The sequence below is a fragment of the Saccostrea cucullata genome, unplaced genomic scaffold (assembly GCF_032062105.1).
Source record: "Saccostrea cucullata isolate Sc308-1 unplaced genomic scaffold, CSIRO_AGI_Scuc_v1 ctg2866, whole genome shotgun sequence".
Taxonomy (NCBI): domain Eukaryota; kingdom Metazoa; phylum Mollusca; class Bivalvia; order Ostreida; family Ostreidae; genus Saccostrea; species Saccostrea cuccullata.
The window spans coordinates 81,195-153,283 of record NW_026919044.1 but is presented as its reverse complement, the minus strand read 5'-3'; the positions used below and the strand labels follow the sequence as shown (position 1 = coordinate 153,283).

Genomic DNA, 72,089 nt, shown 5'->3' with positions numbered 1-72,089 from the left:
AACTTTCATATTTCAAATGAAGTAAATCAATGAAATTTTAAGTCAAGAATAAAAATATGATAACAATCTTTGAAGTAACAGGGAGAAGTAAGGGAAGCTTACTTGGATATTGGTGGCACCTCCTATCACTATGTAACGGACCTGAGCTGTTTGGATCTCACGCACAGATACTCCTTAGAAGCCTACACGGGAATAACCCATGTAGTACTGTGATTATTTCCGAGAATAACCCGCAAATAAAGATCTCCTATAATAACACAAGAATAACCTGTGTTTGGACTCGTAAATAACTACGGGGAAGTTAAATGATAAGCCTTATTTAAAGTTTACAAATTTATTCAATAAATAAAAGTCACAATATGTATTAATTAATATTCAATTACAATAAAATTCAATGGAAGTCGGGAATCACCCAAATTCACAATGAATTACTACACTAACACAACCTTCGTATTACGTTAATACGATAAAGGGGGGGGGGCGCACTAAACGAGAATGACCCGAATAGTGAGTAATAAATACTATAGAAATACCTTAGAATAACCAAAGTATTTCTGAAAGAATCTACACAATCTATAAAAGCTATTTAAAGCAAGAAATTTATCTCTATAATTTCTATATCAAATCCTAGCCTTAATTCCTGCTTGAATATTCCAATAAACGCAACTAGATTATCACTTTAAATTGATTGAATTCCTAAATTCTATCAAAGATAAACAATTATTTACACGGAAAGACTTCAAGACTCACTTTCAGTCAAACCGTAACAAAATTATTTAATCGTTTAATATCGAGATTAACCCAATATAAACGTCCTACGATAAATACTAGTAATTAATAGTGAAACGAGATTAACCCGTATTCACTATAAGAAAAATTGATGAATTAATTCAAAAATTACTAAATTCCTAATGAAAAATGCTAAGAATCAAATAAACAACCGCTAACCTCAAAATCTAAATGCCGAGTCCCACCGGCAGTTCTTATCCTCTGCTTATATAGCTCTCGACAGTCCCCCCGGAGACCCACGCGCTTCCCTAGGGACGACCGGCAGATCTCCGGTACCACCGGCAGTCACCGGCAGCCACCGGCAATAATCATTGTCAAATAATGTTTAACAATAACAATAGATAATCGATATAAAAATATGACAATCATAATGTAAAACATTTATACAATATGACAATATCCCCTAAGTATTAAATTTCGATAAAAATGCTTAGTACACAGAAAATTACAATTAAAATCGGGCGTGATATTCCACAAAATAATCAACATGATGGCGGTATCTATAAATAAAGTTACAGAGTTAGAAACGATATTTACAACAAATCTAGCGTATTACAATACTGATGTTAATCCAGGATAATAAAATTAGAATCATAAGATTATTTTCTTCTAGATACGTAAGTACAGTGAATCAAAATAAGAAATTTAACCATTTATGCGATCTACAAAATCATAGTATCAAATCAATGTATAGCCATAGGGAAACATGAAACCTATATAAAACAATCTGCATCATTGTCACAATCGTGACATTTTCCCCCTCTTAAAAACTTTGGTGTCCTCACCAAATTCTTAAGATAAAAAAAAAATAACAATATTTGTCAATATACATTCAAAACATTTCTCCATCAATAATAAATGAACATTTTAAAAAAAAGGTACACTAGACAAAATCATATAATTTCCTCAGTTTCCCAATCCTAACATACTTCAATTGTTAGAAATTTTTCTTTTAATATACAACAATAAAAACAAAATTTAAAAAATGCATATACCTAAACTCTGACCATACTTACACCACATTCTAACTAAATTTCTTTACTGAAGACTTCAACGCTGGTCTGCTAGCCATTGTCAAAGGTCTTGTACGCGGATTTTCCAGCACCATCTTGAATCCGACTCACTTTTGTGAAAGGTATTTTACAGCCATTCATGGCAATGAAACTGTCATTCAAATTGATAACTGCAGGCCCAAATTGACTGTCCAACAAGATGTCCATACCTAAGAGGCATTCATCTTCTATTCCCGCAACAATTATGTCCCTTTGAAATGCTAGATTTCCTAACTGCACTGCAAATTCAGCCTTCCCTAAGACTTCAAGTGGATCTCCATTGACCGCTACAAGGCTTGAAGATTCCTTTAGTTCTGGTCTTCTGTTCACGGGGAGTCTCCAAAATATTTTGTTGGATAATATAGTTCTTGCAGCCCCTGTGTCTGCTGTGAACTCCACTCTTATCCCTTGAATCGTTCCCTGAACGTAAATTCCATCTGCCTTGAGGAGCTGTCTCCTAATGTACTCCCTCTGAGTACACAGTTCCTCTTCCCTTGAAACGTCCCTGACGCAAGGCTGGAATTTCCCCTGGTTTTCAATTTTCTCCCCCGACTCATCTAAATTTCCACTTAAAATAGGTTCAGTTAAAATTTTACAGTCATTTTGGCCTTTGTTACTTTGGGTCGTCTCTTGGCCTCCGGAGCTGACCCCTTCTAGTTTAAAAGCTCCTTCTCTCCTTCTCCGCAAGCCCTATCCAAGTCTACATGCCATCTAGATTGATGACTTGGTTGAAATTCTCGAGCATCAGGTGACATGGTACTCATAGCTTGGCTTTGGTTTTTCTTTGGCTGTTTATTCTTATTCTGTTGTGATGATGGAATGGTTTTCTTTGGGGTTTTCTTGTATTGTGGTCTCTCTGTCGTATAAAAGTTCCTGTTTGGGCACTCTCGGGCATAATGTCCGGGCATGTTGCATATGAAGCAATTCCCCTTTGTCATCTTCATGGAGTTAGTATTTCCTTTCCCAGGAAAGCGATTGTCTCCCTTCCCGTATGGCTTTGCCTGTCTTATAGGGCGACTCTCCTCATTTGCGGTTGAATTGGAGGTGACTGACACATAGGCAGCTACCTGCTGTACTGCCTCTTCGATTGTTGACGGTTCTTTGTGTAATTCAATGTACTGCCTTGCCTTAGAATCCCATAACCCTTGCAAAAATTTTGAAATTAAGTCTTCCTGTCTGGTGCTGGCATCTCTACTCGGGTGAGCCCAGTCATAAAGACGCTTAATGTCAGCAGCATACTCTTCAAGACTTTCATCTTTCCCTTGCCTTTTGTTGTTGAATTGGGTTTTGTAGACTCTCTTATTTTCTAGTGTTCCAAATCTTGATCCTATTTCTGCGACTAAAGTCTCGTAGCTCCCTATAGTCTCCTCCTTCAGCTGACCAAAAACAAAATCAGCTGCAATTCCCTGTATTCTTGGTAATATCTGTTGTAACTTCTCTTTATCAGTCCACTTGGCTAACTCAGCTACGGACTCAAACCGATTTAGCCAAACTCTCCATTTCTCGGAACCTGTGTAAGGCGGAAGCTTACAGTCAAGCTTGTGGCTATCTGACTTCTTGGACTCGAACAAATCCCTTGTGGCGACTGAGTTGACAGATTGCTCATTTTCAGACTGTTCTGAATCTTTATTTGATTCCTCGTGATTGCTTTCCTTATTTTCTGTCTCTGACTTGTTATTGTTTGAGTTGATTCTTGATATTTTAGGTTTCAGCTTGATGTTTGTTATATGGCTGTTCACTTGTCCGAGATTTCGGGTAGTCGCTTCCATCATATCCTGCATGACTTTCATTGTCTGGTTGCTTACTTGTCTGAGAGTTTGAGTAGTTGCTTCCATCATATTCTGCATGGCTTTCATTGTCTGGGTCATCTGTTCCATCATTATCTTCATAGGGTCTGTGACAGAATTATTCTGTGTTGACTGTGTGACTGGTTCTGACAGTTCTGTGTCTGTAGGGATTATCTCCCTTTGCTGACGTACAGTCCTTTTGGATCTTCTTATTTTGCGTATAGGGGTTGATATTCTAGCCTGAATATCTGAGTCATCTTCATCCTCTGTAGAGTTGTCATTGTTGGACATGCTCTGTTCCCCTCGGAGTGATCTGTTTAATGCGGACGGCGATAAATCTATGAGGAGTTCCTCATCTGTGGATTGTCCTCTGGAATGTCCAGGATTAACGGATGGCTCCATCCTAGTCTTGGATCTGGTATAGTACCTATGCATGGATTTTTCTCAACACTGGTTCTGGGTTACGTATCTCTGGATCCACCGATGTACTTGGCAGATCCCACCGCTGCCACCAAATGTAACGGACCTGAGCTGTTTGGATCTCACGCACAAGTACTCCTTAGAAGCCTACACGGGAATAACCCATGTAGTACTGTGATTATTTCCGAGAATAACCCGTAAATAAAGATCTCCTATAATAACACAAGAATAACCTGTGTTTGGACTCGTAAATAACTACGGGGAAGTTAAATGATAAGCCTTATTTAAAGTTTACAAATTTATTCAATAAATAAAAGTCACAATATGTATTAATTAATATTCAATTACAATAAAATTCAATGGAAGTCGGGAATCACCCAAATTCACAATGAAATACTACACTAACACAACCTTCGTATTACGTTAATACGATAAAGGGGGGGGGGGGGCGCACTAAACGAGAATGACCCGAATAGTGAGTAATAAATACTATAGAAATACCTTAGAATAACCAAAGTATTTCTGAAAGAATCTACACAATCTATAAAAGCTATTTAAAGCAAGAAATTTATCTCTATAATTTCTATATCAAATCCTAGCCTTAATTCCTGCTTGAATATTCCAATAAACGCAACTAGATTATCACTTTAAATTGATTGAATTCCTAAATTCTATCAAAGATAAACAATTATTTACACGGAAAGACTTCAAGACTCACTTTCAGTCAAACCGTAACAAAATTATTTAATCGTTTAATATCGAGATTAACCCAATATAAACGTCCTACGATAAATACTAGTAATTAATAGTGAAACGAGATTAACCCGTATTCACTATAAGAAAAATTGATGAATTAATTCAAAAATTACTAAATTCCTAATGAAAAATGCTAAGAATCAAATAAACAACCGCTAACCTCAAAATCTAAATACCGAGTCCCACCGGCAGTTCTTATCCTCTGCTTTTATAGCTCTGGAGAGTCCCCCCGGAGACCCACGCGCTTCCCTAGGGACGACCGGCAGATCTCCGGTATCACCGGCAGTCACCGGCAGCCACCGGCAATAATCATTGTCAAAATATGTTTAACAATAACAATAAATAATCAACATAAAAATATGACAATCATAATGTAAAACATTTATACAATATGACAATATCCCCTAAGTATTAGATTTCGATAAAAATGCTTAGTACAGAGAAATTACAATTAGAATCGGGCGTGATATTCCACAAAATAATCAACATGATGGCGGTATCTATAAATAAAGTTACAGAATCAGAAACGATAATTACAACTAATTCAGCTTATTACAATACTGATATTAATCCAGGATAATAAAATTAGAATCATCAGATCATGTTCTTCTAGAAACGTAAGTACAGTGAATCAATAATAAGAAATGTAACCGATTATGCGATCTACAAATGGGGGAAAGTACAATGTACAAACAGGGTAACACGAATCCTATATAAAACAATCGGCATCATTGTCACAATCGTGACATATTCATATACCACGGACATTTGTCAGTGCACTTCAATTTCAACGTAGCAAAACCAAATGCACAAAGCGAGCAATTAAAAAAAAATCAGCATAAACCGAAGACTTTAACATTGCTTAAATCTGGAGATCTTTGGTGTATTTGTCCAAATGTTCTCAACACGAGTGCTACATTTCTGCAGCTACTTGGAAAATTGTACATGAGGGATCTGTATATCTTATATATATATAAAACCACTGTTCATTCTTTTTTCATTCAATTATATTCAGGTAAAAATATCGCAGATTTAGAATATCATGATTACACACATTTAAAACATTACAGAATAGCCAACTAATAGGTAAAAAACCGACATTATCTAAGTACTAGACTGAGATCTCCAGATATTTTTTTCGTTATTTCCAGATCATAACAAGGAGCATAACCAGAAGCCGGTCGTGTCCGGTAGGCAGAGGTTGCTTACTCGTACATGGTACCTGATCCCACCTCTGATAGTTATGAGGTAAATGTTACTCTGCTCCTATTTTTATTGTTTAATGGACTTTTGAGCTTGAATACTGATCGTTATCCCAACATTTCATAACACACAGGTAATAAGTAATACCGAAGGATAGTCCATAAAACCTTTTTTTTTTTAAAAAAAAAAAAAAAGGCTTATGTCCAATGGGGTCTTTAATTCCTTTGGGGTATTTCTAATCTAATGCTATATTATTTAATTTACAAAATGATGTATTTGTATATTGATTGAACATGTATGTTCACCATAATAAAATAAATCTTTATGATAGCTATTTCTCCTGGTTTTTTTTTTTTTTTTTTTTGTGAAGCAAGAGAAGAAATACAGGTTAAATGTTAAATAATCCCTGGGAGAAATGCTTCTGCAGCAACATAAAACTACTGTAAACCAACTTTTATTCTCGTACGAGAAATTTTCGCCAGGTTCGCGATAGCGTCATCGTGAATATTTTTTCCCGCGAACAGGTCCTTAAATTCTCTGTGTCTATTAACACCAGATTCAAAAGGCTTGATAGCGAAAATTAACTGTCGCAAACAAGATAATCCCCGGTAAATCGCGAAATAAAGTTGTCGCGAATAAAAGCTGGTTTCAGTATTTTATTCTCTCAAAATTTTTCTTAGTTGCAACTCATGGGATAATTAAGTTATACAGTTAAAAGAAGGACAGTTAAATGCTAAGTGAATTGCAATATGAAACAATTGAAAACAGGTAGTGGCGATGATAACTAAAATAAAGAAACCTGTATTGCAAAATTACAGAGTAAAATGTAGAAAGCTGAAGTAATATGCAGGAGGAGGCAGAAATACTATTTTATAGACAGGTATCTACCTTTTTATACCTAGTGAAAAACACGTACTTATTATATACCTTTACATATTATCGAAATATTTGGAGATAACAAACAGAATTCAAGACCAAAAGTCCATAAAACAATACAAAATAGGAGCAGAGCAAACACGGACCTCTAAAACATTAGAGATAGGATCAGGTGCCATAGAGGAGTGAGCTTAGAAAAAAAAAAAAGAAAAAGAAAACATATTTCGTTTTCATGTTTAATTTCCGAATCCCCTGAGTCCACCTTATCTTCCGCCAGGGATAAGGTTATCAAATGGACAGTGACATTCCCCGTCTACACAATGTTGGTCACCGAAGGCCAGACAGTGATCTGTACAGTCAGAGGCTGATGTGCATGCTGAGAAAGAAAGACACAGAAATAACAATATAGATATAAATGATGACCTCATATACAGCCAAATCAAATACTTGGACCAGAGTAAATTCGGTACAATACATAATTTTACTTGATTTTACTAATTCCTTATTTAGATACCATTGGAACATCAATTTTCATTCATTTAGTCGACAGTTATTATATACATACCAGTATAACACAAGCGTTTAAATTATATACTTTTTGGATACTTACATCTGTGATTGAATGTTACCTTTTCCTGTGTTGTGAGTACAGGTACATTGTCCTAGAACGCAGTGTGGGGCGCCATCTGAACAGGAGACTGTGGTACACTCATGATGGAAAAATGTACATCTTTCAGAGGCAACTGGAGTGTGAAGTAGTGGTATAAATAAACAAATTTCCAATATATTACTTTAAATTAATGTATTGCACATTATAAGCCTTAATGAAAAATGACTTAAGACAGTAACTTACTGATCTAATCGTCAGATGTTGTTTTCTTTACACATAAGGGCATGTTTTAATTGCAAGAGGACTGAAAGAATAGGTCTGAACTTTTTCTTTCTTATATCTGGATTCATCGTCTGAACAAGATATATCAAATTCTTTTTTTTTGTCTACTAGGTAACTGATTTTATATTGAATTTTTTTTACATATTCATTTAAAGACAAAATCTTATCCATAAATGTTTGATTTTGTTTAATCTTTCGGTCGTACACATTTGGGAATTTTATTTCTATACGGACTTAAAAATTTACACAAAAAAGTGAAGGAGGTATTAATTCTTATACATAGACCTTAAAATAATTAACTCACCAGCTACGACAAGAAGAGTAATACACAAGATTGTAGCCTTCATGATTATCAAGTAATATAGATAAGAGGACGCAATTTCACAATATATACTAACTAATGTACGTATCAGCGCATGCGCTTTTAATGATCCATTTGAGTATTTGGTACTTTTAAGGTACAAATATGTTACCTTTTTCATATTTTAAAAATTCACTTAGTGTCAAGAAATGTGTTTTGAAATTGGTTGTTCATGTGAAAGAGGATTCTTGGAAATGGTCAGTTGAACTGGATTTGTGTAACTTATTCTCGATGAATTAAGAAATTATTAAGATGAAATACTTTAACACATCTCTTAATAAAAGGTTTCGTTTCACAACTGACAGTAAGTGATATGCAGTCAAACAGTATAATTTCGTACAATTCTCTATTATCCTTAGACTCTCAGTAATGCGTGGTAATTAGCTTTTTCTCAAAAGATGATCTGAATTCTCTATGGTTGTTAGACTATCATTATTTATAACAACACAAACGAGTTTTTGTTAGGCTTGAAACACATTAGAATCATGAAAAGCAAGTTTAAACCTGAATGGGCAACATATACTTTGTAATATGTAAGTTGCATAGAATTCGGGTTCGCAGCAACTCTTTTAAAAATAAAGTGGGTTAAAAGAGAGACTAACCCCCAAGTACAGCTACTTAATTTAGTTAATATACTTAATACTTAATATTTAGATACCAACACTATATTAAAAATAATTTTTCAAAAGCATCTCTACAGTAAATACAGCCCCATTTTACACTATTTTCACTATAAGGCTAGAGTGTTGTCTAATCGTCATTTTTTAAATTAAATTGAAATCCGGTCAAATAACGAGCACAACAAGCTGCAATTTACACAGCCTTTCAATCACAGTTGAAATAAACGTGGGGTAGAAAATTCGGGTGGATGAGAATGTAGCATGGATCTAATGGCAGCGTTTCGGATGGAAAAGAAGTGGGCTAACGTCATCTCATAGTTGTAAAAAAAAATTAAAGTTGCTGATGTTGGTAATTTCTTCACCAAGAAAATCTAAGTCATCATTTGAAATTTATGTTGAATGCCACGCCTTACTGAAAGTCCAAGGATAACAGAGAAAATGTGAACTTTTTTAGAGATCTATTCCTTATTTGTTCAATATTTTTATTTTAAGATCAGAATAAAGAAATGTAAATGAATTGAAAACCTCAAAAAAATGTACAGATATGACAAAATGTTGGATCCTAATTTTTTGTCAGCTTAGTTTTTGTTTGAGAGTTATTTTTTGCTTGTCGTGCTTTTAGAAGATGCATCTCCTCTTTCCAAATCATTGCAATGGGTCTGCTCTATAATTGGGTCAAGGTAAGTCATAATGGTTATCTACGATAAGTTGACAATTTCGGTTCATCTCTTAATTGTCGTGTTCATACAGTAATATATGTCATGAAACTATCTATTTCTGATTACTTACTGAATTTCAATTTATATCTATAGTTTCTATTTTTCAGGGACTTTGTGAGACATTATTTCGCTTTGCTTAGAATTTAAATGTGTAAGCATTACATTTAAGAGTATTTGAAGATCATTAGGGTATATTAAAAATATTGCTCAGATAATTTATACACGATTTTTTTCAAAATTTCAAGGAAAGGCTTAGCAATAGTACTTACTCTTATAAGTGTAAGTCAGTATATGCACAAGTGCTTTGAAGCCCAATCAATATATATTCATATTCATGTACAAACAGATATGCAAGAACATTGTTTTTCCTTTTGCTTCAGTTAGAAAATATTAAACATAAATTTAACATAACACATAATTTGATGTATCTTAAGGGCTGTGTACATCATACAAATTGAAGCATTTGGACTTTGGTGAGTAAAGATAAATTTGAGTTTAAAAGACTGGTACGATGGAGTAGCCTATGATCTCTGCAACTTTTTTAGCGTAGTTTAATACAGGGTTGGATACTTAAAATAGAAGACACCACAGAGTATGACACATCTGTTTCATATTTGTATCTTTTTTTTTAAAGAAAAAACATAAATGCTATTCTAAAAACCAGGTTAAGAAATCTGATGATCTGCTTTGAATATAAGATTAATACCACTTTGTACGGCAAACAGTGATGCAAACTCTGGATCTTCTGTGCATATATATAACAAGAATAAAAATATCAATCAGACCTGGATGGCTGAAGTTCAAAACAAGCCTGTGAACATTGAATGGAATTATTAAATACGAGTTAAGAAGCTAGACTGGCTGAAGGAATGTGAGCTCAATTTGGTTATGATTAAAAATCACCTAACCAAATTCATTTTGTAGTTCAAAAAGAGGTAATGGATTTGGGGTTGTGTGAATTTCAAGAATAGCGTAGGAACTTGAAAAAATATTGCAAAATATTAGAAACGTTGGAGAACTAAGTAATTATGAGATTTCAGCAAGCTTGTATTTTTAAAAGAATCAAACCTATATCCCCCGAAAACCTGAAGTTGCTTCTTACAGGGTCAGGTGCCTGGTGATTAAAACACCAAATCATAGAGTAAAATTTAACCTAAAATTTAAATGAATGACTAAAACGAGTGTATTCAAACTGAAATTTAGATAAAAATAATTCTTATGAACTTTGATAAAATCGTTTGTAAGATGAGAACCAAGTAGACTGAGATTCATACAATAGATATCACTTGATTAAGATTTATATAGACCATGTTTATCTGCAGCAATTTTCAATTATCTTTCATTTAATGTTAGATCTACCCGATACCTAACTGATGAATGAGCTTACGTAGGTCAAATAACATTATCTCATGTTACAATCTAACAATAAAAAATCATTTTTGTTCATATATTTTTCGTTTTCAATATTTTCAGATCTTTGGACGTAGTGAAAACCATTTGCTTGAACGTAACATTTGTTTCTATATATCAATTTGAAAAATTAAATTGAGAAACGTTCCATTTATCGAGCTCTCTAGAACACTGGAAAAGAACTGGAACATACATAATCTCAACTCATTATAGCGCAAGAATAACTCGAACATAGCCTTTTCATATTATAGCACAAAAATAGCAACATCTGTCTTATATTAAACAAAATGAGAGTATGTTCTTGTAAATGCCGAGATTACTTTGAATACAGTAATATTTTCAATAAAGTGATATTTCTAATTTTAGAAAAAAAATTAAATTTTATTTATTTGCGGGGAATTAGTAATCATGATATCATATCCAGAAAATGTTAAATTCCCATCTGCCTAACTTTTCATCATTTTTCATCAATGAAAAAAAAAATCCCTTTAATCTGATATTTTATCCAGGTATTTCTGACACTTTTTGTATCGACAACCTTTAAGCTCATCGTTGTTTGATGTGAAACCTTTCGGAGTGTAAATGAATATAGATTTCAAATTATTTCTCCGATTCCAACTACACAAATTAATTTACAGTGTATTTAGTCAGCTTAAAACGAACGAGGATGCATTACGTCATGGAAAAAACTATATCACTCTTGTTTTTTTCCCAAAGAAAGTTTTTTTTCCAAAGAGACACATGTAATGTACATATACGAATTTTGTGACTTATAATACATGAATAAAGGATATGGATATAAAGAACAGTATTCAATATCAAAGTCCATAAAAACAATACAAAATAGGAGCAGAGCAAACACGGACCTCCAAAACTCAGAGGTGGGAACAGGTGCCATTGAGGAGTGAGCATCCCCTGCTGACCGGTCACACCCACCGTGTGTTTCTTGTCATGATCGGGAAAAAACGGAAAATCTGTCGTCAGTTCAGTGTATAGATAATGAACTAACAATTGGTATGAAAAAATGTCAGTCAGCATTTGATTCAATGATAAATTTTACCTACTGACAAGGTCATTGTATCGACATAGAACTTGATATTCTATAAAAAGATATTCTTGTTTCATCAACTTGATTGTCAATAATTTATATCAGTATAGAAATTGAACTTACGTAGAACATGCTCTTGTGTATCAAATCAACTGAGAAATATAATCTACGTATGCAGGTGATGAAGGTATATTGCTGCATTAGTAAGGGAAGTTGACGATAGAAAAGTTAATGTCATCACGTTTATCATAGAGCTTGGTTGTTAGATTACCATTAGCGTCTTTTTCAAACAAAATACACAAATATGAAACAGATGTGTCAGACTCTGTGGTATCTTTTATCTCAAGCTCACCAGGATATATCGTATCGATATAGGAATGGAAATGACCATTGTTAATTTACAATACCTCGTCGATATATCTAAATGTCGAATTGAAGGCCACAGCAAGTGCTTTCTTCTCTTCACATAAAAGATTTTGTATGAATTCTGCTTCATATGAATACCAAAAATTGGACTGCTAAATGGAAGACCTAGTCTCCAAAAACTACATAGGTATTGTCAATCAGAAGCTCAAGCATCTTTTTTGAGTAGTTTTTTTTTATTTTTGTTTAGTGAACCCAATTATTGAAAACAGTTCATAAAACCTCTAAATTTCATTACAAAATACATTTTTTTATGCTCACTCCTCCATGGCAAAGGGTCCCACCTCTGATGTGTTGGAGGTCCGTTTGTGCTCTGCTCCTCTTTTGTACTTTTTTTTACTTTTGAGCTTCAATACTGTTAGTTATCTCCATATATTATATAAATGAAGGAAAAAGTACACATAAAACACTACAAGGTCTTCCACGAAGAAAAAAAAGATCTGACATGTTACTAGATGAGACCTAAAAACAAATTTATCTTTACTAGTCATAACTATAAAGTAACATTATTAAAACCCGGTAAATTTTATTTCAAAAATACATTCTTATAAAATAACTAACTACTGGTGTTGTTTATCTTCCGCCAGGAATCAAGTTATCAAATGGGCAATGGCACTCCCCATCTACGCAGTGTTGGTCACCGAAGGCCAGACAATGTTCTGTACAGTCAGAGGCTGATGTGCATGCTGGAATTAAAAAAAAAAAAGAAATGTTTTAATAATGTATCCACAATCACAGCAAAAATATAGTCATAAGTACGCAGTATTAGTATATATCTATATATATCTATTTGAATTGATTGTAAGCTTTAGATTATGCAAGCAAGATATCCCTCCAGTTCTTTTTAACTTTTAACAATACTTGTACATCATTATATTATATGTAGAGCGAAAAAAGGAGGGAAACTATTGTTACGTACATTGTTGAAGAGGCAGTGCAAGATCTAAGGTAGTTTTATACCAAATGGCATTAAAATGGGTTTCAAAATGAGAAGGAGAAAGGAGAGATATAATATAAAAGGATGACTTGATTTGTGTCTTGGAGACTACTTTTATTTCGTGCCTAGGCTAAGGGTTCTAGGACCAAAGCCTGGATTTTTTTTTATAAGGGAGAAATGATAGATATCTGTGACTTATCTAAACAGGGAGTTAGCTGACCTTGTACTCTAGCTGGTGTCAAAAGTTTTCAAGTTCTTAAGACATTTTTTACTGGAAAACTAAACACAACACTTAATGAAATCCTTTCACTGTATAAATAATATTTCTTTTCAATATTAGGGTTTTTAGGTTAAACCAAAATACAGATTAAACTTTTCACATAAATGCATTCAGTAGAGAATTTTTAAGATTTATTTGAAATAATCAGGTCTGTTCTATAGACATTTATAAATATTTTTGAATGTCATAAAACAAAAATACAAATACTGTTGTAATATTGGACTCCAACTGCGTTCTATTTTTTCTCTCTAAATCTGTTTATCTGGAATATGCTTACTATATGCTTGACAAATGAGTCGTAACCTTTAAAAAGCCTCACCTTTGAATGTATTGTGTGTACATCTACACTGGCCTAAAACACAGTGAGGAGCACCGTCTGTGCAGGTGGTCCCACTACATTCATGGTGGAAAAATGTACACCTCTCAGATGCAACTGTGTTATACAAAAACTATATACAATGTTCATTTAGTAATAAAAAAAAAATTGGGAAAAAATGAAAATTATATGACGAGGATTCATTCCAAAAGTATCTTAGTAACTGCCATTGAAACTTTCAAATGCTAATGTTTTAATTAAACATATACCTCCTTATATACCTCTGCGTAATTTCACATTGCGCTTTAAATTTTATTTACTTTTATATTATAAAATACCTTGTATTTAAATGTGCATGAATAAGCTATAGATGAAATACAAGTATAAACAAAAGGCTAGGCTTTTTATTGAGGTGCGGAAAGTAAGTAACCGTTACGTCCTAGAGCTTGGTTCCTGATTACTGTAAACCAACTTGTTTTCACGTGCCGAAATTATCAGAGAGTTGTCCGACCTAATTTAATTATAGGTATTTACAGAATTCATGTATCTTATGAGCCTCTGACTTTTGAACTGACTTTACTCCACCCTTAACGAACTTTTAAAACTACTAAGGGAAATAGTTAAGCCTATAAAGATACTAAAGTTGCATGAAATACCAATTTGAATAAAGGCAAAAGATTGACCGGTTTAAAGCGGAAGAAAGTGCATGGAGGATCGGTGTTTGATATCATTTCCAGTTTGATTCTAATTTAAATTAGGCTAGATCTACGTGACAATGTATTCACAGCGAAGTGAATAAGCGAATACAATAAGTTAAAGTTAACAATTCATGAAAGATTCCATATATTTGCGTCGGAGAAATTGAAAAAGGAACCAAAGAAGAAACGCCTTTAGAATGATATGTTGTTGTATTCTTGTCGTGTGGAAATAGATTAAAACAAAAGATTTATTTATTTCAACATATGTGAACATCTTTGCATAAATTTGAATGAAATAAAAAAGGTTAAAAACACAAATTATAGAGATATTAGTCAAGAAAGTTATATTTTAGAGTAGATTTATACAACATAGGTTTTCAATTGTACATTGCCCGCCTTGCTTTTTTTCTATCTTTTCTTTTTACAAGACAAATGATAATTATCAAATAATTCAAATTATATAATATGAGACTCACCAGCTACAATAAGAAGAGTTATACACAAGATCGTGGCCTTCATATTGCTTAAGTTTACTAAGATATAAAGATAAGAGTGCGCATATTTCATTATATATACCTACTGATATGTACAGTACCTCAACGCATGCGCTTTTTTATTTATGTACGTCATCATAAGTAATATAGAACTTCGTGATTAGTTCATATCTTAATCAATCCTCTATGGCACCTGATCCCATCTCTGATGTTTTGGAGGTCCGTATTTTGTAATGTTTAATTGCCTTTTGAGCTCAAATACTGTTCGTTATCAACAATGCAGCTTTCAAAAAGTTTTCGTCATAGTCATTTTTTTTAATGAAAATGTTATCTTTCTGTTACTTGTTATGCTTTTTTAAAAAGATTTTTATTTGGTTACTTGTTTATAATTAAAATTGTTCAAATGCATGAGAAATTCCTCTGTTTGTTGAAATAATCTTCGATAAACAATAAAAACACAACTGATATTTACGAACAGAATGTTGCTGTCAATTAAATTTAGTACTGTCATTATGCCACAATTTTCTTTCCGATAAAACAATGATTGTATTGCTAGTAAAATGGGTCAAAGTAAATCAATCTACAGTACTACTATCCAAGGTTATCTGGGGTCATTGGACGGTTTCCGCGTGTCTGTTTATTATCGTGTTAATACAATGATTTATGTCATGAAGACATTTATTTCAGTTTTTATTTACTGTAATCCGTATCTCTATGTTTAGGATTTTGAAAAAAAATATTTTTTGGATATTTATTCTTAAGTATTTCATATACACAGAAAGAAAAAGATACGACAATCCAGGATATTCCTTTTTGCAAATTTCAGTAAATAAAATGTTAAAGAAGGCAAGAGGCAATAATTTTTGATTTAATTTCTCATTTAACATCACAAATACTCAGAGCTTAAATACATGTACATATAAGATAAAAAAAAAATATCGCTGTCATATACATGAAATTCAAATCTGTACTTTAATTGAAAGCTGTACTTTATATAGGATTTTCGATAGTGAATTACAGAAAAAAATACGAGTAATAGCGGATCTTCTTCTACATTGTGAATAGATAGGGCAGTTTTATTGGATGTACTGCCTAGTACCTTTATTATTTGAATTTAAGAAACTGGAAAAATATTCAAGTGACATTAAAGAGCAAGAGCCATCTTATGCATAAAATGGCCCTGTACTTATATCAATTAATTAACTATCACCCTATTTCCCATTTCATATATCAAAATAAAGCAGACGCTTTGTGCTTTCATTTTCTATTAAAAAAATCGTTTTGAGAATCCAGATATTGGAAAACAGGTTTGAGAAATTGCAATCTTCTTGAAATTTGCAGAAAACATGCCTATTTGACTACCTTCGGCGAAGAATTAAAATATGAGCACAGCCCACGATCCAAAAAATAAAACGTTTTTTTTTATCTTCAGAAACAGAGCTTTCATTATGTATTTGCATATTTTGGATCAGAGGTTGTGCACTATATGAAATATTGAAAAAATGCTTCAATTTTAGGTCATTTTAAAAGGAATTTACAGGATATGAGGAAAATGACGCATTTTATGACGTCATAATGCATTGACTAGATAAGAAATTACGTCATAATTAATAGATACGTGGTCACCAACACTTCAAGTGATAAATACTGCATTTGCAACCTAAACTGAGCGGTTTTGATTTTTCAGAAATTCTCAGGGCCAAATAAGGCCTAAAGTGGCTCTTGCTCTTTGCATCTCTAATTGTTTGTTTGTTTGGTTGTTTTTATATGTTATGTTGAAATGGAATATGCTGATACCGCCAAACTTGCAAATCAATATAAAGTGCATTATATTAATTCGTTAAAAATTTGTAAACTTGAATAATAAACATTTACATCTAATTTCATACATGTCTTTATGAGAATGGATTATGATGCATACAAACCCAACAGCAACCAAAGGAAACTTTTTTACCCACGAATGACGTAAACGATAGTAAAATCAAACAAAAAGCAATTGATCCACATATGTAGTTCAATGTGTTATAAGCAGCCATACTAACTTTCTGAAAACTGTCTAAAACTAAACAATTTTAAAAGTACACTTAAATCTTGAATGAAATTCTTTGTCGTATTGTTCGTAGTGACATATGCTTTTGTCCATACAATTACAAACAGATACATTAAGTATTTGGTGTACGATAGTACAGTACATAATTATTCAATTAATTTTCTAAGTAATTCAAGTCCTTAACAATAACTTATGTGTACATGCATCTGTTATGAAATATGTATGCATCCATAAATATACTATAATGAAGAATTTTGAGTGCATGTAATTCACCATTTTTCTAAAAGCAGGTTTTAAATCATTCTGAAGAAAAGTCCATATATCAAGATCAAAGATGTTAATAAAAAGAATCCAAACTACCAGACTTGGCCATTGATTAATATAGCAAATTGTTCCTTAATATTTTTTTTTTTAATTCAGATTTTAAGATTGTTCATACTGTACCTTTCAAATTCAGGAAAATTAACTTAAAATGGCGACCCGAGGCTCTTTAAAATTTATGAAAAACATTTGAAAATCTTAGTGAAGCCTTAATTTCGACAAAAATCTGCCCCTTAATGTCCTTTTTGATGGACAAAGTACAATGTACCTTCTATAGTAATATTAAGACATGGTTTACAAAATATGATGTGATAAATGAATACTCACCTGCGCTGGAGTTTTTATATAATTTCAACTTAGATAAACGTAGGATACTTAGCAGAATACTGTGTGCACTGAACAAGGAAGTCAGGTTCTGAATACTCTGGAAATATTCCATGTGAATATTTTAAAAGACGTTCATTGATTGTGGATGACAGCCTGTGTTTCAGGACTTCATATTCCTTATTCATATTTAAGTTACATGGAGAACAGATTTTCTAAAATATCGTACATATTTCTTTATACAATTGATCAATTTTTCTGTCAACTTTGAATAAAATGTAACGCTGTTTTATTGACTTAGTTCTAAGAAAATGCTTTTTCTTTGACCCAAGATCCAAACAGGTTGACAGTGGCCGTTAGAACGATGACGAACTGTTTGCATAGAGGTTCGACAAACGCATTTTGTCCGATCACACAGCTAAATAATATATTGTTAAATGTATTGTCACCTTTATACTCTTTTTTATTTTGATACACGTTGCACTGGCTTCCATGTTTGCGATAATTTTTATGGTATTACTGATCCTGCCGTCGATTCGATGTAGCCAAAACGTCATAGAGTCGAATATTTCATTGACAAGTTTAATGTTTAACTCAACAGTCCATCATTGTATTAGTTCTTGTTCAGAAAAAGAAATTAAAATGTCAGACATTTTAAGTAAAAAATTCGTATTGGAAACAGTTCTAATGTATAACGATCATTTTTGAAAAAGTATTTTCTTTTTTTGTAAACCTTTAAATTTATTTGGAGATTCGATATAAATTATACATCTACTCGATGAACTTACATGTATATGTTTTCAAGCCCGGTTATTAACACTGTGAAATCAGTATAATGAATAACTCTTTTGTTTCAACCCTTTACATCAATATAGGGGAAAAGAGATACGTTGTGTTTTGCATTCAGCTTATGTTTGCCGGAATTTACGTCAACGGCTATAAAGGATAAACAATATAAATTATAGGGATAAAATGTTTGCTTACTTTCAGTATTGGTTTGATGATAATAACGTTTATCTACAAAAGACGGTAAGCTTAAAATTTAATAAGATATTCATTATCCTAATAAGAGTTGGATAAGAATTATGCAAAAGATGTACTTATATAATTACATTTACTTAGATTTAGTAACCAAATCGCCTATAAGCAAAGTTTACGTATACAACAGACAGCTTTCACGAATTTACTTTGCCTGTTCCTCCGTTAATGTTGCTTTTTCATTCCCGTAAATTTTGTACTGTCTTTTCTTTTTGGGGTTAGAATCCATATCAAGTGCAAGTAATGTTTGAAGTTATTTCATTTCAAATTGTTTTTCTGACGGCTCTTTTTTAATCATATGTGAAAAATCAGATATTTTTTAGACTTAACTTGTCATGTTTATATCCGTACTTTGTTTTAATTAAATGTGAAAAATTGTGGCAAAATTTTTCTATATGGTTACATGTACGTGTAAAATAAGATTGGGGTTATATTTGGCAAACGGTATGTTAAAATGGATATAATAAAAAAAAAAAAAAGATGTCATAAAACACATTTTTTCGTTTTCATTTACTCAGAACTTAGACTATAATATATTTATTTAAGGAATGAAGCTTATTTCCACTTCACCCCAAGTTATGTTATATCGAATAACATAAGGTGAAATAATCTTCATTCCTTCGAATTTAATTTCAATGTAGACAATTAGACCATTTTTCTATTTTTTCCTTCGAAAAAAGCTTCAAATATCGAGTAAGTTAACGTCAAGCGGAGTAATACGTTTTTGACGTAACTCATTGTGACGTAAGCAAGTTATTTTATACAAAATGGATAAAACCGTTTAACCAATCAAATTACGTGTTACAATAAAATTAAATCATTTAAATGTGAAAAAATCGTGGCGGATTTTTTCCATATGGTTACGTATAAAATAAGATTGGGGTTATATTTGGCAGACTGTATGGTAAAATGGATATGATATTAAAAAAATGTCATAAAACACATAATTTTATTTTCGTTTTCATTTATCCAGAGCTTGGACTATAATATAATTATGATAAATGTCATATACACTTTCAAGCACAAGGCATATATTTCAAAAGCAAACTACCAACGTTCCTCAGTTATATAGTAAATCCTCAAACATTTTTCCTTAGAATTTCATGCCAGCACAGCATACATGTTGCGCTACCGTTAAATGTTTCATACTCCTTTCCCCTCACTGTCCGCTAAATGTTTAATTATTACCTTCGAAACATTTTTATAAGTCAAAAATCAAGAGAACAAATGTTAATTTGTGTTTGTTTGTATGTTATTAGACTTCCCTCTCGAGAATTATTCACTCATATGAAAACCCCAGCACTTCACTGTGCACTTGCCAGTGAAGAGCTGTAAATTTTGTCCATTCGGCACTTACGGCGATTGAGCAGGGAGGGATCTTTTTTGTGCCAGCGCATACTGCGACACGGGACCTCGGTTAACACGGTGTCATACGAAGCACCGGTATCAATGTCCCACTGTGGGATTCGAATCGGCGACGAATTAGGTACAACTTCTTACTTCGCGACCCTTGAGCAGACGCTTAAACCATTCTGCCACGGAAGAGAAGAATTGACAAAACAACCATAAGATAACAAATGCATCAGAAAGCAACCCTTTGTTCATGATCCAACAAAAAAATCTAACGGAGGAAAAACTTATTTAAGGAAAGTTTTCAAGTACTTGTGCAATGTGAGTTTCCTAGAATCAATATGAGACACCATTATAAGATAAACAAAAAATAATAACTTACTGGGAAATGTGAAAACGTTTAGAGTGCAGTTTGTAATCTGTCTAAAACAAGTTAAAATTTCTCCATTCAGGATAGTACCAAAAAGACAAACAGCATATTTCATACCTTTTTTTCAATATCATATTATCATCATTTCGTTTTCAACAAAGCAAGTAAGCTTAGTCGCGTATGTAGTTCAGATGATTGCATAACCTAGAAGTGAGCATGAAATTGTATTGACACATATGAAAAAGACAGTCTGTCGAGGTGTCCATTATGTCAAATATTTGCAGACAACATGTTTTATGTTCCTTCTTTTAGGTTTAATAAGTGGCGAAGTGGTTAGAGCGTCTGCTCTAAAGTCGCGAAATAAGGAGTCGATCTTACGCCACGGGTTCAAATCCCACTGTGGGACGTGGAGACTGAATGAAATCGAATAAACCGAGGTGCAGTGTCGCAGTGCTGGCACGTGAAAATTCCCCCTGCTCAATTGCCCTCAGCACCGAGTATAGCTCTCAACCAGCAAGTGCTGGCGTTTAAATATGAATGAAAAATTCTCTCAAGGGAGACGATAAAAAATAAAATAATCATACTTTCAGTTAAGTTTGACAACAAATGGAGTGTACTGAAATGGCTATTGGAATTATTATATTCTGTTTCTTGCAAGAATGTTTTGGACTTTCTGTAGATATGGAAAAAGAGTTTAATTCAAAGCTGACACGATAGAAAATGATGACTTTTTTCATAAAAAATACCTATAGAAGGTTTAATGTTGGTGTGCAAAAGAGTAGTTTGATGGTGCTAAATAATATTCAGGAAAAAAATATTTCAAAAGACATAATTAAATATAAAGGATATCCGATCCTCAACCAGGAAGAATAACTCTTTCATTTATTATTAAATCCAAAAGGTCTAGAATAAAGTTTGGAATTGAAATCTTTTAATGCAACAATTTTCATTTTATGTCTTTCAATGTGGTTCAAGGTTATTTGAAGTTTTTTAGACATGATATTTTAAAAGTTTATATTTGTACCTCATAGAAGTAAGCAAAACTTGCATATTTAAAAAAATCGAAGTTCTTCTAATCTAGTCTTAGTTACCAATGTTTATTTGAATGATTTGATATAAGAAGTGTTTTATGGGTGTTTTCTATGATAAGAAACACTTCATACTCTAGGTGTTATAAAATGATGGATATAAATAGGAGAAACTAAAGTGCAACATAAGCATAAACATCACGCAATTTGCAGAAGGCGCATTTGGCCGTTAAGGAGTCAAAGTCTGAATACCTATGGTTTTTATTCCCTAAATATATTTGTTGATCAATTTTCAGTTAGAAAATATTCATTCGGTAGTTTTATTAACATTTCCTGGAAATTTATTTTAGATTTACTAATTTTCCCTATATAATATGATAAACTTTAAAGATGAAGATTTAAGAATGTTCTTGGGTATATACACATTTCTGTGATAGTTTAGAGACTTCTTCGTGAGAATTTTTAGTTTCTCAGTGTCTGATTTTCAGAACCTGGGGATCGGACTACCTTATCAATGTACTCTTATAAAGAAATAAAATTTTCTTTGTTGAAGTGTAACATAAAAATGGCAAATATTTATACATGTACTTGTAATTTTAGGTGCACGCGTACGATAATGTTATGTTTTGACACATCTAATTATAGAGGTATTTCCTGTATTTATGAACGTACATCTACATTTGACAATAACTGCGCCTTTTTCAAGATGCAAAATTGATTGCCTGAACACATAAAATATAAAATATCTCCTTTGTTTAACTCCTCGTGTTATAAATAAAATTTAAAATAGATCGTGCGATGCTTTATTTTTCCTTTCATATCCCCATTCCTAAACTAAAGATCATATCTGGATGAAACATTTGCAGTGTATTATTTGCCAGTAGGTTGTTTAACAGCTTCATTTGTATATTTACTTATTTCATATTCATTTCTATATTTGCCTATTTCATGTGGATTTTCATTTACATGTATTTGCCATTTGGGTTGCCAAAATCGCCCAATGTATTTGCCTATTTCATGTGGATTTTCATTAACATGTATTTGCCATTTGCCATTTGGGTTGCCAAAATCGCCCAATGTATTTGGGTCGGTATCCTTGGTTACGATTGTAACCAGTAACTAACTGTAATTGCTTATAACTGAAAATTGTAATGCTGCCATGGCCATTATCCGCCATTAAACTTTAAGAAATCTATATATGTGTGGTTTTCTCTAATATATATACTTGTAATTCTAGGTGCACGCGTACGATAATGTTATGTTTTGACACATCTAATAGAGGTATTTCCTGTATTTATGAACGTACATCTACATTTGACAATAACTGCGCCTTTTTCAAGATGCAAAATGATTGCCCACACATAAAATATAAAATACCTCCTTTGTTTAACTCCTCGTGTTATAAATAAAATTCAAAATAGATTGTGCGATGCTTTATTTTTCCTTTCATATCCCCATTCCTAAACTACAGATCATTTCTGTGTTAAATTTTGCTTATTCCATCCGAGGTTAAAGCAACCATAATTATTTACTCGCGTATACATTTTGGCTATTCTCTCCCCTTTTCTTAATTCTTTATTATGCTTTAAAACTTGACCTCAAAGAATTAATGAATGCATATGTCTTGGGAAATAAGTTTGATTTTGTTTTTGAATTGATGTTGAATTGAACTCTTAAAATTCTTTAAAAAGAAGGATATACTTGTACACAGGATTGCCTCTCTTTTCATGATATAGCTCTGTCTGTAAATTTCTATAATTGTACTTTCTACAAAATGTACCAATTATAGGAAAAAAATATATATTTGCTGTTATAAATCGTGTCTAGATGATTTCATTTTTTTCTATAAAGCAAAGTAAACTAATTTCTTGTTTAGTTTTAGTTTTAGTTCGAAATTACAGTGTTTTGTTTTTATTTTTTTAGAATATATCTGGAAGGGGTTGAAAAACTAAAATGAAGATGAAAACTTTAATATAAATGTTAATTGGAATATCAAAACATTTAAATAACATAATTAAACTAATTATAATGAAGTATGCCCCCTTTCCCTTAATAGTCTTCATTACTTCCGTACAATTTTAATATATATTGAGTTTCTTATTGTAAGCAGACAAAAATACATATTTCAAGCTGTGATGATATACATGGACAGAGATACTAATAGAGAGAGTACATAACTTTCTCGTCCAAAATATTGTAAATTTTTTTCATGATTGAAGGAAAAATAATTCTTACTTTAAAAAAAGAATAGTAATAGATTGTGCATGTTGTGATACGCTATCCCGGAATAATTATAACTATATAAAATCAAACTGCCCAAAGTTTCATATATATATATATATATCTTCTGAGTTATTTAAGAGTTATTTCTTAGGTATATAGAAACACGGTGGAAACGACGTGTGAATTGACAGTGGCTCTCAGGAAATCAAGTTCCTTTATTCCCACAATAAAATCATTATGATTTTTAAGAGTCCTACTTATTAAACCTAAAAAATATAACATTAAATATAAAGTCGGAAATAATCAATTGGTTATGTATGTACAGGAGATATCACAGGAAGAAGCGCTGATCATACTGCCCTGGAGTCTGTATGCGAATACATAAAAACGGAAGTGGAACGGATTTACTTTGATATTGATAAATAGGAAACCCTTTTATTTTGCCGAGGTGTGTCTGTTTATATATATTAGAGAGAAAGAGAGAGAGAGAGAGAGAGAGAGAGAGAGAGAGAACTTTGTAATGTGGCACTTAATTACTCACTTATTAACAAAGTTGCTACAAAGAACAAATCTGTTGCCGAGTTTTTCCCGTAATATTGAATAATGCAAGCAGATTAAGGAACAACTGTTACTGACTCAACAGAAGCGTGGCATTTTTTCTTCAGTGCAAATCAACTTACGTCTGTATGGTTTTTATTTTTACGAATTTATTATCAAAGGAAAAAATTGCCTTTCACTCTTAGGCAAGTATACTTTTTATGCTTTCATAAATATCTGACATCCGTTTTGGAAGGATTTTTTTAAATTCAATTTTGAACGTTAACTTGTCTGTGCTTTTTTAATTTTTAAAAATATTTTTTGTTCATATGAAATGTTCTACTGTGTATGTGAATTCGCTAAGGACACTCCTTCATCCACATCTCTCTCTCTCTCTCTTGATTTCTTACGGCCATTTTCTCAATGTAAATATACCAAAAAACATTATCTAATTGTATTATTTATATCAAAATTAGGAGAAAAAAATTGTAGAAAAATAATCATTCTTAATGAAATGTAAGGAATATTTTTGGCACTATTGTTCCTGCAAATTAAACAGTAATTTTCATGAGAAGAGAGAAATACTTAAAACGTCGATGAAAAAGGTAAGGTCTCTGGTTGAAAATTTTTGATTTTACTGTCGTCCAATATGTACACTTCCACTTAATAATATGAAATTACTTTCTTTATTCTCGTAAATTCTTAGAGTCAACTAGTTCCGTGTTAACACACAATTCTAATTCATTGAAATTAAATTAAATTCCAATTATTTGAAAAAATGAACCACATTGCCTCAATAATAAAAAAGTGTTTAAGTTCAAAGAGATAAAATGTTAAATGAATCCACATTTTTGGTGGAAACATGCAATGCTTATCGAAATGCGTTTCTTTCGAAAAAGATGTTAGAGATCATGTTGAGAGGAAAACAGTAATTTGACTTGACAAACAATATCTCTCAATGGTTAAAACTTTTTTTTTTAAATTTGAAGCTTGTCTGACATAACACAGTTCTGCTTCAGGAAAAAAAACACTCAGACTACACATTCCACAATGATGTGTCGAATGATAGTTTTGTTTTAAAAAGCCTGTTATATAGAGAAAATGATGTAAGATAGAATTAATGTATTTTTTATGTAATGTGCTTTTGTGAGGCATACGGTAGGGTAATCAATTAATCTGGTGTTTTTCGTTTTTTAGCTCACCTGAGCCGAAGGCTCAAGTGAGCTTTTCTGATCAAAATTTGTCCGTCGTCTGTCGTCGTTGTCGTTGTCGTCGTAAACTTTTTACATTTTCATCTTCTTCTCCAGAACTACTCAGCCAATTTCAACCAAACTTGCCACAAAGTATCCTTAGGTAAAGGGGATTCAAATTTATTCAAATGAAGGGCCACGCTCTTTTTCAAGGGGAGATAATTAAGAAATAGTGAAAATTTGGTGGTATGTTTTAAAAATCCTCTTCTCAAGAACCACTGTGACAGGAAACTTAAAACTTATAGGTAAGCATCCTCAGGTAGTGTAGACTCAAGTTTATTCAAATCATGATCCCTGGGGTAGGGGAAGGGCTACAATGGCCGATCAAATTTTTACATAGAAATATATAGGAAATTTTTTTAAAATCTTCTTCTCAAGAACCACTGTGAAAGGAAAGATGAAACGTATATGGAAGCATCCTCAGGTAGTGTAGATTTAAGTTTAGTCGAATCATGACCCCCGGAGGTAGGGCGGGGCCACAATAGCCGATCAAAAATTTTACATAGAAATATATAAGGAAATTCTTTCAAAATCTTCTCAAGAATAGCAAAGGCATTAATGATCACATTCATATGGAAGCATCCTCAGGTAGTGTAGATTTAAGTTTAGTCGAATCATGACCCCAGGGGGTAGGGGAAGGGCTACAATGGCCGATCAAATTTTTACATAGAAATATATAGGAAATTTTTTTAAAATCTTCTTCTCAAGAACCACTGTGAAAGGAAAGATGAAACGTATATGGAAGCATCCTCAGGTAGTGTAGATTTAAGTTTAGTCGAATCATGACCCCCGGAGGTAGGGTGGGGCCACAATAGCCGATCAAAAATTTTACATAGAAATATATAAGGAAATTCTTTCAAAATCTTCTCAAGAATAGCAAAGGCATTAATGATCACATTCATATGGAAGCATCCTCAGGTAGTGTAGATTTAAGTTTAGTCGAATCATGACCCCAGGGGGTAGGGCGGGGCCACAATGGCCGATCAAAATTTTACATAGAAATATATAGGGAAATTCTTTAAAAACCTTTTTATCAAGAACCACTGTGCCAGTAAAGATGAAATTTATAGGGAAGCATCCTCAGGCAGCGTAGATTCAAGTTTGTTCAAATCATGATCCCGAGCGTAGAGCGGGGCCAAAATGGCCGATCAGAGTTTTACATAGAAATACATGTATAGAGGGAAATTCTTTAAAAATCTTTTAAAGAATGATTAGTCATATTCATATGGAAGCATTCTCAGGTAGTGTTGATTCAAATTTGTTCAAGTCATGACCCCTGGGGGAAGGGCAGGGCCCACAATGTAAGTTCAAATGTAAAGGGCAATAAAGCCACAGGTAGTCATGCAAAGATATATGCAAGCATCCTTAGTTAGTGTAGATTTAAGTTTGTTTAAACCATACCCTTTCCCCTTTAAGAATTGTTGGGACCACTTTTGGGTTTAAACTTTTCAAAAATAAACTGTGTCTGCTTATTTTTTCCAAGCTACAGTGCTCAGGTGAGCGATGTGGCCAAAGGGCCTCTTGTGTTTTGTTTTTTTTCTAGCCAGTTTTCTCGTCTAGTCAGTTAAACTTTCATCGTCAGTTTCAAAGACAATATCTGTTTTACCACACTGAAATGTGCAAGATGTCATTATGAAATACACATGTACTCAAGTTCATACGGCTTTGCATACATTGCGGAGCGTAACTTTTGCTGATAATTTAGTATACAAGGTTCAGGGGTTATCGTCTTGCCTCATGCATTCCGCTATAAAACAGGTATTTTGATATTTTTCGCAATAAATGAACAGTAATGCTGAAACCATGTTTAAACCCATCTCTATGTAAAAATACAATTTTGGCACAAGGTTGTGTTATATTTTATTTTTTGTGTTATCCATTTCAATGTGGTTAATCAGGAGTGCATTATACTATCACTATACTATCAATTTTATCTGCAATTTTTCCCCATTGAGTGGATTAAGCAGAAACTGCACAAACACAAGTTGTTTGAAAAGGATTAAAAGAAGGTTCTGTGTTAAATATTTACAAAGCTATGTTTATAAAATCTTTAAATACGTGAAAGAGATAGATTATCTAAAAAAGAAAATATGAAACATATACATGTATAGGAGAGCAAGATGCGCAAGGTGTGCGGAAATGCATTATATAATTATGTATTTATTTTCTGTTTTAATTTTAGAGCAGGGATGTATGAAACAAAAGATTTGTGTCATAAAAATAAATGTCTTTCTTTAATATTTAAATCAGTGTTAAGCTTTAAAATAATAATGGAATTTAAACAAACACAATGTATTTTGCTCGCAGCTGTATGATAGGAAAAACGTTTAAAACAACATGTGCATTATGCTTAGCTTCTTCAATATACATTGTACAACATTTGATGGGTTTTTTAACAGGTCTGAAGTACAAGGAAGGGTGGGGGGGGGGGGGGGTGATAACCTTTAAAAATTTGGTACAATGCACATAAAATTCAATATGAATAATTTGATTCAAAAACTAAAGATCAAGCCTCACTTTATTTTGGGGGTCAGTTTCTTTTTATAATTCTGAGATTTTAAAGATATGTTTCATTTTTTTTTTTTCATTTCATAGAAATTAGCACACATAATTTTTGCTGATAATTTAATACTTAGGGTTTAATATTTAGAAATTATCGTCTTGGTACATGCCAGAATATTTAGACATTTTTCGCAATCAATGTAGTCTTCTGCTACATGTATAAGAAACATAAGATTTAAAACTATTTATTTGGCACGAAGATGAGCTTATTTATTTTTTTTTTAGGTCTGCTCTAAATTTTGTATTGTTTTAAATGAACTTTTGAGCTTTAATATACTGTTAATTATCTCAATATGTTTCATTCTTTTTTTCGGCAAATTTGTAAATAATGTCCACAATACGATGCGTTTTTTTTTTATCCGAATTGTCATTTTCTTTCCCATCAGAATCGAACATTAGTCAAGAGTGGCTAGGTAGCTAAAATCCCTTTTTGTTTTAAAGGCATAAACAAATCATTCAGGATGTTTATTCTAAAATAAATCTTGAAACATTTGAAAGACTTACATTATCTAGAAAACGAAAGCAACCTTAAAACGTGAAAGAGATAAATTATCTAAGAAACGGAATTTGCAACATATGTTAAGAGGGAGATACTCTGTGTCTATGATAATTAGACAAGCGGAATCTATACATTCTGTCTTATGTAAGTACTTTCTTAATACATGTTGATGTTTTTATCAACATTCCTTACCGTATTTACTCTCTCTCTCTCTCTCTCTCTCTCTCTCTCTCTCTCTCTCACATATGCTGTGTTGAAACTACTGTAAGATAATTCTGTATTTCTGAACTTATATGTATGCACTCTTTAACATGCAAAAGGGAAAAGTGCAGTTTATGATTAAGAATGCACAAAGCAATATTGACTACAATTACATAACTAAAAAAAGAAAATTCTCGGATCTTTAAAATTTTTGAACGATTACACTCTAGTCCAGCATTAAATTCAACTGATAAAATTACCAAGGATTAATTCAAATACAGAAAAAAAACTTAGGCCACACCAATTTAATTTCTTGTTCGTCGGACATTTGATGAAAAAAGTACGAGCGGGCTAGCGGTTAAATAATAATATTATTTCTTTATTGTAGGCAACATTTTTAGGCGGGGCGTGAAAAAAAATGAGCGGACAATCATATTTTTTCTGATTTGCAGAGTAAATCGATTAAAAGTACGATAAATAGAGCGGAAATGGAACAGAAAACAGCACAGAATTCCAAAGATGCGGGAATTTTAAATTAATATTATTTGTATAGTTTTGTTTAAATACGAGCGCGCGGGTCCGACGAACAAAAAAAATTATTGGTGTGGCCTTATCAAGAAATACAACGGAAGGTGATGAGTGTGTATATATTTCAGTATGCACTCTTATTCTTCTCCGATGGGTCGATTGATTGAAAAATATGAGTTTTAATACATTCAATCGCTAATAGTAAAATAGACAAAATGCAAATAATTTTTTTTTTTGAAATGCTTGCTTTGAATATTGCTGCCTGACGAAAGATTAACATTATCTGAAATTTCACAGTTCATGATAAATATTCTATATATTCTTAAGTTTTGCAGCAAATAAAACTTTATATCTCAAATTTTGACAACAAATGCATATTTATATTGAGAAGAAATATAACCTAGATAAAACGAATAAGAGGAGTCCTTGTGTTTTCAAGTTTATTTTTGACTTTATATAATAGAGGTTTTTAAATCTTTTAGTTTTAAAGAGACACTTGTATTAATATTTTGATAAACCATGATGGTAGGAAATTGTCCCGAACAAAGGTATAGTGTCCTATTTGTGAGTGTTCATTTTCTGTTTACAGAGCTGTATAGCGAGCTGAATAAAACAAGCTTTCTATCAAATACGAGGGCTGTTCAATAAATAATGTCCTGAACTATATGATTTACATTACAGATATCGTGTGGCATTAAACTTGACTTTTTCTCATTATTGAATCTTTCGTGAATTTATAACAGTTTATGTGACCACTTTTAATCACATAGTTTCTTCATGAAAAGCTGGGATACAAGGGCTTTTCGAGACACTGAATGATAAATGAATGGAAAAGAATCAGTAAACAAGAGTGAAAATAAAAGCTTCATTAAAGCTGCCGTAAAACTTGTTTAAAATCCCAAAGAAACTATGGCATGCCAAACGTTGCAATATTCGATAATCTTGTGATGTATATTCAAAATCTTGTGATGTATGTTCGAAATCTTGTGATGTATATTCGAAATCTTGTGGATGTATATTCAAAATCTTGTGATGTATATTCAAAATCTTGTGATGTATGTTCGAAATCTTGTGATGTATATTCAAAATCTTGTGATGTATATTCAAAATCTTGTGATGTATGTTCGAAATCTTGTGATGTATATTCAAAATCTTGTGATGTATGTTCAAAATCTTGTGATGTATATTCAATATCTTGTGATGTATATTCTAAAACTTGTGATGTATATTCTATAATCTTGTGATGTATGTTCGAAATCTTGTGATGTATATTCTATAATCTTGTGATGTATATTCAATATCTTGTGATGTATGTTCGAAATCTTGTGATGTATATTCAATATCTTGTGATGTATATTCGAAATCTTGTGATGTATATTCTATAATCTTTTGATGTATGTTCGAAATCTTGTGATGTATGTTCGAAATCTTGTGATGTATATTCGAAATCTTGTGATGTATATTCAAAATCATGTGATGTATGTTCGAAATCTTGTGATGTATATTCGAAATCTTGTGATGTATATTCAAAATCTTGTGATGTATATTCAAAATCTTGTGATGTATATTCTATAATCTTGTGATGTATGTTCGAAATCTTGTGATGTATATTCGAAATCTTGTTATGTATATTCTATAATCTTGTGATGTATATTCGAAATCTTGTGATGTATGTTCGATAATCTTGTGATGTATATTCGAAATCTTGTGATGTGTGTTCTACAATTCAGTGATGCGTGCAATAAAATTGCATGACGCAACAGAAAAGTAAGGACAATTTTCATTGGTTAGAAATAACGAAAGTAGCTGAAGCGTCGGGAAAACCATGCAGGTGAGAAAAAAACATCAGTTTGTTTATTGCAGCACTAATCATGCTAATTACGAGATGCACGAGTGTTGTTCCTGGTGACATGATGAAGATATTTCGGCCTGCTAGGGAAAAAACTCAGTAAACGTAGATATATTGACAAAATTTGTAGGTACTTGTAACGATATGTCACGATGCTGCATTGTCAGATACAGTATTTATACATGCATGCTAAAAAGTTAAATCTCGTAGTAATCAATATAGCAGAAGAATACATACTACAGAAGAGTACATACTACAAAAACTGTGCAATTTGTAGCAAGATTAATTTTTGTTTAACAGCTGTTTTTATTACATTTTATTTCGTATTATTACTACCAAATACTGCTACCGTTTGTTAATGTTATGCACATGGTTATCTTGTACTTGCAAGTAAATGTAACATTTAAAAAAAAAATAATGAAAAAATAAGTCATTTAGGCTATTTGATAATAACATGCTAAATGAACATGTTTTGCTTTTTAATTCTCCTTCACTCAGTCTTTGTATAATGTATATTTTTAGACGAGCTGATCGCCAACCAGGAGATCAGAATGATCGCATCTGCTCCTGCCACTTTAAGGATGGTAAGAAGGAGGGGGACCCTGCATATTTTGCATGGAATGAAGGAAAGGCCATGGATTTCTCTGATCCTGAATTTACAAAAAGGTGAAATTATTTTTCAAAATATGACCGACATCTTGTTTTTGGATGGTGGGTGGGTGGAGTTTAATTGAGAATATTTTACTAAAAATCTTTAAAAGGGTACATGTATAAACAGAGTAGCTTACAACTGAATAAAAAAATAATTCAAGTTTAATTATTTTACAAAGGAGGAAAAAACTCAAAAGTGAGGAGTCCCTGTCATCTTAAGATGGACCAGTTGCAGATTCCACAAGCACCAAAATGTCAATATCAAGAAAAAGTAAAGCTCATTTAAATCACCAATGATGACAAATGACCAACACTGAAACATTTTCAATAATTTTTAATAATATATAAAGTTCTTTTAACTGTACATGATTTACAATATATTTTCAGTTGATATCAGAGCACAACTACTCAGCGTCCTGCACATTTAACTGTACTCAAGAAATGCAGCGCCTCTCAACAGAAATACAACTGGAAAAGGAATTGCTTGCCCTAAAAATAGAGTCTAGTAAAAGGAAGCCAATATCAATCCACGATATTAAATACAACGAAGAGAAGGTACATTTAAAGGAATTCCAATTGTGATTTCCTATTTCCTAACAATTTCAGTTACTGTAATAAAAACTTGTTGCCATTGAGGGATGAACATCTTAGATTGACTGTTATGTTAACATATTTTGTTATTATTTGGGAGTGTTAGGTATCTGATCAGCAGGGGCATTTTCTCTACATAAGAAGAAAATGGAGACTCCCTACCCACCTGATGTATTTTGTCGGACAGTTTTCTGTACATTGCAGGTAAATTTTTTATTTATTAACTTTCCAGCCTCTTATTGTATAGTACATTTTGGGGTTTGAAGTCAGTTTTTGCTTTTCTTTAATTTAAAAAAAAAAAAATTTTAAATTCTCCTTTTCTTAGAATAAAATTCAAAAAGTAGCTTCTCATTGTAATGTATAAGACTACAGACATTGAACTTTGATTTGTTATCAAAAGGATTGATTTAAACTTGTCTAAATTAATTGTAAACAAAAATAAAAGGGGGCACCTGCTATTTCTTTAAGTGTTTTTCACTGGGGGGTGGGGAAACTTTTTTGTACATACTTAAGCAATAGGAGGGATTAGATAAGAATCAATTAGTATATCAGAGTCTTAAATAATATACTTTGCATAAGCATAAAAAAATTCTATATCAGTCTTTTTAAAACCTTTGAATTTTGCTTAATTAACTATGATTTATCCAATTTTGGAGCTTTTTACCTAATTCTGGGTAGAATCCACCCTTATGAAATTATTGACTCAATTTTGACTTAATATCACTTTATTAACATTAAAGCACAAAAACAATTCATTGTACAAATATTTTATTTATTACAGTCACCAATATATCCAAATATCATCACCGGCCCAGACGTCATTCACTCCTTTGAATTGTGCTGGTAGCAGTAAGGTGTCATCATTTGAGATGGTCACAGTATCCAATACACTGAAGTCACAGGACTCAAATTTCATACATGTTCACAGGTAGGTGTATAGTCTTTGAAATTACCACAATTGACTAATTCTGGGACAGGTAAGTATGTAAGTATAGGAATGAGAGCACCAAATCCCCGGATGCACACATGGCTTTGTTTGTTATGGAACATTAAACCGAATACTGAATGGGTAGGCGTTACGCCATTGGCTGAAATCAGGTATTTAATTGTTTTCATTTTAAAGTAAAATTAATGACCTTTGAAATAAATGATGGGATGAGGGAATATTACAGAAACTATAGAAATGCCAGGGAAGATTTTAGGAGTGGGGGTTGATTTTTTATGCCGCGTGTTATTTACTGCGAATCTCTATAAGTTGAAAATAACTGCAATTTTGACCTATAAACTCCATGGGACCATATATTTTTTTCAGTATTTTTTGTTAGGGCTTAGAACAAAGTTTGAAATGATGCTAAAGATTTTTCTGAAATTGTCATAGTAAAGTACTGAGAGGGCCTAAGGTTTGTATGGAGTTCTATGGGAAAATAATTGGTGGTCTTTTCCCTATACAAGATGCTGTCTGATGGCGTAGTGTAGAATGTAGCGTAGAATGTTTTCCAAGTCAGCTTAAATGCAAAGGTTTGTTTTAAAATTTATCATAATGACTTGCAAAAATTTAATGCAGTTAAATTTATTGTATTCTTGAAAGATTGACTGTAACACAATTTTTTTACACAATTACAAATAATCAAATTAATTTTTTTCCAACTTTTTTTCAGGGTCTCTGCCAAAATCTTTTGAGGATTTTTCCTCTGCTAGAGCATCCATGGATGCAATTGAAACAACCCAGGACATCCCAACACATATGGATAATCAGGCCATGGCCTACAGTATGTACAAAAGTTGCCATACTTTTAAAGCAGTAACTTGCGCGCTTCCAAATGGTGCACTTACATTTTGCTCCATGCTGTACCCAGGTTCTACTTCTGATGTAGCTATTGTACGTCACAGCCAAGTTTTACGAAAGTTCAAAGCTGGAGACCTTATTTTGGTGGTCAAAGGTTTCACCATTCATGACCAGTTGCCCCAGGGTGTCTGCTTAATTATAAAAGCTCTTTTATCGACACGAGGCCAGTTTACCATACAAGAAGCAGCACTGTGTTACAAGATTGCTAAAGCACTTATTCATGTGGAAAGAGCCAACGAGAGGATAAAGAATTATATTCTCCGTCACATACCATCTACTTACAGACCAATCTCAACAAAAATATTTCAACTCTGTTCTTGTCTTGTAAACTTGCAAGCTCCACTTTTGAAAGAAATTACTTAAAGATACATGTACTTATTATAAATTTGCATTGGCGTGTGACAGTATACACTAAACAGTGAAGATATTCATACCAAAGTGCAAGGGATAAGCAAATTTTGATTTGTTATCAATGTCAATGGTTATATTTGTTAACTTTGTAGTATGTTGTATGTTGTAATACATGTACTTATTACAGAAATATAAAATCCCTTTTGTTAGCATGGATTTATTACAAGAATGTTTGGCAATTCCATTATAGACTGCTTAAGCGAATATTGAAATTTACTGGAAAATTGGTCTTATCCTTGGGAAAATTCCTATAAACGAAAAAAAAAAAAAGAAATTGTCCACTCAAACATCGCTGGCGGTACTTTCTTTTTGAATTCCCATGCTTTCTGATAGGCGTAACTGACCAAACTGACCGCGTGCTATCAGTAGCCGTGAAATCTGTCCCATTGCCCGACGCCCGGGGCTATTTGTATGATTAATTCAGCATTTGCCTTCCTCTTTTTTTGAAAAAATATCTATAAATATTAAATACACAATATAAGAATACATGTACTTCCTTTTGTTAGCATGGATTTATTACAAGAATGTTTGGCAATTCCATTCTTCATTTGACAATATAATAATTTTAAATCTCTAGTTTAAAGTATATTTACCTTTAAAGCACAACTCAACAAATTCATGTTTTCAACAATTTATCTATTAAGAAAGACAAAAATGTTACATTTTCACTTTGAGAATAACATCTTCAATTCATTAATAAAATGATTCTAAATTTTGATATTCTTTTTTTATGTAGTACATAGATTTTATTAATCATCATTGCTATTTAAAATAGTCTTATAAGCCAGAAGTTTTATGATGGATTATGACATATCATATCATACATTTATGAGACTTAGGAACATTCAACACATTTAACATGATTACCCATTTTCCATTGTTAGAAAATTCTAGAGGTACAAAACTAAGTGTCAAGAAGTTCAAACTAGAACTCAGTTTTCCATCAGTGCTGGAATGAAAATGTTAATGTAGAAATCTATCAGCTTTGGAACATTTGCTGTCCATTCAATGTCTTTTACTATTCTAATCACAATGCAGTCTACTCTTGTCCACACAATTAAGTCGCAGAATGTTTTGTTACATATGTGTAGCTGGCCTTGAATTTGATGATAGTATGGGTGACTGGTTTTCAGGCACAGGGTATCTTGTTTAAGATCTAAAAAAAAATCAAAAAACACTTAAGTTGTGTTATACCAGTACATATCCCCTCCTTTTTCAATATCTTCATACCATATTGAACAGCTGCACTTGTAAATAAATACATGTTTTGAAATCATTTACTCACCAAGATTTTTAATTTCAAAGTACTGGACAATACAGATTTTTAATGTTATTTACCTATGAAAAATCCTTCAAATTTTGTGCCCCATCTGCTACTGTTGAAGACGATGCTGTGTATGGACACTTCACCTCTACAATATCAGGAATGGCGTCTTTGGCTTCTGGAGTTTGATAAAATACACTGCATGTTGGTGGTCGAACAACTAAGCCATCAGGTGAAGCTCCCAACACTCCAGATTCATGCAACCATATCCTTTTCAGAAAAAATTATAATACTACTGAATGCAAACAAACCATAATACAATTGATTTTGTAATGCAAACAAAGTCTAAGTAGAGCTTTTATAATCCTTCCACTTCAAAAAGCAAATTTTCTGGAATATGTTGGTAACTGAATATTTATGCCCCGCCATGAATATGGCCGGGGCATATGGTGTTTGTCATGTCCGTCTTCCGTCCTTCCCGTCCCACTTTGTGTTTAGCTCTGTTCAAAGCTAAGTTTCAAAGAAACTATCCAAGATATTTTCATCAAACTTCATATGCTGATAGATATTGATGAGAGCTATGCAACTGCATCAACATTTTTTGACCTTGACCTTTCCTTTGACCTTGACCTGACTTTTCTTAAATAGTGTTTAGCTCAGTTTTAAACATACCATTCAAGATGGTGTTATCAAACTTTACATGTTGATACAAACTTGCATAGATGATGCATCTAGAGATGAACACTACCGGACTTGCTTCGGATGCTGGATCTGACCTACATTTTCCAGATGAGTGACCAAATTCAAGTTTTTGGAGCAGGTCCATTCTTAAGGAACTATAAGCCCTACTTAGACCAAACTTGCTTGGATGATGCATCTAAGGATGGACACTACCAGACTTGCTTCGGATGCTGGATCTGACCTACATTTTCCAGATGAGTGACCAGGTTGAAGTTTTTGGAGCAGATTTATTCCTAAGGAACTATTAGCCCTACTTGACCAAACTTGCATGGATGATGCATCTAGGGATGGACACTACCAGACTTGCTTCGGATGCTGGATCTGACTTACATTTTCATTCCCAAGTAACTATAAGCCCTACCTAAACCAAACTTGCATGGATGATGCAGCTAGGGATGGACACTACCAGACTTGCTTCTGATGCTGGATCTGACCTATTTTTTCATTCCCAAGTAACTATAAACCCTACCTGAACCAAACTTGCATGGATGATGCATCTAGGGATGGACACTACCAGACTTGCTTTGGATGCTGGACCTACATTTTTATTCCCAACTAACTATAAGCCCTGCCTGAACCAAACTGATCAAATTTTATACATATACAAATTTCATGTTGCTTTACTAATATATCCTTGGCGGGGCATTCATGTCCTATGGACATATTTCTAGTTTTTTTTTACAATTAGACTTCAGTAATTGATTTCTGTTTGTCACCAGGATAAGTCCTGTTATTTGTTTTGACACATTGAATGTTAACATGTAAGAGGTTGAATGAATGTTATTTTGTGCTGTATACCTGACTGCTCTACAGCTGCATCAAAGTCCTTTTTCATACTTTCTCAAAGCATCATCTTCATGAGTGATACCCCATGCAACAGCCTTGATGGACTCCAGATTGTAAGCCGACATCAGCTGTTTCTTCAGTGACAATGTCAATCTGGAGAAGAAAATATGATTTTTGGTTATTAATCTTATATTTCCTGCATCTTTATGTACAAATATCTAGTCATTACAGTCGAACCTCATTATCTCAAACTCAATGAGACCAAGAAAAATGTTTGAAATATCCGTGGATTCAAGAATAATACATAAAGAGTTATCAAGAATAAAATGTCCCAGTCTTTTATAAATGGTTTGCACTTCAAAATTACTTTGACATATCCATGAAATATGAGATAATGGGTTTGAGATAACAAAGTTTGACTGTAATTTTAAAAGTCTTTTTCGCAAAAATTTAATCACACGTCTTACCGCCTTTGCTTAGAACTGAGAACTGCACCAAAGTTGGAAGCTGATATGCTATATTTCCTTACAATCGACCACATTGGGTTGTTTCGTTGCCAATGCAGCTCTTTTAATGGATTCAGGGATAATGCATGCTGTAACCATACCATAGGGGTATCAGAATGAACATACTCTGGTGATGTTAACAGGTCTTCAATGAGAGGTACAGGTGGACCAGGTTCACATGGCTCTGGTTCAAGAATCCAATTCAATGCTGAAAAATTTCATTACTTGTGTCATTCTCAAAAATATCATCCATAATATCCATATCACATATACCAAGTATTTATATAAGAGTCCATACATTTCATTTTAGTGAACACTGTCATGGGTTTTTGTAATGTATGCATTACATATCAAATTTACAACTCACTTGCATATATTTGTTCAGAATTGTTCCTGTATATAATTTTGCACGTGGCATTCTTAGTGTGAAAATGCCATGTAAAAATTGGTGCAAATGTAAATGTACAATTAATATTTACTTAATTATTAACAAGGTTTCATAATGACAGAGTATTTAAATAATAGAAGAATGATCTGATAATTCGCAAGAATATGAAACAAAATATTTTTTTTAATGCAATTGAATAATTTATTTTTCCTTTCAAAAATGTATGCTCATGTACAAAAATGCTATCATATTTATAATATTGTCTTTCCAATTATTCAAAGGTTGTTATTAATATTTATTACATAGTATGTTCAAAAATTGGGCATTATTAAAATTAACCATCGGTCAGTAACAAAATAACAGTTTCATAATACTCGTAATATAAAAATCAAATCAAACTTAAATAACAACAATAGTAACACCAAAATCATAACTTCCTTCTTATATTTTACCAATATACCTTCCAAGGTGCAAAAAACACTCGTCACTTTCATCAAAGGGTCGGTTTAAAGCACTTCAAATATGAAGCAAATTTTTTAACAACTGATTTATTTATACATGTATAATGATTGATCATTTTTAAAAAAAAAAAAAAAAAAAACAAGAGGCCCATGGGCCACATCGCTCACCTGAGCACTGTGGCTAGGAAAAAGTAAAAATTGGTTTTTTATTGAAAAGTTTAAATCCAAAAGTAGTCCCTTGACCAATCATGGCTTTGCTTTTCTTGAGAAGGTTATTTTTAAAGAATTTTCCTATATATTTCTATATAAAATTTGATCATCCTTTGTGGCCCCGTCCTACCCCCGGGGGACATGAGTTGAACAAACTTGAATCTACACTACCTAAGGATGCTTCCATATAAATATGATCAATCAGGGTTTTGCTGTTCTTGAGAAGAAGATTTTTAAAGATTTTTCCTTTATATTTCTATGTAAAACTTTGATCTTCCATTGTGGCCCCGCCCTACCCCGGGGGTTATGATTTGAACAAACTTGAATCGACACTACCTGAGGATGCTTCCATATATATAGGATCAATTATGGCTTTGTCATTCTTGAGAAGATTTTTAAAGAATTTTCCTATATATTTTTATGTTACACTTTGGTCAGCCATTGTGGCTCCGCCCTACCCCCGGGGGTCATGATTTGAACAAATTTAAATCTACACTACCTGAGGATGTTTCTCCATAAGTTTCATTTTTCCTGGCACAGTGGTTCTTGAGAACAAGATTTTTAAAACATACCATCAAATTTTCATTAATTCCCAATTATCTCCCCTTGAATGAGGGTGTGGCCCTTTATTTAAACAAACTTGAATCCCCTTCACCCAAGGATGCTTTGTGGCAAGTTTGGGTGAAATTAGTCCATAGGTTCTAGAGAAGAAGTCGAAAATATGAAAAGTTTACAGACAGACAGATGGACAGACGGACAGACAAACAGCTAGATAGACAAAATGTGATCAGAAAAGAGCTAGAAATGAAACATTCCTCACCACAAAAGCCAGAAGAATATAGGGACCACCACCAGTAACATGTTTCTGGGAAGAACCAAACCATGCAGAGATAAATATCAATAGTCCTGAATCTTCGATGCAGGACCAAGTACGAGAATTGCTACAAACACTACTCCGGAGACTTACCTATTATCCTATGATGTAACGTACTTTGTCCACTGCAGCTGGTTCCCTGATAAGCTGGTAGCGAGGACAGTTCAGGATGTCCTGTCAACTTTATTCCTCAACTTCCTGTCTTGGACTGAAAAGCAATAAGTGGAAATCTTTAGTGTTGCCTAGTGACTTTGAATTAAAAAGAAAGTTGCAAGATTGTGAAGGGGGGGGTACTGATGCTGTGCATTTTAATTAAATGTACGAAATCTGTATTTCACAATTTAATGCATTCATGTATTTTGTGAATTGTCTTAGGATTCATGTAATAATTGTTGCTATGTATTATTAAGCACTAAATCTATTCAACTGCATGTGTAAATGGGGAAAATGTGGATATATAAATGATGTATAATTGCAATGTGTAAAATGTGACATTTTCTTATATGAGGGAGTCTGTTCATGTAATTTTTTTTTCATTAATTATTTTATTTATCTTGATAAAATTATTTCAATTAACAATATTGTTTTTCTTACCAGTCTGATGAACTCAACAAAGGTTACAGAGGTGAATGGTAGAAATATGGGTATTACAGGTGTCAAAACTCTTCGTTGATGACCAGACTGCATGCCGCACTGTAAAATCACCATTTTGGATCTTTAAAAGGGGAGGCTACTCCTGAAATCAAAGAAATTGTCATAAAAATGAGTAACCTGATTTTCTTTAGGTCTCACACAAGGAAATAATTTCACTATATGTTACTATATAGCTTTAATTAAATAAATTAATTAACTAGACTCTCAGCAGATAATTCATGAATGAGAAAAAAGATTAATGCTTAGACAAAATTTGAGATCAGAAAAAATATACCCCTTATGTGGCTTTTAAGAAACAAAATTGAGAGTAAACATACCTATACCCCGAAATACACATGGGCAAACAGCCAACACACCATCGAGGAAGTTACATCGATCATGCGTACCTAAAAAAAAAGAGTTCCCTTTGATTCAGTGGCACAATTCTGCTGATATGATATTCCTAGTGCATGAGTCCAAAATTAAAACTGTAGACCTACGTAAAGTTCCTGAAAATGAAAAAAGAAAAGAAATATTGTTGTCTCTATATACATCATACATAGAACTACATTTGTTCATTTTAATTAGCTATCTCCTTGCATAAGACCTTTAAGGGTAATTTTATGCTATTTACCATGTGCACTGATTGCCATAAAACTAAAGAAAAAATACCAGCCTTACAAAGTCACTTAACCATGACCTTTGACATACCTTACTAAGAATACCCTGGACAATTTGGTTTAACTTAAGACTTCTGAATTTTTAAATGCAGGTTTTGATAAATTAACCATTTAATATACTTATGAGCTCATAAAACTGTTCTTTAAAACTGTATGATAAAGAGTGTAAAAACTTTGAAACATGTTTGGAAAGTATGATCACACATGTGAATTGGGATAAATTATCACCACAGAAAGATCAAAGAAAATCACTGCAGATATGCGACAATAATTCTTATCATTGTTTATTGTATGTCAAGTCTAGAATATGATATATCATTACAAATATTATGATTTTTAGCCGGGCACATTGCTCGTAGAGCAATGCTCAGCTATTGCGACGGTGAGCAACAGAAAATGCTGCTTCTTCACCGCCAAATTGAGTTTACGAGTAAAAGTATGGTACGTGCACCAGCCGCTGTTGAGAAAACAAAATCCATTCAACACCTTAAGAAATAGTAAATTGAATATTTTTATCATAATATTAAATTGTTTAATATTTTTTCCTGGCTCCTTTGACTAATATTTTACAAAGTAATTCAACAGGTGCGAAAGGTTTTCACCAGGTATCCCTGTCTGCATCATATTCTATAAACAATATAATTAAAATTAGATGTTAGATCCGCTCGCATTCTCGCCACACTAACATCTAACAAGTCATCCCATTGAGGGTCACGTAAGAGGTTAAATTTGGAACACCTCAAGATTTATTCGCTTCAACAATATATGATGATTTTGCCAGCTGCGATGTGATTAATTGATAGAATTTGACCTCTGACGTGACCCTCAACGGGATGTTGTTAGATGTTAGTGTAGCGAGTATGCAAGCGGATCTAACATCTAATTTGAATTAGATTGATTCTATAAATAAAGGTTGTACTATCAGGCTAACACAAATGCAGGGAACATCATTAATGACTTGATGCAAATCTCCCCGCTGAGGACACATCAGTGCAGAGACGTTTGATCTTAATCTTGCTGCATCGGTGTTTATTTACTTCTGTTTGTATATAAAACCGGATTACCCCGAAACGATACGTGATCAATATTTTTCGCTGTTAATTTCTAGCTATATTTTATTTTATTTTTAAAACTATTTAATATTATGCATGCCATTGAGATATTTTTGTGTGTATTACATATTCTCTAAACGTCTGAACGTGATTTTTAAACTGTCACCTTAGTCCTTGTTCATTATCCTGTAAATGAGCCCGGCTCAATACATTTACTATAAAAATAATTGGACAAATTTGTGAATGACAATATTCAATGATGCATAGCAATTAATCTTTTCCTGACATTCACCTTCTCCTAAAAATTTGTCGTGTTATTTATTTATTTATTGCAAAGTCGTCCCTGGACTAGTGCTACGGTCAATGCAGCTGCAATGGGCCATGCAATTTCGAACCCTGCGTGGTGAGAGTTTGTCCCGAGACACAGTTAGATTATTCTAACTAGCACCAAATATTATAGAATAAATCATACCGATTAATCAACATCACTACAATATGAGGACGTAAAAATAGGATAAAACATCCTTTAGTCCAGCAATAAACCACTAAATTGTTTTTGATGTACCTTCAACTGTTCAAACAAATCAAATTAATGTTCTTGATTCCCACTTTTCACGTTATGACTGACTTAGTGCTTCTTGATACCAAAACAATTTTTCTATTACCTATAATTTTGACTTTAGGTTGAATTCGCCAATTTCATGCTTGCGAAGTTGTGTCAATGTGTGCATTACGACCGCTCCGGCTACTTTCGTTATTTCTAACCAATGAAAATTGTCCTTACTTTTCTGTTGCGTCATGCACTTTTATTGCACGCATCACTGAATTGTAGAACACACATCACAAGATTTCGAATATACATCACAAGATTATCGAACATACATCACAAGATTTCGAACATACATCACAAGATTATCGAACATACATCACAAGATTTCGAATATACATCACAAGATTTCGAACATACATCACAAGATTATAGAATATACATCACAAGATTTCGAATATACATCACAAGATATTGAATATACATCACAAGACTTCGAACATACATCACAAGATATTGAATATACATCACAAGATTATAGAATATACATCACAAGATTTCGAACATACATCACAAGATTATAGAATATACATCACAAGTTTTAGAATATACATCACAAGATATTGAATATACATCACAAGATTATCGAACATACATCACAAGATTTCGAATATACATCACAAGATTTCGAACATACATCACAAGATTATAGAATATACATCACAAGATTTCGAACATACATCACAAGACTATAGAATATACATCACAAGTTTTAGAATATACATCACAAGATATTGAATATACATCACAAGATTTTGAACATACATCACAAGATTTTGAATATACATCACAAGATTTCGAACATACATCACAAGATTTTGAATATACATCACAAGATTTTGAATATACATCACAAGATTTTGAATATACATCACAAGATTTCGAACATACATCACAAGATTTTGAATATACATCACAAGATTATCAAATATTGCAACGTTTGACATGCCATAAAGAAACATTAACTGAAATATGTCACATTTAGAGCAATCAATGCCTGTTTTATAGACAAAAGAGCAGGTGGATTTCAATGATAAAAAATTTTATAATGGGCATCAAAATTGGGTACCCTCCTTGCCAACAAAAATTATAACAACTCATGTGCTGTTCGCCAAATTTCAACAAATAATATTTGATGTAGAATGATTGACTTCAAGACACATAGCAAATTTGATAGAGATCACATCGGGGGTAGTTTACACAGTATTTAAGAAACGTTTGGCGGTAAAAAAGCTTGATACTCAAAGGTCACCCTATATTTTGAAAAATGAGTGAAAATGAGTGTGTACGATATTCTTTACAATTATTAAAAAAACTAGTAATTGTTGTTATCCACGTTTGTTTTATTTTCAAACAGATATTGGAACGTGAATCTATCGCTTAAAACCCTCAAAACAAAATTTACCATTAAGATGTACTTGGTAAAAACGGCGAATGTCTGAAAAGTGCACAGGTATGCAAGAGCACAAAGACAGATATATATGTAATTTTCTTAAATATTAGTGGTTATGCTGTTCAAAATCGTATTTGGAGAGCCAGTTTAATTTCTGGAGGAGTCTAGAGGGCACTTTTTGGCAAAGAAATCAAAAGGTTTATTAGAGGTAGGACCCAAAATCAGGAATCCACTACATTGAATTTTTTCAAGACAGCGTCCAAACCAGCATGCCTTGAAGAGTAAAGGGGTTTTCGGGATAAACAGAAAGTTAATGTTTTTTCGCATTAACAATATTTGCAAAATCTTTGACCTCTTGACTTGTTTCAATTTGCAAACTTGGAAAAAAATACCTTTTAGAAGGAAGAAACAAGTCCGGGAAATCATTGAATCTGCCATTTTCCAGTATACTGAGGGACATACCCAAATATGAGTTCTACAAACGATAAAAAATTGGATAAAAAATGTTACGGGCATGTATTGTACTAAAAAGAGATTAATTGATAAAATCATGAAGAATATATAATTGAAAAGCGTCTTTTACTTCTTTCTGAGCACCGAGGACATTATTTATTGAACAGCCCTCGTATTACCCAGTTAATTTGTCTACCTTTTTTGGTGAAGATTTATTTTGTCTTGCTCGAAGTTGAAAAAAAAAAACAAAAAAACAAGATTTGTCTATAAAACACTGATGCCCCCATATGACAGCTTTGGCGAATGTTGTGGTTACTCAAATGCAAGTCAAACTCCAAGGTCAAGGAATGAAAAACGTTGTTACCAATAGAAAAGATTTGTTCTCAATAAATAAACACGTCAAACATGAAAGTCCCCAGACCTAACCAATATAAAATTATGGCCAAGTTTTTATTTATTGATTTTTTTGAAAATGTATGTCAACTCTGAGGTCAAGGTCAAAGTAAAGGTACCCACGGAATATATTTGCTAATAAATTTTGGTTGAGAAACTAGTTTTGAGGAATGCATTACCTGTGACAAGGTGTTTACGTTTAATTTTTGACCCATTGACCCTGACTTTCATATTTGATCTTATTTATAAGACACACTCTTGGTCATATTTTTGAATTTCATTTGTTAAGGGCGTTCACATTGAATAGTATATTACCTTTGTCAAAATGCTTTCAGATGTGCTATTATATTTGTCCCCGTGACCTTGACCGTCAGTCTGACTTAATTTTCATACATTTCATCATTGTTGCTAACGAGAGCTTCCATCCACTTAGTCATCAGAAATGGGAGACTACAATTCTTAAAGCTTAATCTATGCAAATTTTTATCCCCCCCCCCCCATTCGAAGAAGGGAGGGCATATTGCTTTGCTGCTGTCTGTCGGTAGGTCTGTCTGTCAGCCGGTCGGTCTGTCTCACGGTCCACTTAGTTTCCGTTCATTTTCTTCGCAACCGTTGCACATACTGAAATGAAATTTAATATACAGATATATCACATGAATATCTAGGTCAAGTTCTATTTTGGGTACGATCGCACCATTTTTGGTAGAGTTATGCCCCTTGGACTTGGAAAAATTTCAATTCTTTGCAGTTTCGGTTCATTTTCTTTGCAACCGTTGCACATACTGTAATGAAATTTGGTATACAGATATATCACATTAATATGTAGGTCAAGTTTTGTTTTGGGTACGATCGCGCCATTTTTGACAGAGTTATGCCCCTTGGACTTAGAAAAATTTCAATTATTTGCTGTTTCCGTTCATTTTCTTCACAACCGTTGCATATACTGAGAGGAAATTTAGTATACAAATTTATCACATGACTATCTTGGTCAAGTTCTGTTTTGGGTTCAATCGCGTCATTTTTGACAGAGTTATGCCCTTTTGCACTTGGAAAAATTCCATTTTGGGGGGGGGGGCATAATTGTTTTACAAACATCTCTTGTATCTCTTAAATTCTGCTTTATTGATCGACTTTTAAATCAAACACAAAATAAACACAACACAACCTTGTTAGGGGTGCACATGTACTTTTAAAATGTTGATCTTTTTTTATTACTAGCCATAAAAAGGTTTTATTTTGTCCATATTCATACGTCAATAGACTCACCTATAGGTCTTGTTTAAAATTTAAATCCTATACCGACTTGCGTAATAATCTGTCTAAAATTACCGTTTATCTGTCAATGAAATGAAAAAAAATTGAGTCAACCGTGGGCTGTACAAGTTCCGAGTCTTTATTTTTCAAATACGCCCTTTTGTTCTCGGTAAGGATAGGGGATAATATTATATACCACATAGTTAATTTATGGATCACCCAAGGTTTTCGGATTTTTACCCATTATACTACACATTCAACAGGGTAGATCGTAAGAAAAAATAAATGAGAAGAAATTAAGGAAATTTTGGGTAGATATGCAACGATTTATGGCTCTTTTTATTATGAAGATCTATAATATAGACTGAAATTTTCAACTGAAATATAATTAAAATCAACACAATGTTTGAATTTGAAAAAAAAAAAATCGTATGGATAAAAAATAGGACCATAAAAACTGTTTTGAAACATTTGATCTAATTGTAGTGCATCACTACAATGAAATTTTACGCGTAATTCTCTAAAGTTTGAAGAAACCATAAATTTTCTTTTATTCGTCAAATGTTAAATCTTTCTTTATGTTTTACATGATCGCAGTTGTTGACTCTCTAAAGGACGTACATGTAGGTCGGTTAAATTCCTATTCGAGACAAATTTTTCTTTATACCTGTGAAAGATACACATGTAAAAGGTTCATGGTAATATAAAAAAAGGGGTGCAGCACATCGCACAGTGTTTAGAAATAAAGAAACGAACTTTTCTCAGGAGAAATCCTTCATTCATTCATAAATGTGGGATCTCATTGATTAAAGCACACGTACAGGTAAGAGAATTTTTTTTTCTGATAAATAAGAAGCTCCCCAGTTTAGGTCAGAATCTATCAGCAGATTTCTTTATCAGGCACCTGCATGTATTCAGTGTTTGCAAATTGATTTTTTGTTTATTTTGAAGAATGTTGACATAGAGTAAATCTCTCTCTCTCTCTCTCTCTCTCTCGGTAATGCATTTCGTGCATCTATTACTATCACTATTATTCATTCTTCTCCATCAAATAAATAGCATGAAAGCCTTGAAGCAAATTCAGACGACTTTTCTCAAAAGATTTGAATGTAAATTGAAAAATACATTTAGACTCGTGTCGCATTAATTGCAGACGCTCTCAAAACGACCAACGAATAGAAAGGAGACTATTTTGTCATCTCTCTCTGTTGATTTTTCCCCTTACCTGTTAACTAGAACATATAAATGAACCTTCATCGTTATCTCTCTCTCTTCTTATATCTATCTCTTTTCCTAAAACTCTCTCTCTCCTCTCTCTCTCTCCCTTCTCTCTCTCCCACATACAATTACTACAGACTTCAAGGTTTACCTCCCCAGGACAGATAATACATGTATGACAAGGAATGCCATGTAAAAAGAATTAATTTGACGACCTGCCAAGCGGAATATAATCTGTCAGCGTCCAGTCCGATTTGTTTTCATCTAAAACTGTCGGCCAAATAGGCCCGTCGGTAAATTGATACAAATGTTAATAAAAAAATCCTTAAAAGAAGTTTCATTTTGAAGTGTCTTTTCCCCATAATCGGACAACATAAATGCTTTAAACAATATCGAGATGAGGTACCAAGGGCCACCTTTAAAGACTTTTCGGTGCTATTTTTAGCCAATCAATTTAATTCGGTCAGGTTGGGGAGTGGCATACTTGACATGAAAAAAAAATCTTTAAAAGCCATTAAATGATTTTAAAAGCAGATGCATATTGGGTTTACTTGACCGAAAGACTTGATGTATCGTTTCACAATACATCAAATGAACGTCTGTATAGTGACGTGTTTTGTACTGCAATGAATTTTACTTTTTTCCCCTCATATTTTCAACTGCAGGTTTATAGAAACTTTTAATATCTTTGCGAAACTTGATACAATAAATTTAGCGATAGAATAACAGAAGATAATTTTTCTAATGATATTATTTACATAATCGAAAAAAATCTATTCAATTCAGATATATATCTATAACATTATACAAGATACAGGTATATGATACAATTACGGACAGGTGTTGAATATATAGTTTGTCATTCACAAGAAAAATATCAATTTTGACCGAAGTGAAGTCTAGTTAAATGTCGCATTATTACAGACAAATGCAGTTTTTTTTTTAAATTCACATGCAAGATTTGTTCCTTCTTACAGTTTTACATTCATGTAGAAATGAAGACGTACAGGTTCTTTTGCATATGGGGAGATATGGATCTGTAGGCCTGATACGGATTTATATCACACCTCTGGTGCATTAAACCCTAAATAGAGCTCTTTGAAGAATTATCAGTATAGTGCATCATTTTTATTTGCACATTCTCAAGTACGTGCTACACATAGGCGTCGGAACCGGGGGGGGGGGGGGGGGCTTTTTTTTTACAAATATATACATAATATAGGCATTGAAAATTTTTGTTGGTTTATCCCCCCCCCCCACTTTCAATTAGCCTCCTACTTTCAATTTGCTTCCGACGCCTATGCTACACGTTATTTCTAAGAAGGATTTTGTAATATCCTTCTATGAAAGCATAATAAAACACCTTTTTCGACATAAAGTCATGCAGCATAAATCAGGGTTTAGGCTGTCCAGTCCTATGGCCAATATTGGTGTTTCGGGCTGTTACAGGATGATATTCAGTCCAGCAGATCTATTTCAGCCCTGCAGGAATCGTATCAGCCTTGAAGCTGAAAAGTCTGTTGTAATGTCCTGGTATAGCGCATCAAGAAATAAGTTTACCCAATAAATTTCGATAGTATTCACTAAAAAGATAATATCTATTTTGCAAACATTATAAGCCTGCTTTTGTTTGCCCCCCCCCCTCCCCCTTTGCCCCGACTTGATCTGAAAATATTGAGTCGGTAGGAGGGTGCCAATTTTTTTTTCTCAGAAAAATTTCGATTTGGATGGTAGGTTTTTAAATTCTTTAATCCATAATACATGGAAAAATTTGCTTCTTGGAGGCTAAAAGGGTTTTGATTGGGGGGCATTTTTATCCAGTCGCTCGGAAAAAGGCAACCATTTTTTATTTCAAGATGCCCTTATAAATGCACCTATGTAGGAGTATTACTGAATTAAATTTACATGTAAACACATAAAAAAGAAATGAAAATTGTTTGGCTAAAACACATGTACCTTGCAGCCTTCATGAATATGCATAAGGTTATTTTGTTGTCTTTTTTTAATTCAGTCACAAGATCCTTTAGTGAATAAATATAAATAAATGTTATGGCCTTGAATTCATATCGTAAAACTATGAAGTTATTTGATTTTAATGTATATGGATTTAAAATTAAATCGCCATGATTCACCTAGTTTTGTTACATAGATAGCAAGGGATTAAGTATACTCTAAGTTTTTTTCTGAAAAAGGTTGGACAGATTTAAGGTAAGTACAATTAATAGGGTCTTAAACTGATAGGCTTCACGTTGCGATTTACACACAGGAGTATATGAATTAAATCTCGATCTATGTACACCTTTATGTAATGAATTTTAAAAAAAATTATGTCCCCTTATGAAAGATTCGGGGATATATTTTTTTTTTCCTCTCACCCCTGTCCGTCTGTCTGTCTGTTTGCCCGCCACAAAGAGTTTCACCTTTCCCATAACTTTTGACTAGGTGGAGCTATGGCTTTTATATTTCACAGCCGAATTCCTTGTGTCAAAAAACCTTTCATAGGGTACCACCGCATTTGATCTCTTGACCTTGTAGATTTTACCATAAACATCTGAATATAATCTCGGCTATAAATTTTGAACAGTTGGAGCTAGGGATTACCTAATTCACTTGTATTAGTTGTGAAATGACTTTCGATTGGTGCATGTACATGTACATTGACCTGGACCTTAAAATTTGACCAATTTAAAAAAAAAAAACTTTTATACCTTGACCTTAACTTTTTAACTGATAGTTCTAAGGCGTTCATGTTTCAGAGATGTATTCCTTGTGACAAAACCTGCCTTTGAAAATCAACAATTTTAACCTGTTGACCTTGACCTTGGAGTTTAAATTGCATAAGGGAAGCTTCAATCTTGGCTATAAGCTTCCATGCGGGGGCATCAATGATTCACAAACACACCTTATTTAGTTATGGGTTCTGGTAACACAGCAGTATATCTTAGAAGTGTGATTGGATTTTTTTATATAAGATTTTAAATATTACTTTTTTTCAGATAAAAGAGATACAGATTTTGACCACTGAGGACTTGTCACCATGATACGTTCGTTTGAAGCTTGGGACTATGTAATTTTTGCCATCTGTCTTGCTATTTCCCTCGGGATCGGAGTCTATCATGCTTTCTTTGCCGGAGGACAGAACACGACTGAAAAATATTACTATGGCAACCGAAATATGGGAGCGATTCCCGTAGCACTATCTATGCTTGTGACGTATCAATCGTCTATTTTCATGTTGGGATATCCCGGTGAAATGTACATATACGGATCCATGTTCTGGCTGAGTTTTATAGGCGTAGGACTCGGGTTCGTCCTTGTTGCGGCGTTCCTTGTTCCCCTTTTTCACCCTCTCAACATACGAAGTGCGTTTGAGGTAAACGAAACCTTCTTTAAGCTATAACATTTAGGAAATTGAATTCTTGAGCTTACATGTACGTTAAGGATCTGCATTTGCATAGTGCTTATCTTCTATCAAATGTACATGCATGCAACTTATTATTTCTATACATGTGTTAGACTAATAAAATCAGAAATAAAATAGCGAAAAACATATTAAGCCAAAAAATTACGGGAAGGTGAGAAATTGAAATTAATAAACTCTCAAATGTCATCTATATTTCAATTTGTTATCTTTTCTTTGTTTAAAAGTCATACAATAACAAATTAGTTCTGGGCTATTTTTCACATATACAAATATTTTAAAAGTTATTACAATTTTCCTCTATTTTGAGCTTATTTTAATTATTGCTTTCTCTCTTTTCTTTCAAGTACTTAGAACTACGATACAAGAGCAAGGCGCCAAGACTTTTAGCATCGTTTATGAGCATTATACTGTATGTGAGTAAAACTCTTTTCTTGAGAATTCATTTCAGAAACTGTTTGTGTCACGACCTTTACAATTATTTACGCCTTTTACGGTACATGTAGGTGTTCAAGTAAAAACTCACTAATTCACGTTTTTAAAGAATTATTTAAACAAACATACATGGTGGATTAAAATTAGATTTGGTGGGAAAATTGAACTTTATGAGGACGAAGGGAAGAAAAGGGGTGAGAGTAGTTGTATAATTTCTGGAATTAGGAGTTTTATAAATGTATAAACAAATTAAATCTAAATTGTTTTTGATCATTAAATGCCATATACATGTATATGTCATAATCCATTGATCTGTTACAGGTCATATTTATGGGCCTAGTTGTATATGGTCCAGCGATTACATTAAAAACAGGTAAATCTCTCTCTCTCTATCCCTCTCTTTATCTCTCTCTCTTTATATCTCTCGCTCTTTATCTCTCTCTCTCTCTCTCTCTCTCTCTCTTATGCATTTTGTTCCGAGCGTTGGAAATGATGTTTTCTTCATAAGAGTTGTAAAAATCGCGTCAAAAAATCAAGTGTTTTCGTGAATACATAAAATTCCAGCAATATGTTGCACTGTTTTAACCCTGTTTTGCTTGCTAGTTTCTTTGAAAGCACATTTGTTTGCAGCTGATTTTTTTCTTCAATCTTTTTTTTTATTACCTTTAGTCACACAGTTCCCCCTTTGGGCCTCAATGCTCCTCGTCGCTGCCGGTGGAGTGTTTTACACATCAATCGTAAGATGTCTGTTTTCTTGTATTTTTATTTGGCACACGCTTCCATATGCACCATATAATTTTCTAATTTAACTTTTATGTTACATTAAAAGTTTAGACTTCATCAAGTTAAACTTCAGGCACGTAGCATCGTTTTTGAAAGTGGGGGGGGGGCAACCAGAGACAATTTTTTTACTTACTTGTAAAAGCTGACAAAAAAAAAAAAAAAAAAAAAAAAAAAAAGCCAACTTTTTTCAAGGCCAACTTCCTTTCACGTCCAATTTTGTTGGCATACAAAGCTACATTTCCTTGATATCACTATACTGTGGTAAGAAGTGGGGGGGGGGGGGGGGGCAACCAACCTTTCAATGGGCATTTCCTATAGTAAAGGCGTAAAGGTAATGTTGCTACGTGCATGAACTTATCTATAACAGTAGAGTGTTATAGATAAGTTTAATTTGAGAAAGTCTAAACTTTTAATGTAACATATATACCTCTTCAAATAAAAAAATGGGAGGTTGCTTTTCTGTTAGTTCTTCGTAAAGAGTTTTTCGCAATTTGTGTGTTTTTTTTAAAATATTTTTTTTAATGCAATAAAGGAATTATGTGTACATGAGTAATTTTATATTTCACTTCTTTAATTTTTTTTTTATTTCTTAATTATTTCTGAAGAAGAAATACTTGTCAATGATTAATTATTTCCACAGAATACAGGTTGAGTAGATGAGATAATGCAGTAATATTTAAAGAAATGCATATAAATGCTTTTAAAAGTATTCAATATGTTTTGCAAGAAATAAAAGGATTTCAATAAACTACAATAATTGCGCTTTTGATACAGTTCTGAATTAAGTCGCATTATTCTATATATGTATAAATTTCATAAAATCAAGATGAGTCGAAGATCTTTTTTTAATTCGTCTTCGCCAAAAAAGCGTAATATTTATCAAACGTCTTTCTTTTTTGACATAAAAATTAAAAAGGACAATAAACATCAAAACTCTCCTCTTTGATATTTATCTTCAAAGTTAAAAAAAACACGGTAAATTTAAGGAAAATATATTTTATGATATTTAGTTATTCACCACAAAGAGAATTATGATTATCTCATAACCCACACACTCATTAATTAATCATGATTCTTCGTCTTTCTCTTTTCAAGGGCGGATTCAAAGCAGTTATATGGGCGGACGTGTTTCAATCTATCATAATAATTATTGGGATATTCTCCATTCTTATACAAGTGAGTTATATAAATACAAATAATACCAACTTAAATCTAATCCGTGGGAGGATGAATTATTAGTATTCATTAATTTTTAGGAGTTTACTAGAAGCCGGAAGGGACCTGCGCATTTTAATGCGTGATTCAATCGAGACCTTATGAAACAAACAATTCTAACTGCTATATACGCAGATCCAAAGAGGCTCATATCCATGGATTTTTTTTTGGGGGGGGGGGGGCAGAATCTTAAAGACTCTCTAGACAAAACTCTTTTTTTCTTTTTGAAAATGTCATATGGGGGCCATGTATTTATATTAGTGAAGGTACATCTTTATTGATTTTTTTTCTCTGCCCCCTCCCCCATCCAAATTGGGATATGGAATTAAAATATCTTATCTTTGCACATACATGATATACATGTATAATAAGAAATAGAAACGATTCAAAAATAAAATGGTTAATTATTTTATAAAGATACAAGAAAATCTCAAAAAAGAGAAAAAAAATGCTGTGATGATATACAGAATGAGTATAGACCGAGGTTTTCCAGGCTTTTTCAGGATTTTGATATTTTATGTGAAACCCCTTAAAAAGCCTTGGAAAGCATATTTCTGACTATAAAGAGTGAGTTAAAATTGAATGCAGATTTTAAAATATCAAATGCATACCATCTCATGTCAGCAATATATAATCACAAATCAAACTGCATGTACCTTATTGATACGAATAAAAGCAAAAATATCACAGGCGGATTTAGATTACAATATTTGATAAATCAATGTGTTTTTGGTGTGGCTGTTGGTCCCTATCCTGACCTCAAACTGGTCGAGCCCCCCCCCCCCCTTTTTCAAAATTTCTGGATCCGCCACTGAATATGACTGATTATCGCCAGTATTTCGGCCATATTTCATCGGATCAAATTTTCCTGATTGGAATGTAATATACAAGCAAAGCGAGGTAACTCTCTACAGTTATACACGTGTAACTGACCTTGTAAAATTGCTTTATGGCTTAGTTCATTTATCTGCACACAAAAAAAAAAAGAAAAAAATTGTCAGAAATAATATATGACATAGTGCATTTGATTTGCGCCATATTTTTCAATTTTTCAATTTAACTTATTTTATTTTCTAAGGGTCTGATTAAAGTTGGTGGATCAAGCGAAGTATGGCGGATAAATGAAATGTATGGGCGGATCCAGTTTGATGAGTAAGTAATCTCACAATTCTATTCTGTTTCTGTTTTTTGCTTTTTTTATCGAATACCTAATAATTATATTCATTTCATAGATTATTAAAAGAAAATAAAAACAGAATAAAGATTTATTTTCCGTAAAAGCAAAACTTTTCAAAGTTTAAAGTTTTAACAGACACAAAGAACTAAAATATATTATCATATCTTAAAATAAATTTTAAAAGAATAGGAATAAGGTTAAATCCTTTATTAAGATAAGCACCGTAAACAAAATGTGTTATAAACAACATGAACAATAACGGGGTATACGTGTATTTTTCTGCATTTACATAAGTCTAACACATTTTAAAACATGGATATTATCATGATTATCAGTCAGGTTAATTTTTGTTATCGTTTGTATATACCTGTGATATTATCACAAACAGGATCATTGTCAATATTGCTTTATTTTTGAGATATTATGTCTATACCTATGTTAATTATTTACATCTTTAAATTTCAGATTCAGCCCTGACATCACTGTTAGACACACAGTCTGGGGCCTCGTCATTGGTAATATGATCCAGTTCTTCTCCCTGGGGTACAGTCAGATGATCGTTCAGAGAATCATGTCCACCCCAACCAGCAACAAGGCCGTACAGTACGTATACAAATCATGTCCACCCCGACAAGCAACAAAGCTGTACAGTACATATTTAAATCATGTCCACCCCAGAAATATCAAAGCAGTGCAGTACGTATAAATCATGTCCACCCCGACCAGCAGTAACGCTACATGTATACAGTATGTATACAAATCATGTCCACCCCAACTAGCAACAAAGCTAGTAAATATATGTATAAATCATGCCCACCCCAACTAAGCAGCACAGTACGTACATGTATAGAAATCATGTCCATCTCGAACCAGCGGTAAAGCCGTACAGTACGTATTTAAATCATGTCCTTCCGACCAGCAGTAAAACCGTACAGTGCGTATTTAAATCATATCCACCCCACAAGTAGCAAAGCTGTACAGTACGTTTATAAATAATGTCCAGCCCAACCAACAGAAAAGCCGTTCAGTACGTATACAAATCGTGTAAACCCCAACCAACAGTTAATCCGTACAATACGTATATAATTCATGTCCAGCCCAACCAACTGAAGAGCCGTACAGTACGTAAACATACATGTATATAGATAATGTCCACCCCCAGAAACAGTAAAGATGTAGAATACCTATGTTAATTATGTTCAACTCCTATCCTCAGTAACACACAGCACAGTACGTATATAAATTAAGTCCCCCTACCCTCAGTACAATAAGTATTTCAAACAGGTCCACGCTACTAGCAACAAAAAGGTACAGTAGGTATTTATCGCGTCCAACCCCCTTACAGCTGCGAATTTAAGTTGAACATGGAGTATAAATCACGCCCGCCCCAAACAACAGCAAGGTTGTACATTGTACAGTCATGACCTCCTCTAGGATCAATAAAGATATACAGAACGTATAAATCATTCTCACCACTAACCCTCAGTATCGTACAGTACTACATGTATACAAGATACAAGATATTTTATTTACCAATCAAGGGCCCCGAGGGGCATTTCAACATACATAAATGTACAATTTAAACATTCTCTCTTTTTTTTTATAACAATATAATTAATTTTTTTTGTATATATTTATCGACTGAGTTGGAAAGCAACATGCGTTTCCTAGGACCTAAGAACCAAATTATTTGCCTGAGGCCGAAAGGTTTGCTCAGACAGTTTGGTCTGAGGATCGACAAAACGCCCAACAAACAAAATTGTACCGTTTATACAAATTATGTTTGAAAGCACAGGCAGGAATTACAGCTGTACATCACGTTACTTATTGTTACTATAAACACCTATGAGTCAATGTTTAACTGAGAGTTTTTTTTTTCAGTTGAAGGGTTTATGCAAGCTAATTGTTGATTCGTTTGTGACCAATTATTTATTTCCAGTAGGCCCTATATATATAATTAATTATCAAAATTAACAGACTCCGTCTAAAAATTGCAAAAAGAACTGATTCTTTTCATAGAGCGTCCATATTTGCGATTCCCGGATTTGCTCTGTTTGGGTCCATTTCCTGTTTTCTGGGTTTGATGGCTTTCGCTTACAATGTCCAAAGAGGATGTGATCCACTGGCAAAGAATATAATTGTCAGACCAGAGCAGGTAACAATTAAAAATCAAAATTACCTTTCAAATCCTTATCAGAAAATGTAATATAACTTAATCCCCACTCTAAGAGTTGCTCTCTTAAACATCATTTACATAATTACGAAAATGTATTTTTTTAAAACTTTTTATGAATATCGATATTTTAAGCATAAATATGTCACTTATTAAACATGCAATCAGTATCTTAATGTTTTTTTTAATCTCTGAGCTACTAAAAGTCATAACTTTAAAGCAACAACAAGATACATGCATACGGTTTGTTTAAGGCCAATAAAATGAGTTTGATCACCCTTTTCAGGCTTTGCCATATTTTGTGATGGATATATTCGACAACATAGTTGCTATGCCGGGGGTGTTCCTTGCAGCCCTATTCAGTGCTTCTTTAAGGTTTGTTTCTCTTTTCTAAAACTTTCTGCATCTAGATTTCCTAGAAAATGAGGATCACATTTTTCGTTATTAAAGATGCACAGTCATCTAATGATAAAACTCCATCTAATATTGATTTTTCAAAAGAAAAAAAATAATTCGTCCTATAGCTAATTCTAAAGGTCCAATATTTTTTCCAGTAATTTTATTTTCTTTTGATGATCGTTTAATGCACGAATGCGTTATTTTGTTGAATTTGTAAATTAAACCACTCGTATTTTCAGTGAATTTAATCTAATGTTTAACGTCAGTGTCCTAAAGATAATATATTTTTTTAGATGAATTATTAAGAAGACCTTTAACAAAGAACACGATTTGATTCGTCCAAGTGAAATCTTTCTTTCATATAAATGTTCCTTCTATTTTCAGTACACTCTCTTCCGGTCTCAACAGCTTACCAACGATAATTTGGGAAGATTTCATCAAACCTCATTTTGGAAAGAAATTTTCCGAAAACCAAGCTACGTTGTTTGGAAAAGTTTTAGGTAGGGCCTATGACCTTGCTGTCCAAATTGTTCAGTTTACAAAGATGATGCACTGGTGAAAGTGGGTGCAAATTAAGAGTCGCATTGTAAAGAACTGCCTGGTCATTACTTACTGGAATAAAATCAGCTGTGCGCCATAGGATTTCTTTCAATTTAATCAAGACATCGCACAGTCGCACTCTACATTTATCGCTTCACTGCTTTTGAAGCAGGGAACCCCCCGTTTGTCGGAAAAGTTTTGTTTCTTACCGTTTTTTTTTATGATAAATGTACCCTGTAAGGCCATTCTCTAAACGTGTGAAAAAGTACCACCTGCTTGCAGAGAATAACATATACATGGAGGTGTGATTCACAGGGAAAAGTATTTGTTTTCATAATTAAAGGATGAGGAGGCTATTGGTCTACTTTTCAGACCCCTGTTAGTGCGATGTGGATGAAGCCCTGATACGATGACTTAAGGTGCCACTGCGTGATGTCATGATTCAATTTGGCGAAGATGTGATGAAGTGGTGTGATATTACGATGCAGTGATATTGATCTGTTACATGTACATCACTTCATCGTCATTGTACCGTTGAACCATTGTAATCGCACAAGGTTTCTTAGCTATAGCAGCAACACATCGTGATGAAATCACTCCATCGTGCCAAAACATCATTGTCATAGTATGGTAGCCCCATCACATCATCGTATATTAAAGCTATAAGAACAAAGCTCTACTGAGAGGTGACGAATGGCAGGACTCTGTCACCGTTCAGTAGTCCGCGATGTATACTGTAGCTTCATCAATTTTTGTTGTCATCAATTTTCGTGTATTTTGTAAAACAGACGTTTTCAAGGATACGTAATTTCACGGAGAAAAGCATGAATGAATAACATATTTTTTAATTCAATGAACATTTGAATTGGTGGATTTGCTTAACAACGAAATCCTCGAAATTTAGTGATCAACGAAAATTGATGAAACCACAGTATTAGTTTCATTCACCCTCTGTGACCTTCCAATCTTGGGGCGAGCTGTCTATTGACTTAGCTCGAAACCCCCAGAGTCGTAATTTTCTCCTGCATCGTCAAATCTATTATCTTTTATAGGATTTCTTGAGTTTTGTTTTATTTTTCCAGTATTAATATTTGGAGCAGTAGCCATTGGTTTTGCATACCTCGCCTATCTAGTTGGAGGTCCCATTGTTCAGGTATACTCCGACTTGAATTTTATAACTAAAAGATTTAACTATGTAAAATATTATCTTTTTCTACATTGTTTTACTTTGTGTGCTGAATTATTCTATAAGTTTACTTTTCGTTATTAAAAACTTCTCTCCTTGGATTAATTTTTAAGTCATTTGAGGAAAATATGTTTTACTCATATAAATAAAGGTGAAAACAAACCAAACCACATTTTAAAGATAAAAAGGTTAAGCAAATTAAAATGAAACATAAAAAGAGATTATGAGAAATTATTTTTCGTATTACATGTGTTATTCTATGGAAATTTGATAAATTGTCATGTTGTTATAATCTGATTTACCCGTATCTCATTTAGAAAAAAATAAATGTTCATTTCCCCCTTATTATAAACCAAAGTTATTTTTTAATATAATTTTATTTTCATAAACATTGTATAAATGAATTAATAATTGTAATTAATTCTTGATTTTATTTTTCTGAAGATGACTAGCACCGTCTCTTCGTGTTTTAATGGACCAATTCTAGGAATGTTCGTCATGGGAGCAGTCTTTAAATCTGCCAACTCTAAGGTAGTTATATTTTCATAAATTAAAACTAATAATTTTTATTTCTTTTACATTCGAAGATAATAAAAATCATCATTAAATTAAAGTATTCATCAACGAAAGAAAGCAAAATATACCCCTCTTGAGATGAAGGATGAAAACACCATCCTTTCAACTTTCTATTCGCTGTTGCTAAATGATTATGTACTATCTTGATTGTCATAAAGACATATCATTTCCCTATGATGTAAGATGATTTGACATTTTAAGTAGATATATTAGAGGTTTATTAGTCCGATAATGTAACAAAGACTAATTGTCACCGTTGGTCAAACTGTTGAACATTTCCTTTATTTAAGGTACATTGGTACCCTGATAAGAGAGATAACTCTTAATGACACAAATGTCTATTATTCTCTTATAAATTTGCCGAGTTGAAGTGCCTTTTTTTGTCAAATTTTGCCCCGCAAGCCATGCTATAATTATTTGTATTTTATTCAGCATATAAATTTCCTTTGGGAAATGAAAAAAGTTAAAGAAAAATTTTATATGAGTGAGCAGAGGGTTTATGAACCTTAAATTTTGTTATTCGTTGCAGCTTTTCTTGTGCTGTAGTTTTCGTACTTATGTAATTGTTCACACTTTATATAACTACGTTGTATATCTTTTATTTATGTTCTTTTTACAATTAATCAAAATCAACCATCTTATCATTCAATTGACAAGTCAATCAATTAATCAATCGATCAATCAATCAAAGAATTAATTGATCTTTCACAGGGTGCTATAGTGGGCTGTCTCTCAGGCTTTGTCTTCTTGCTGTGGATAGCTCTCGGTAAAGTCGTGGAGAAACACGTGACCCCGAGACTTCCGGGCGGTCCCGTCACAAATTGTACCACCTACTCAATCAACAATATAAACAATACTCTGTAAGTGTCATTTTTATGAGCTGCTTTCATTTCCATGAAGAAAAACTCTTTTATTCAGTTAACTGAGCAGTAACCTAAAGATGGCTGATTGGAAGAGCTCTAGCGTTCAGTCAGCTTTCAAATTAACCTTTCAGTGACTATTTAGGGTAGTTTCAAATGCTAGTAAATAGGCCAGATTTTTCTTCGAATTCCATTTTTACTGAAACTGATATTTTATTATTATATTTAAACATGCCACAACTTATCATTTTTCTTTAAAAGGATCATTCAGTGCTTACAATATAATAATATAATAATTCTTTTTTTTCTGCTGTACTGTTTAAGAAAGTAACATAGAGTAAACATAGAAATCACGGATGTTTGGTACATGTACTTCCTCAGATAGTTGTCTGAAAGGTACTCTGTTTCATCATAAGATAGGAAGTCAAACCTTTATCTTTCTGAGTACTTTACAGGAACATTAATTATATTTATCTGGTTGTACATAGTCTATATAGTTGTCTATTTTTTTTTTGTAGTTTTGAAGTAAAATTTCATATCTTAATTAATATAACAGTATAAATTTTCCTGAAAAAATATTATACGGGAAGGTGGGGAATTAAACTCTAGATCTCTTTAAATTATAAGATTTTTGATATTATGTTTGTTCGCGGTGATCATGTAACAAAAATACATTAACAAAGATCGCCAGCGATTTTAGGACTTAGTTTCAATTTTCTATACAAACTCGCTTGGAAAAAAAATTTAAAAAAATGAATCAAAAAAATCCTTTTAATAAAGACGACGAGTGAGCAACTATTGTTCACAACGAAAAAAATTTGCATCATTTTTGTCTGATGTGTTTTAGCTAGTTTGAATGGTTAAGATCATAGTTCTTTAACTGTGTATAAAAAAAGGTTTTATGACTGTCTCATTAAAATGGTATCTGTACGCAAATATACTTTTAAACAAAACAAATTACTCATTTTTAGAGCTTCAATGTCGGAAACAACATACTCAGTTAACTACACAACACCACAAATCTCAGCTGAAATGCATCATCCCAGTGAAGGGTAAGTAACGTCGATAGACCAGGATATTAGTTGGACGTTTAAGAGATTTTATTACAGAAGTATATGTCCAAATAATCAGATAGTATTAGAAATGGAGAGGATTTATATGGACAATGCATGTTATCCAATCCCTTTAAAGTATATATATTATATATATTTTTTTAAATAAATATCTATATATTTGATTTTTTTTTAATCTTCATTTATTAGTGTTTTTATGATGACATAGCTAATGCTATTGTTGAATCTTTAAAGCATGATATAACCTCAACCTTGATATATTTAGACGTTTTTTATAATATACCGGTATTTCTAATTGAAACATTAGAAACTAGATTTTTTTATAATATTACAACATATGAATACTTTTAACATTTCTATACTTTATTCAACCATTTATATACTATATATAGACATTTCGATATAATATAAACGTAGACATTCTGGTATTTTATTCTGATATTTTTTTTTACTAAATTTAGATTTTTTTTGATACTATGTTAAGACATTTTGATATCTAATTTATATTTATATATTTATATACTATTTTTAGACATTTTGATACTATTTATAGAGATCACGAGGTGCTTGGCATATACAAGATCAGCTATATGTGGTATACGACCATAGGTATGGTTGTCTGTATAGCAGTCGGAATGGCTGTCAGTTTGATAACGGGTTAGTTTGCATTTGGTAATATATGTATGTGTATATGTTAATAAATATTCAATTTCATATACAAGTCAACTTTATGTTTATTGAATTGATTTTAACGCATTAAAATGCCTAAAATTATGAGATTAATCTTAAACTTACAATCCAAGTTAAAAAAGACAAGTATACTGACAAATTATTTTCTTCTAACGTTTCCAAATAAGTACATATCTAAAATATACATGTACTTCTTTAAAGGTCCTTAATATAAACAGTGACAGGTATACAATGGATAATGAAATTCTACATCGAGCAATTCTACATGTTAAACTTTTACCAGTTACTCATCTGAAATTGATCTGAAGATAATTGAAATAATCGATATTTGCTTTTTTAGGTGGTCTGAAGTCTGCTGATGATGTTGAATTTAAATATTTATTTCCTCTAAGACGAATATTCGACTCCAAGAGGGTGAGTGAGATTTTTTTAAAGAAAGGGGTGAATCCTGCATTTATTTTTGTATTTAGAGGTAAGGAGGGTTAAGGTTGAGAATATCTTAATAACAAAAGGGACGCAATACTATCATCCTATTCCTGACACTTCTAACACTTTCATTGATATAGCAAAATTGATGTAAGAAGGATATGGAGATAATGAACAGTATTCAATACCAAAGTCAATAAAACAATACAAAACAGGAGCAGAGCAAACACGGACCTCTGAAACGTCTGAGGTGGGATCAGGTGCCATGGAGGGGTGAGCATCACCTGCTGACCGGTCACACCCGCTGTGTGCTCAAGTGATTCACCCTAAGTAAAAGCTTACCCAAAGTTTAAATTTTGAGGTAGGCTAGGTTGTCGGTTGTCATAAAGAGTCCGTGCTTAAACATCATATTAATATACTTTTACATGTATTTGAACATGAATGAAGACTCTATTCTATTTTCTCTTAAGTAATTGCCAAGATTGATTACATGTATATACATCAATACAAACACATACAAATATACATACATTCATTGAATGTTTTGCTTCAACTGAAGAATTGAATATTTTTGGAATATATAAGTAAAACTTTTTTTTTTGTTTTTTAGAAGTTGAAAATAAAACTTTATTCCATACAATATTGTCTTGATTTATTAAAGATTTTTATTTTACGCAAATTTTACTCCCGCACAGGTCAAGCAATATGAACTAAAGGAAAAGGCAATGTGGAGTACAGAACCGGAAACCTCGGTTGAGCTTGTTGGTGAAAAATCATGAAAACCGTTGTTTTCATCACTTCTGCTTATGACTACCGCCATTTCCTTGGCTTCCATCTTCAGCAAAATGGATCACAGATCCACTGCAGAAATACTCACTGCCGATATATATTAAAATGTGAAGGAATATCTTTACTCTCCTGTAAATGACGAAGCAAGCATTATCAATTTTCAACAATTTTTATGTTTTGTTCAAGAGGGCTCTTATTTTATATGTTTAAATTTTCATTTTTAAGTTTACTTGGGACAAAAGTTTAATCAGGATTTGAAATCTTTTAGCGCTGGTCCCCCTTCATTGCGGCTGCATTGACCATCTACGACATGAATCTTTTTCTCTCCCCTGAAATATTGTGCAAACGGTTTTTCACTCTAAAACAATACGGTATTGAAACTGTTTTCTTAAATTTTTGTTGTTTAAAAAAGGACATTTTTATTTGAAATGCACGCGCTATAGTGTGTCTTTACACTGAAGAATTATCATCATATTATGTATTTTATTATGTATAGACTTTGTGACATGCAATATAACATCGCTCAAAAATTTTTATTTTTTTTTTCAAAATTATCACATGTAGCCGTAAATGTGATTGCCAACATGCATGACGCATTTTTTTAATCAAGTGGATCATGTGTGTCATCTCCCATTTTGAATTTTTATACGTTTTATTTTGATAGCCATCCTATCATCAGGATATTTTGCGAATGATATTTTAAACGATAGAGAACCATGCTCCTGTTTCATTTAAAGCTAAATACAATGTAATCCAATTAGACACATTCATTTGTATTTTTGCTTACAGTATGTTTTGTTTTATGTTGGTCTAAACTTACATTTATTAAAAGCTCAATCGAGCCCCGATCTCAACATAAAAGGATGACAGTCGTTTGTTAATTCTCTGTAAAATTGTATTGTGCTTGTCAATCACAAAACGATTTCTCCATTCAAGAATTTATACCCCTTTGCACATTGACAAAAAGTGTTGCATATACGAGTGTTGTCCCAAAAAGTAGACAATGTTTATAACTTTGTTAACATGCAACCAATACTAACCAAATTTTGCATCGGCATAATATATTCAATTTTCTTTAAAACTGTGAATTCTTGAATATGTATCTTTCATATTAATAATATTGGGACGATTTATATGAATGCAGATATGGTCTGTCGGCGCACGAACAAAATCTGGAATAATTTTTGCATATCTCTATATTATATTTGCTTTAATTTCTTTGGTACTATGTAAAACATTGAACTCAAATTTAAATCAGTAAAACCAGAATCAAAATCTTTATAACATGTCAAATTTTCATATACATAGCATTAGAAACAGACGATTGGTGTCAGGATTTTCAAAGTGTTACTGGAATCGAGTTTGATGAAAATGACGTCGTCTAAGGCGTAACTGGCGCACGGATGTATAATAAATTGTTATGAATATGGTTAATATACATAAGAGACGCGAAAAAAAAGAGTACAGAAGTGACCTTACACACGAGGTTCTAATAGAGAAGTCGTTTTAAATGGTATGAGATTCAATGATAGTTTTTCCTCTGTACATGGAATAATTACCGCATGTTAGAGTACTGTATGTTTAACGCAGACAGTGGGGAACGTTCTGAGCCACGAACGACGTTGAACAATGTCTATTCTCCGGTGTGTACAATGAAAGATCTTTAGACTTAATGTCGACTGAAATTTGAATTTGCTTTTAAAAAAATCCGACAGTAGTCACGTAGTCAATTTAAAAAAGTTCCGTAGTCAAGAGTGGTTTTTCACTTAAAATAATTGATGTTAACAGACGTGTGTGAAGCAGAAAAAGACACCGTAAATCAGGCTTGCTTTCGTGCGCCGATGTACACTTACATGTTTTCGTTATTTTTTCATAATGTTTTATTAAATGTGATATCATCATGAAACTTGAAAAGCATGATCATAAAATGTTCCTTTTTACAATGACAAGGAAAGTCAAACTTAACTATTTTCCCTGTCTACGACATTTTGGGACAACCCTCGTATGTATCTCATTTGTTTTCAAAAATTTTGAAAATATCAAGTTCCATCGCATATGATGTCTTGATGTTTTCCATGTTATTGATATTTTTTAATATTAAAGAGGCTCAGTACATAAAGTGTTGTCTTTCTTGTTGTTTACTGTAGAGTAACTTCAACTGTTTTGTCCAACGGACCGTTGCTTTTGGGATAGACTTAAATACAGGACCACAATGTAAACTAGTAATATGTACTAATTGTGTTATCCTGTCTAAATAAAAGAATTTATTATTATTACAAGGGAAATTCATATTTCGCTTAAAAGTATTCAGCAGATGCAATGTTGGAATTTTCTCTGATTTAGGTTGAATTTTTGATAGTCCATAGTACATATATGAATAGTCAAATACTTGCAACTTTTTGTTTATTTCTTGCACAAAAATGTTTTTGTGAAAAACTGTATATAAGTAGCTTTATCAAGCTATTTTGAATAGCTTAATTAAGCTATATATTTGTAACGCTATAGTGGTTCTAGAAGACAGGAGTTAACTCCCCTTTTAAACACTGAGTCAACAATACTAAACTCGAAATTTAAGTTTCATAAATTTATTGAGTCTGCAAAATCAACATGAACAATTTTAACACAAAAAATAATAATACCCAGGCCTTTTAACCACCCTTTTTACTGACAAATATCACGATATTAATTAAATCCCATCTTTTAATTTAACTATCAATGAATCAGAGATAATTAACAACTGGAAATTTAGGTAAGATCGGATCGTGAAGTAATTGTAAATAAACCCCCAAATCAATAATAAATATTTATCCATAAAATAACTTGACTTTCATTCATTCAACAATTAATAACTAATTAATTACCTTATAACTGTTCATTTTTACTCTTCTCAAAACCCCAAGGGCGTATAAATATATACCGCGGATCAAGAGCAAAATAAACCAGAAGTATACCATAATGCAACATGTGCAATGCGCCACCATGTAAATAGAAAAATAGACAGTCTGCATATCACAACACGTGTCTGCACAATACAGGTAAAATACTAATGAAAACGTAATTTAAACAGAACATCTAGTGGTTCTTTCTCTTTTAAAAGAGAAACCAAAAACTTTCACAAAACCGGTCTATAAACAAACTTGTCCGCCGAAATATGGCTGAAATATTGCCGACTCGGCGTTAAACAATATAAAATCAATCAATCAATCCATCTTTTAACAGCATTTATGCAATTATTTCAACAAGAACATCATTAAATATAGAAGGACATGCATGTATTACATGTACTCGTTCTACTTTCACTTTGCATACGATGACATGAAAAGCTGTGAATCCAATTTTAGAACATCACATAATAAATGTACAATACATACGATCAAATCACTCATATTGTGAATTATATAAAGTGTTAAATTAATATGTCAAGAATTGTAATTTAAAGACAAATAAAATACAAGGGAACTTGAAGGGAACTTGAAATGACCAAACTTTACATATCTTTTTAAAGCTATATAGCTTACTCAAGAGATTGTGCTCGACCTGGTGACCTGCACCTGTGTCTCATTCTATAAGGGATCCCTTTTAAACAAAACTGTTACGTTTGCAACATAACAAAATTCTCAAATAATGATAGAAATTTACTTGCCATTCATCCTGCATCTTAACATTGCCCTAACTGCTGATTTAACTCGATGAACTGTCAGTGATTTGTCAAAACAGAATCAATTTGCAAGTTCACATACGAGCTTATGTAGATGACCATCAACTAGACGTCAACTAACAAGCTGTCATCTAATAACGCGAAAACAATTGACCACTTCGAGTTGAATGCTTTTCTTAAAAACTGTAAAATGTTTTGCATAAAATGGCCAGTTGTTGAACGTCAACTGACTGGTTTCAACGAGCTCACCACTAGTTGATTACTAATACTTTGAAAATTTAATGCAAAGAAAGAGTTGACCAAAATTGAACACTCTGATCTTCTGACATCTCGCAGAGTTGACTGAAGAAAGTAGAGGAGTATTTAAGGTTCATCGATACTTTGATAAGAGAGATAACTCTGAATGAGAAAAATGCCTATTATTCCTTTATAGATTTGCCAGGTTAAAGGGTCTTTTTGGTCGAATATGGCCCCGCAAGTTATGCTATTATTGTTTGTATTTGAATTATAACATACCTTTCTTTTGGAAAATCATTAAGGTTCCAGCAACATTTTATATAAGTGAACAGAGGGTTTATGAACCTTAACTAACTGTCAATTGTGAAGAATATATAGGAGCAATCAAAAGTTGTCCACTCTATGCAAATGAGTTGAACGCTCGCTCATTTGCATGGCAAAAATTCTCATAATGGTCAATTGACGGTAAGTTGTTCGGCAACGAACCATCAGCTGAAACCTCCGATTGAATACTAATAGTATTTTTTTTGTATAAGGATCTTTATCTAATTCATTTCGATTTTTCTTGCCAAGGTTATGTTTAATCTGTGTTTAAATTTTAACAGCTAATCAAATCGAGAAACAATTTACATAAAGGAATAACCTATCCTTAATCAAATCAATAGACGTCAGTTTACTCCAAATTATTAAAAAATGAGAAATACTGATATAATTCAAAAGCATTTGAATAGAACTTGAAGAATTTTCGATAAACACTTAAAGTAATAAATTTTCTAAATATTCTTTTTTTTATGAAACTTAATATTAGTACTAGTATTTGCAAAAATGCTTGAATTTTTATTGTGGAATTTCAATCTTTTAAAAAATCAATTGTCCTTGAGTTCTAGTTGTTATGATGTTACAGAAAAAATTGCTTTTTTTAATTGTACTGTTCTGTTTGTTTTAATTGTCTATATAAAGTTACATGTACATGTAACACCATCAGTTGAAAAAGTAATGTAAGGACATTGTAGGTGTTAAATTTTGAGAAAAAGGTAATTGTTGCCTACACTGTCAAAGGAGATCATTTTCTGTTGCTTTTTAGAACCAGAGTCATGGTCTTATAAATAAAAAAGAAAAAAAAAATGAATACATCAATGTGCTATCGATTCAGTGGCAAATTTAACATTATACAAATATAACTAGAAATTCTGATAAACTGTGTTATGTACCAAATGTTTCTATTATTTAAACTGATAAAAAGTAGCAGAGGGCACGAAATGTTATGAGAAGAATCCAAAACTTAAATGACCCTTACAAAATTGTCTAATTATAGTACTATGTGTGTAATTAAACGACAGTCACTTATTAAAATTTTGTAAAAAAGTACACTGTACTCATTATACCACTAGGGATGACATTAAATAGATAATTTTGTCTTTGTCTCATGAAACAGACTCTGCAGTATTACAGTTATGTAATACATGATTAATTGTAATTGCCTTTTAATTACTTTTTAAAAGAAAGAAAAATCCTACATTGTGGTGAGAATATTGCTGGAAAAAAGAGGGTTGTTCGAAAAGTTCATGGACGATCTCAATCATCGTTATATTAATTTCAGGAAATTTAAAAACAGCACAATATGATGTGTAAAAATACTTAGTTTATTGACACGTAAAGTTTCACTCCATTTGATTTAAGAAAAAGCAACTTACTTCATTTTATATATGTAATAAACATGTTTTGTGACCACGAAGCACACTTAACGGTCATGTAACGTCAAAAACATAGCCTCAAGAATCTCTTAAAAATCCTGTTTCAGTCTATACATTTCACATAGTGTAGTCCCATACCCACTCATTAAAAAAACTTTTTCTCTATCACTTGACATCTAGTTTTATAATAATTTTGCAAGTTGTATACTGTCCTTTGTCGATGTTCTAATTTCTCTTAATCACTAAACTGTGCTTTCATTAGATCAGCAGCTCTTACCATTATGTTCCAACGTTTAAAGTTCACTGTAGAAAATAACTATTTCAAATTCACTAAGAAGACTACTAAATTTACTGTCTATACAATCACTACCTTAAAAGTAGTTTTACTAGGTATTGGGTATATTTACTATATAAGATTAGCAAATCTAGAATTGAAAAGTAAATTTCACTAGGTATCTAAGTACATGTATATATACCATCCCGCTCCACAGCTCACTATCTTAGCAAGTAAACTGAATGATTACTAATCACGACAAACGCTTTACGAGGCACACTAGTTAAATTCACGATGTTTTTCTTTCAGTGTTTTTGTTAAGACTTTTTTTTCAGTCAGACAGTTTCTTTATAGTTTACCTTCGTCCGATACAGAGTCTGTCTCTCAAATACCACCTGTACCATTTACACACACGTGTATGCACAAATCTCTTGTGACATGATTTCGATTCCTATAATATTTATGGAGTTTTCAGGATTTTTTCCCGAGTAGAACACAAACTTGCATTGTTATCTGCTTCTCCGAGACGTTCTAAAACGTCATCGTTTTATCCTTTTCCATGAGGACTACCTATCTCCTCAAGTTGATTTCTCTTCAACGAAGCAGAATATTATGTCTCATCTTAAAATATTTAACTCATATAGAAACGTCATCATTTTCATTACATTAATTCTGATAAAAGACAAATTCAATCTAAATAGTTTGATCTATAATGATCTGACCATTTGATTAATAACTTAAGAGTTTTCATTAAGCAACTCTTAATTTTAGGCCAAACTAAAATATATTTTCAAGGATTCAGTCTTCATCTTTTATCGATATTTACTTGTAATATGTATTGCATGCTAACAATTATTTCTACCAAAAAGAAATAGATTTTCAAATAAAACATATACTGGCATGGTATTGAAGGATACAAAGGAAAAAACAAAAATGGGTGATGAAGGAGGATTCAACCTCAACGTAAAAATAAAAAAAAAAAGAAAAATAAAGAAAAAAAAAATTTCCACCCATCTTAACCTGATCCAGTTATATGGATCATGGCAGAAATAACCTGTCGGAAGAGGATGTTTATTTATTTTAGGCACCCGATCCTGCAGGTCTGTGTTTCATGCTATGTACATAAACTTTTATTGTTAGTAAGATTTTTTTTAATTAATGTTTGTTAGCATTCCGATGTCCTAAGGATTCAGATTTTTTCAAAGTCATGGATCCCGATGGTTTGGTAAAGTTTCCAAAAAAGAGTCAAAGTTTAACATGGAATATGCATAGAGAATCTTCATTAGAACAAACTTGAATCCTATTTACTCAGCTTGAATAAAATTTGGAAACACTATATGCATTTTTAAAAATTTTATTCTGCATCAGTAAATTTGATATGATAATTTGTGGTTAATTTATTTTCGACGAATTCGGTGTATTTTTGGGAAATTTCTTGCAGGTTATTCAACATCAAACATCATCTGTATGTTATAAAATCTAGCCTGCGCGTTAGTACAATTTTTATGATTCATAAATCATGCAAAAATCCTGTAACCACAAACTTTATGCAAATTTCGATAATGATCAGATTATTTCTGGTTTGAAAATTTGCCAAGATCAAATTTACAATAAATACAAATCTCATATTATTCAAATAATAGCCTAAATCTTTATATCCGTGGTTTTATTCTATTTGGGTCCTTTCTTGATTTACAAATACAATTGAACTTTCAGTGTTTAGATTTACATGTACCTTGTTCATATTTTTAGTACAATATGAATTAAGAGTTTCAAGTTATTTTTGTAGGAGTGTGATCCTGATAGATATTTTTTTTTATGTGGAATAATTTCAACATTGTGGTGAAATTAAAATAAACACAGTGGATCAAATTTTGATGTTCTTTTCTTCATCGAATAACAATTATATTTGATAATTTGACGAGAGTTTTAATTTACATGTCTAACCATTTTTTTTTCCTTTTTTTAAAAAGTAAAAGAGTCATTTTCTTATGTAAATGAAGTTTCCTTACCACGACATTTTTTATGTGTTGTATTTAGTGTGAGTGGGTAAAACCTTAGCAAAAATAAAAGGCCTTTATTGTAAATCAATATTAACTAACAAGGAAACTTAGGAGCCATGAGCAATTTAATGTCTTATGCATTTTTTTTCCTATCAATTTCTCTTTTTTGCAATATTTTGTTAATGTATCAATATCAGAATAGTATACATGTATGTTTCTCTTTTCTATTGTATTTTTTTAAATTTTATTTTAATCAAAATATCCAAAAATCATGCTAGAACATATTTTTTCCTACTTCATTTAAAAAAACTTTTCCTTAAATTTTAATGTTGTGGCAATTTAATATAAAGTAAACTTTGTAAAAGGGGTTGAATTATAGCACTTTGACTCCTACAATCTACACATTTATATTTTTAAATAGCTCTGAAAAGTCTTAATATTATTAAAAATCACTATATTTCAAGTAAGATGTTATTTGAACTACAGCAATTCATATTCAAAGACTTGACATACTTAATGCTTTTGTCTTTTATTATTCAGACAAATGAAATTTTAAAGAAATTCATTAAATTTATGCAGCTTGATGACTTCGCTATATCCGTTTCAAAAATAACCTTTTATTTATATTCAATGATATAGTGCTTTTTGTCTTAATCATATTACATCATTTTAATAATGAAATGAAGCTTAATGATTTATTATTTTTAGCATTTCTTTGATAGTTATATTTTTAAAGAACGAGTGTAGTAAATGTTAAGGTTGTGTTTAGAAATCGAAATATACATGTAGTACCTATTTCATATGTGTGCATGTAAGACACACACCGCACACTTTATGTTCTGATATAAGACAGGACT

General features: G+C 32.4%; 4 protein-coding genes and 1 long non-coding RNA gene across 14 annotated transcripts; 2 read left to right on the top strand and 3 right to left on the bottom strand.

Annotated features, from left to right (window-relative positions):
- Positions 1 to 7,124: 7,124 nt before the first annotated feature.
- Positions 7,125 to 8,148, bottom strand: LOC134278344 (serine protease inhibitor Cvsi-2-like). Its single transcript, XM_062760668.1, has 3 exons — positions 8,080 to 8,148; positions 7,513 to 7,626; positions 7,125 to 7,259 (listed from the first exon to the last, which is right to left on the bottom strand). The coding sequence occupies exons 1-3, from the start codon at positions 8,120 to 8,122 to the stop codon at positions 7,147 to 7,149; spliced, it is 270 nt and encodes an 89-aa protein (XP_062616652.1). The 5' UTR covers positions 8,123 to 8,148; the 3' UTR covers positions 7,125 to 7,146.
- Positions 8,149 to 12,862: 4,714 nt separating this feature from the next.
- Positions 12,863 to 15,159, bottom strand: LOC134278340 (serine protease inhibitor Cvsi-2-like). The gene is made up of 3 exons (XM_062760653.1): positions 15,064 to 15,159; positions 13,893 to 14,006; positions 12,863 to 13,042 (listed from the first exon to the last, which is right to left on the bottom strand). The coding sequence occupies exons 1-3, from the start codon at positions 15,152 to 15,154 to the stop codon at positions 12,930 to 12,932; spliced, it is 318 nt and encodes a 105-aa protein (XP_062616637.1). The 5' UTR covers positions 15,155 to 15,159; the 3' UTR covers positions 12,863 to 12,929.
- Positions 15,160 to 18,683: 3,524 nt separating this feature from the next.
- LOC134278405 (sodium-dependent multivitamin transporter-like) lies at positions 18,684 to 65,485 on the top strand. Its single transcript, XM_062760719.1, has 18 exons — positions 18,684 to 18,805; positions 50,620 to 50,996; positions 51,392 to 51,460; positions 51,801 to 51,852; positions 52,149 to 52,216; positions 53,358 to 53,438; positions 54,556 to 54,629; positions 55,120 to 55,257; positions 56,674 to 56,809; positions 57,114 to 57,202; positions 57,611 to 57,726; positions 58,849 to 58,919; positions 59,397 to 59,483; positions 60,240 to 60,388; positions 61,360 to 61,440; positions 62,015 to 62,118; positions 62,492 to 62,565; positions 63,273 to 65,485. The coding sequence occupies exons 2-18, from the start codon at positions 50,661 to 50,663 to the stop codon at positions 63,354 to 63,356; spliced, it is 1,809 nt and encodes a 602-aa protein (XP_062616703.1). The 5' UTR covers positions 18,684 to 18,805; positions 50,620 to 50,660; the 3' UTR covers positions 63,357 to 65,485.
- On the top strand, positions 30,908 to 34,804 carry LOC134278366 (uncharacterized). 8 transcript variants are annotated; one of them, XR_009994422.1, is made up of 8 exons: positions 30,908 to 31,193; positions 31,734 to 31,877; positions 32,042 to 32,133; positions 32,250 to 32,417; positions 32,560 to 32,657; positions 33,235 to 33,381; positions 33,832 to 33,971; positions 34,112 to 34,804. XR_009994422.1 is itself a non-coding variant. In XM_062760709.1 (7 exons), exons 1-6 carry the CDS (start codon positions 31,763 to 31,765, stop codon positions 33,922 to 33,924), a joined length of 639 nt encoding a protein of 212 aa, XP_062616693.1. In that variant the 5' UTR covers positions 31,459 to 31,762; the 3' UTR covers positions 33,925 to 33,971; positions 34,112 to 34,804. The 8 variants fall into 8 exon arrangements, 2 of the variants coding, with proteins under 2 accessions (XP_062616693.1, XP_062616689.1); XR_009994423.1 differs by lacking the exon at positions 30,908 to 31,193 and adding an exon at positions 31,237 to 31,316; XR_009994421.1 differs by lacking the exon at positions 30,908 to 31,193 and adding an exon at positions 31,237 to 31,341.
- Positions 35,326 to 43,405, bottom strand: LOC134278353 (uncharacterized). Of its 3 annotated transcripts, XR_009994419.1 has the most exons (9): positions 42,971 to 43,404; positions 41,074 to 41,082; positions 40,912 to 40,980; positions 40,535 to 40,676; positions 40,034 to 40,148; positions 37,969 to 38,215; positions 37,514 to 37,654; positions 36,049 to 36,244; positions 35,326 to 35,866 (listed from the first exon to the last, which is right to left on the bottom strand). It is a non-coding gene; the product is annotated as an uncharacterized LOC134278353 (long non-coding RNA). The 3 variants fall into 3 exon arrangements; XR_009994417.1 differs by having other exon boundaries at positions 40,912 to 41,082; positions 42,971 to 43,405; XR_009994418.1 differs by lacking the exon at positions 41,074 to 41,082 and having other exon boundaries at positions 42,971 to 43,403.
- Positions 65,486 to 72,089: the final 6,604 nt, after the last annotated feature.

Coding starts and splice junctions, on each gene's coding strand:
- LOC134278344 (XM_062760668.1), bottom strand. CDS start 8,122: ATGAAGGCTACAATCTTGTGTATTACTCTTCTTGTCGTAGCTG. Junction 7,627..8,079: donor TACTCTTCTTGTCGTAGCTG/GTGAGTTAATTA, acceptor TTCACACTCCAG/TTGCCTCTGAAAGATGTACA. Junction 7,260..7,512: donor TACTCACAACACAGGAAAAG/GTAACATTCAAT, acceptor TTTCTTTCTCAG/CATGCACATCAGCCTCTGAC.
- LOC134278340 (XM_062760653.1), bottom strand. CDS start 15,154: ATGAAATATGCGCACTCTTATCTTTATATCTTAGTAAACTTAAGCAAT. Junction 14,007..15,063: donor AACTCTTCTTATTGTAGCTG/GTGAGTCTCATA, acceptor TGTATAACACAG/TTGCATCTGAGAGGTGTACA. Junction 13,043..13,892: donor TACACACAATACATTCAAAG/GTGAGGCTTTTT, acceptor TTTTAATTCCAG/CATGCACATCAGCCTCTGAC.
- LOC134278366 (XM_062760705.1), top strand. CDS start 31,763: ATGATCGCATCTGCTCCTGCCACTTTAAGGATGGTAAGAAGGAGGGGG. Junction 31,878..32,041: donor GATCCTGAATTTACAAAAAG/GTGAAATTATTT, acceptor TATTTTACAAAG/GAGGAAAAAACTCAAAAGTG. Junction 33,382..34,111: donor AATTTCATACATGTTCACAG/GTAGGTGTATAG, acceptor ACTTTTTTTCAG/GGTCTCTGCCAAAATCTTTT.
- LOC134278405 (XM_062760719.1), top strand. CDS start 50,661: ATGATACGTTCGTTTGAAGCTTGGGACTATGTAATTTTTGCCATCTGT. Junction 57,727..58,848: donor GTTGTTTGGAAAAGTTTTAG/GTAGGGCCTATG, acceptor TTATTTTTCCAG/TATTAATATTTGGAGCAGTA. Junction 62,119..62,491: donor GGCTGTCAGTTTGATAACGG/GTTAGTTTGCAT, acceptor TTGCTTTTTTAG/GTGGTCTGAAGTCTGCTGAT.